This window comes from Ursus arctos, unplaced genomic scaffold (genome assembly GCF_023065955.2).
Source record: "Ursus arctos isolate Adak ecotype North America unplaced genomic scaffold, UrsArc2.0 scaffold_2, whole genome shotgun sequence".
Taxonomy (NCBI): Eukaryota; Metazoa; Chordata; class Mammalia; order Carnivora; family Ursidae; genus Ursus; species Ursus arctos.
In genome coordinates, this window is record NW_026622874.1 from 103,973,783 (window position 1) to 104,044,556 (window position 70,774).

Below are 70,774 nucleotides of genomic sequence, written 5' to 3' on the forward strand. Positions count from 1 at the left end.
TCCACCTCAAGAATGTTTAAATTTTGACCTAGTGAAAGTCTGTGTATATTAAACATTAACTCCCCACTCCCCTGTCCCTTCTGCCTGGCAACCATATCTTAGATCTTGTAGGTGAATTTGATTATTTTGGATACCTCAGACAAGTAGAATCTTATATTCTTTCTGTGGTTGGTCTGTTGCCCTTGTCATAGTGAATTCAAGGTTCATCCGTACTGTGATGTGAATCTGTACTTTAGGTCTTTGCATGGCTGAATAATATTCCATTGTGTATATATTACTCACCCACCCTTCAGTGGACACTTTGGCCAGTTCAGCCTTTTGGCTATTGTGCATAGTGGTGCTACGAATTTGGAGGAATAAATACAGAGATTCCCTGCTCTCAAATATTTTGGGTGAATGCCCTGAGGTAATTAATCCCAGTTCTAAGATTTTGAGGAACCCCTGTTCAGTTTGCCACAGCAGCTGCACAGTTTTACTTCATTCCTTGATACGGTGGAAGAACATTTCAGTTTGTGGATCTACGCCACGTTGTATATTCATTTACCCTTTGTGGCATGTTTGCACGTTTTATACCATTTTCCAATCGTGAACAGTGTTGTCATGGATACTTAGGTTGGTTTTGGTTATGAATATGGTTCTGGTTCTGGTTCATGATGTGTGGATCATGGTTATGGTTTATGCCTATGACTTAGAGTTCATGGTGTATGGTTTATAGATTATGGCTTTATTACTTTATTGTTTAATGGTATATGGTTTTAGGGTTATGGCATATGGCTTTTTGGTTTCACACCCTTATGATTTGGGTGCTTTAGCGTGAGGAGATGGGAAGAAGAGGGAATGGGTGTTACTGGGTCTGAGGGGAAAAGTCTTTGGGGGGTCAGTGGATGAGGGGGTGAGCTGGTGTGTGTAGGGGAGGGTTTAGGAAGTTCAGTGGGTGGTGTGTGGGGAGCTAGTGGGTTCAGAACTTGGAGGGTGATGGTTTAAGGGTGAGTGGGTGAGGGTTTGAGAGGGTGATTGTTTAGGTGGTGAGGGGGTGATGGTATTGGGTGTGTGTTTAGAGGCTTTGGGGGATGATTGTTTACTAGTTGAGAGATTAGAGTGATCAGGTGGTGATGGTCTAGGGAATGAGGGTTTAGGAGACGAGGACATAAGGAGTGAAGGTGAGCCCTGAGGCATTGGACATAATGGTTAATGGGATAGGTATGGTATGTGTTCAGGCTGGGGTGGTGGAAGATCCCAGCAGAATCCGGTTGTCCAGAGGGAGAGCACTAGGCTGAGTAACTGGAGCTTGTGGCTTCCAGCCTAGGGGTCAAGAGGACCTTGAGGGAACTAGGGTTTAGGATCAGGGTTCATTCTGAATACAAATCCTTTATCAGATACATGGTTTGCAAATATGTCCTCCCAGTTTGTGGCTTGTCTTTTGATTCTTTGAACAAGGTTTTTCACAGAGTAGAAGTTTTAATTTTATGAAGTCCATGTGACCAATTTTTCTCTTTTGTGGATTGGTTTTGTGTTTGCATTTTAATTTTATCCACATTTTCGAGTGAATTTTGGTGTAGGTCGTAAAGTTTGTGTCTACATTTCATTTCATATGGTTTCCAACTGATTGTTCCTTAACTATTTTTGGAGAGTTGGGGGATATCGGGCTCCACTTCCCTTTCACCTTCCAAAATGTAATGAATTCCTCTGGCCCCCGGGAGGGGGCGCTGTCTCCACTGACCTGTGCGCCCAGCCTGTCCTGCACTGCCTCCGCCGCCTGCAGGGGGCGCCCGAGCCCAGCTGCCCGACGCCGCGCGCACGCGCGTTCAGCCGGCGTCAGTGACTGACTCGAGCTTCGCTCCCCCCGACCCGTGTCTGAGTTCGGGGAGGACGTGGGTCCGGGTCCACACCGACAGGATCCGCTGTGGAGGACGTGGCTGCCCATCCACACCGGCAGGACCCTGGTCTCAGGACCCGCTGTGAAGGCTTCGGGAGGACGTGGGGCGGTGTCTACACCGACAGGAGCCCGGCCTCCTCAGGACCCGCAGCGGAGGACGTGGGTCCGCGTCCACACCGACAGGACCCGTATCTCCTCAGGACCCGCCGCGGGAGAAGGTGAGGAGAAGCCGTCTGAGCGGGGACTGCCGAGGGGTCCATGCTCACAGGACCCCGCGAGGCAGGGCGCGCTGTGTAGACGGTGGGGTTTCCGTGGTTTGTGCGCGGGCGGTGGGGTCTCCCCTCTCTGGGCTCGGATCCGCTGCGTGGTCCGCGGGTCCGTGTCTACGCGCACACGGATCCGGTTCCGGGGGCTCCGCAGGCGGTCTGCCGTCAGGGAGCCTCCGGCCGGTGCTTCCCCGGCCTCGGCCCCGCACGGTCCTCCCGCGTCCACACCGGGTCCGATCTGGGCAGGGCTGCGCCTCCATCACGAAGCTTGGTGCCCGCCCGGGTGACCTGGTGCTGACCTGGTGCTGACCTGGTTGGTGACTCTGCGGCGACGTCAGGGCCGTGAACCCCCACACGCGGTCTCCACACGCAGACTCCCCGGCTGCCGTTTCTCTCCCACGCGGACGCTTCAGCGCGTTTGACCGCGAACAGGGACGCGCCCCGCGGACCCCGCACAGCCCCGAACGGGGCAATCAGCGCGGTGTCCGCACAACAACCCAGACCGCGCCCGCGTCAGCGTCGCCGCCTGCCCCGCTGTCGGAAGTGTGCTGACCCTTCGGATCCGGTTTTCTCCTTCCGGAACCGCTCCCGGGACTTCCGGTACTCGCACAACCCCCGTGGGTTGAAGGAGCGCACAGGGCTCCAATCCGGGTGGCCTGTCACTGGGGCTGCTGTCAGAGTCCATCCACGTGGTGACATGCGTCAGTCCTTCACTTCTTCACTGTGACTAAACGTAGTAGCATTCACCACTTCAGACACTTCAGGTTCACAGCTCTCTGGCCTTAGCCGAGTTCCCACGGTTGTACGTCATTGTCCCCAACTGTCTCCTTCTCCCCAGGGAGACCGTGCGCCTGCAACACCGACTCCGCACTCTCCTTTCCCCTCGGCCCTGCTGCCACGTTCAACCCTGTGTCTCTGGACACGTCATACAGGTGGAATCACACAGTGTCTGTCCTTCTGTGAAAGCCAGCATCCTGTCCTTGTTGCTGATTTCAGAGTAGAGCTATCACTCTTCAGACTTGAGCGTGCTGTTCGCTATAGAGTCATTGAAAAAATTACCCCTTATTCCTGCTTTCAGGAGTGTTTATATCAGTGACAGACATTGGATTTGGGCTAGAACCTTTTCTGCATCAATTAATAGGACCACATGCTTTTATTTAAAAATTTATTGCGGAGTATAACATTGCTTATTTTCAGTATATTGAACAACCTTTGAGATGTTTGTGAAGAGACACTTACGATGCACAATATATTTAAGAGCTCTTGGTTTTGCAATTTTTCTGATCAGGCTTCTTACATCTATTTTAAGACAAGTGTAGGAAAGTATTTGCTGATTTTGTGATGATTTCATTGGGGTTGGTATTAGTGGTTAGCATTGGTGTTAGGGGTTGCTAGGGTTATGGTTGGGTTAGGGTTAGGGGTCTCCCTGTCCTCTTCTGCACAGAGCCCATTCTCCTCCAGTAACCAGAGTGATCTTTTTGGAACATAACCTTTGGGCCTCTCTGTGGTCTGCTCCCCTCCTGCCCATCCTCTCCAGCCTCACCTCGGCCTGCCCCTCTGTGGGCCACCCAGGGGTGTGGTTGTCCCACATGTGCCTCTGGCCTGAGTCCAAGCCTTTGCATTCACTGTGCCCTCTGCCAGGGGCACTCTTCTCTCCCCCTGCTTCATGTCTGGCTTGTTTCCCCGTTGGCTGGGCCCCGAATTGCCCCCTGATGACCTGACTCGTGCCTGCTGTGTGTGTGTGTGCTTGTCCCCTATTTAAATGTAGTGCCCACCTTTCTGATGTGAGCAATTTGCTAACCTGCCCGAGATGGGGCAGGTGTAAGGAAGTAGCCTTAGTGTCTGCACAAAATTCAGCCCCAGAGGGGCTCACCACACTTGCCTGACGATGGGGGAGCTGCTCTCCCCATGGTGGGGAGAAGGTAGTCCCCTCAAAGGGGGACCAGCCATGTGAGGCGGTTGGACAATACTCCCAGCTTCTTGTCTGGGGAGATGTAGACCTGGACCTGGAAGCTTACACCCTTGGATTCAAGGCTGGGGCCTAAGCAAGCTCCTTCTTCTTTCAGAGGTCCTCTTTCCCCTTCCCTGACCATGGCCTGGACCCGATTCCTGATCTGGGGGAGTTTGAGGGTGACCCCTCCTAGGAATACCAGTGGTTAATGAGGACCTTGTCAGCAGAATGCCCAGTAGCCTTCAAGGAGGACCCTACAGGGTGGCGACCACTCAGAACAAAGTGGGGCAGGTGGCCGGCCCTGCTGGTTCTACCCAGTCTGTAGGGCATAGAAATGAGGGCTGTGACCAAAAGTGCTTCACTCCTGGCAGGTGGGGACGGGACCTGCAGGGGGTTGGCCAGGGGAGGGCACCTGCAGGGTTTGCCCAGAAGCTCAGCACAGGGGGCGTGTTCCTGGCTCAAGCATGCTGACTGTGGGGGAGGTTTCCAGCCTGCTAAGCTTCAGGCTGCCCTCTGTAAGATGGGGTGCTGGTGGCCCCCGTCTCTGGGAGCAGAAGGTAGGGAGGCCCCATGGGCAGACTCACTCAGGACAGGACAGGCGAGTGGCTGTTGCTTAAAGCAGCCCAGGGCCTGCCCCCTCGAAGAAGGTGCACACGTCCACAGCCCCTAGTTTTGGGGTCCTGCTGCCAGCCTCTGGCAGTGACCCTCCTCTCACCCTGTCCCCTGTCCGTGTGGATACGTGGTCTTCCTGGAGCTGTTCCTGCAGATGACAGGAAGCACTTCATGGTGGACACAGGGTCACCTAGTACGTCTTCACTGACCAGCCGGCTCACATGCCTTGTGTGGCCCTCGGGGAAGGCTGGAGGGTGGTGGTCCTGAGATCCCCAGGGCCTCGTGCTGGCAGGATGTGTCCATGCAGCACACGGCAATGACCAGCTGCTTCTGCGAGCAGTGCTTCCTCCATGAGGTGGATGACCCAGTGTGCGTGGATGTGGACATGACGTTCCGTGACCACGTGGGCGTGGAGATCCTGTTGCCCTCTTTGGCACCCTGTACCCCGTTTCTACCGGTGGCCCACAAGGAGTTCAGCTATGAGTGCAGGCCGCAGTCCCAGGCCCACATCCCCAGGGACCAGGGTGATTTTTACTACATGGGGGCCTTTTTTGGGGGGGTTGGTGGCAGAGCTTCACTGATTGACCTTGGCCTGTCACCAGGCAATGGGGGTGGACCTGCCAACGGGATGGAGGCCATGTGGCCTGACGAGAGCCACCTGAACGGATACCTGCTGGACCACAAGCCCATTAAGGTGCTGCCCCAGAGGACCTGTGGGACCCGCAGCTGCTGGGCTGTCCCCAGAGGCCATGTGGGTTCCTCGGCTGCTGGGCTGTCCCCGGGGACCTGTGGGACCTGCGGCTGTTGGGCTGGCCCAGAGGGCATGTGGGACATGCGGCTTCTGGGCTGCCTGCCCACCCGCCCCCCGCCGTCATGAAGAAGCTGAGATTCGGGCCAGGCCCAAGAATCAGCAGGACTTCCAGAACGCATGAGGGGCTTGCCCCATCTCCGTCAGGGGGTGCTGCCCTGAGTGGAACCGTCAGAGCAGTTTCCTTCTTCTGTCCCCTCGACTGTGGAGTCCAGCACTGCCCACACGGGCATGTCCAGGGCCCCCAGCCACCCCTGTGCATAGGAGGCCTGCCTGGGGGCACAAGTTCCTCTCTTCGTGGTCAGTGCATTTTCATAACTTCTGGGTCATGTGCAGCTGTGATCAGCTCCAGTTTTACGTCGAATGTTTTTCTGTGTCAATGCTGAGCAACCATCTTTAAAAAGAACAATTGAGGGAAAAGGTTTTCTCCCTGGTTCTAAACAGACACTGCCTGGTGGGCTGGGAGCGGCCCTGCAGCAGCCTTGGAGCCAGAACGGGCCCTGGCTGAGCTTTCCTCCCAGTCCCTGCACCTCGCGGCAGCCATGGGCCTTCAGGGTCAGGGGTGCGCCGAGCCATCTCTCTGACCCCCAGTCCCCTGACCGCCAGAGGCTGTGACCGCTAGCACGGCCTCCAGGAGCATGGAGCCCTCTGGGTTATTTCTGGTTCCTGCCTTGGTTTTAAATGGCTATTTCTGTGCTGGTGTTTGTGAGATGTGGACACTGGCTCCATCTGGATGCGCGTCCTGTTGGGATCCCTCAGTGCCCACTGGAGGGTTTGCACTTGTGGACTCTCTCTGCACTATGTGTTAGCAAGCGTTCACTGAGTGCCTACTGTGAGCTCGGTCACCAACAAGGGGCAGAGCGTGAGAGCGAGAACCAGGATACAGGGTCCCTGCTCCAGGGCCCTCCTGGGACTCGCGATGGCCCCGTCCTCCTGACTCACTACCTTCCTATTGTGGTGTAACGGACATACGACTAATACCGTTAAGCACGTTTCAGGGTACAATTCAGTGGCAATACATACATTTACTGCTCTGCACCCGCCACCTCCATCCGTAGCCACAACTTCGTTGTCATCCCAGACTGAACCTCTACCCATGAGACCCTGACCCCCATTCCCCCTCCCCAGCCCCGGCACCCAGCAGCTCCTTCCACCTCTGTGAATTGGAGTGCTCTCCGTCCCTCACGAGTGGGGTCCTCCAGTATCAGTCCTTCAGGGACTGGCTTATTTCATGTGGCACAGTGACCTCAAGGTCTGTCCCCATGAGCCTGGACCTGACCCACTTTTCCCCCAAAGGAGTGGCTCGGCCCTCTCCTGTCTAAGTTGAGCCTCCTCTGCTCCCCTCTGCTCCCCTCACCTTCCTTCTCAGCCTGAAGATGATCCCAGCCAATCTGCGCTTTGAAGACCTGTTCAGTCCGGATGCTGGACACACACCCCCGGGGCCTCGGGCCTCACCTACCCCATCTGTCAACGTCAGGTGCCTGCAACCCCCACCAGCCGGCCACCTGCTCCTCCCACAGGTGTCCCCATCTCAGAAGAGGGAAACACCAAGTCCAGACCCTTGGAGGCCTCAGTGACTTCTTGCTTACCACCAGCTCTCCCAATAGTGAGGTGGCTACTGGAGGGCATTCGATGTCCTAAACATTTAAAGGCATTTGTGAGTCTCTGCTGCCCTGGGGTAATGGGTAACAGTTGGGGCAAACAGAAACCAAGCAGGCTCACTGGAAGAAAGGCTGAGTGATGAGGAGTGTTAGGGAATAGGGCCTGGAAGCTCTGACTGTCCCCACCTGACCTTCAGATGCTCCCCAGTTCCTCCTGTGCCTCTGGTGTCTTCCTGGAACCCTGACCTGGCTGTTTTCAGACAGCTCGTCCGTGGTACCCTCACTTGCTGGGAGGGGGGGTTTCTGGAATCCTCGGTGTGTCCTGCTGCCCCACCTGGATCGCTTTTTTATCTTTTTAAAGATTTATTTATTTGAGAGAGAGAGAGCAAGCAGTGGGAGGGACAGAAGGGGAGGGAGAGAGCGAATCCACAGGCAGACTCCCTGTTGAGTGTGGAACCCAACACAGGGCTCGATCCCAGGACCCTGAGATCATGACCTGAGCCTAAACCAAGAGTTGGCCGCTTAACCGACTGAGCCACCCAGGTGCCCCCCTGGATCACTTTTTGAAGGCACATTATCTGGGCCATCTGAGGACTCAAGACTGTGGGTGTGTGGCCTGGAGGGATTCTGAGCAGAGCTGGTGGGTTGGGAGGGCTGCAAGGCACAGAGACAGGTTTCCAGAAAGCTACAAAGCTATCTTCCTACAGTTTTTGAATAGAAGCCCTGAGATCTTTAAAATGCCAGCAGTGTCACAGCATGGGCCACAAAAACAAATGTCCCTGTGCACCCCACACCACCTAAACTATTGGCCATTTCTTGTCACTTGAACTGAGTATATATGGGGAGTGGGGGCTTGAGGGAGGGATCCTGGGTCAGACTTTGTCTTTGGGGGACAAAGGCCATCCAGACCATCTCGTGCTGGGCCTGAGGAGGGGGCCTGTGTGGAGACCCCAGCTGGAGGCACTGATGTCCGCTGATGCCCCCTCAGTGCACCTGCTGCTGGGGGAGCGCCTGCCCCTCCTCCCTGCGGAGGGCTCTCTCCTGCATCAGCGGTGCCTCCCCCGCCAGCCGCTGCCAGCCTGCAGCCCGGGAGGGTATCCCCCGAGTTCCTCCAGCCCTAGAGTCAGAGCCGGTGTGGGTGGGACGTGGTCTCGCAGCAGGCCTGAGCTCCTTGGTGCTCGCTCTCCTTCTGCAGGCTCACTGTGCCACGTCCTCCCTCAGGCTCCCTGGGCCCGGGTCCTCCTCTGCTCAGGGACCACTCTTGGCCCGGGCTCCACATGCTGGGACTGGGAGAAGGTCGTCTGGACCCTCTGGACTCATGCTTCTATGCCTGTGACATGGGCACAGGCCAGCCTCACAGACTTGTCTGAGGAAGGACAGAAAGCGCAGGAAGATGCAGGCCGCTGCAAGGGAGATGCCAAGTGACCCCAGGGGGAGCACACAGGCCTTGCACAAAGCACAGGGCTCGCAGGGCCCAGTGCCGGATGCAGGCGCCTGGCCACGGGACACAGGGAGTCCTGGCGAGGGCGGCCCTGGAAGAGTCAGGGGACTGCAGAGACCCTTGGGAAGACTCGGAGGCCCTGGCGATATTGGCTGAAATGCTGTCATTTGGTCAGAAAAGGTGTGTCACAAACCCCCATCAACACTGGATGATTTACTCTTCGTTGGTTCTAGGAATCAGTGCGTACCTGCCATGAGAACTCACATTGCGTTAAGTCTAGGATATACTTACTTTCATCATTTTTCAGGACTAGATTTTTCTAGAGGAAATACTGAGAGTGGGTCTCTCCATTCTTTTCTTTGTGCAACTGGCGTCTGTTTTCAGGAGCAGATTCCTGGTGCTCATCACCCCTGCTCACCCTGAGGACTGGCCCCTGTCACCACCCACAGTGGACGTGACCGCATGGGTTGGCGGGGTGCTCACTGATGAAGCCCCAGTGCTCAGTACACAGCAGGGACCCCAGATCCTCTGCTGAATGAGGGAGGGCCTGAGGGAGGATGGAAGTGAGGGAAAGAGGGAGGGAGGGAGGGAGGATGGAAGGGGTGGAGGGGAAGGAAAGAGGCGGGGGAATGAATGGCAGAGTGAATAAATGACGTAGGGAGGGAGGGAATGAAACCACGGAAGTAGGGTCCCTACATCAGGAGCCACTATTGGGGGTCAGATCCGAGGGCATCACAGCCCAGGCCCTGGATGGTGGCTCAGGGTACGTCCAACTGTCCTCCCAGTGCTGACCATCCTTCTCCTCAGACCTGTTGTCATCCTGGATCCTTTCTAGCTCCTCCTCAAACAATTCTGAATGTTCCCAGGAACAGGGTGGCAGGAGGGGGGGCGTCTCAGGAGGGGGCTTCCTGATTCCTGTGCCCCAGGTGACAATGTGACAGTAGCTACAGGGCATTCTATCATGAGGATTGGGACCGAGGATCCCATCCATCTCCTTGGGCATTAGCGTTGTTCCGTTCTCTGCTCTCTCCACTGTCACTGTGCTGAACTCTCCTGAAAATACATCTGTGAAAAACTGAGCCAGAGTTTCCAGGGGTGAGTCCGAGGACGTGCATGTTAGGTGATGGGTGCACCTGCGGCCTGGGGTGGGTGCCGCTCACTGTTCTCCCAGACAGGGGTGCCCGTCACCCTTCTCTCCAGGGGACCTGTGGGGGACCTCCACATCCTCACATTCTCCCCAGGGCTGCTGGTCCCCAGACCAGACACTTGCTGGTCTGGGGGTGACCAGCGCTGCCTCCATAGGGTTTCCTTTGCTGGAGTTCTTCCCCAGAAGCTCCCGCATCTCTGACACATACTCCCCACGTGTCTATCCTTCCCCTTGGACTTGCATGTGTTTGGTCTCTGTCCCTGGGGAACCCAGTGACTTGGAGCACGGTTTGGACCAGAGGCAGGGGAAACCTTTCTCTGGCCTTGGGTCGTGAGCAATGCTTTTGCCCATTGTGGTGGATCTACTAGCTTTCTGCATTTCCCTGGTTTCTGTGTGGGTCACAGGAAGAGCCAGCTGTTTCCTGTCTGAGGTCAGGCCGTGGTGTCACAGCAGGAACAGGGGTCTCGGCCCTGAGATTGTGCCCATAATTCCTAAAGCGGTCTCTGTGATTATGTCTGATCTGTAATCCATTGGGGACTTCATATCGAATAAGGGAAATTTTCTGTCAAATAAACACAGAAAGAAACGAGTCCCCTTTGAAAATAGGTGGGCAGACACGGAGGCACCTGTTGTGTGATTCCACTTACAGAAACATCCGGAACAGGTAAAGGAACAGAGAGAGAAAACAGCTTAGGGGTTCTAAGGGTCTGGGCTGGGGGAGAAAGGGGCAGGGCGGGCCCCTGGTTCGGGGTCTCCTTTGGGGAAGGAATGTTCTGCTGCCGTGTTCTGTGCCACGGTGGCACAGCGTCGGGGATGCACTCCATGCTCATGACGTGTTCAACTGAAAACAAGTAACTTTATTTAAAACAAATAATAAACAGCATACAGAGCTTGGAAAGCTAATATAAGAGTTAAAATACACCAGAGAGTAAGAACATAGGGGGAGGGGATGAAACACCCTGGCGGGACTTCGGGTTCGGGTGATACGACTAAATGTAATTGTACAAGGAGCTGTGCCCGCAGGGCTGTGGGCTCTGGATGTGGCTCTGGGAGCCCTGCAAGAGCAGGAGTAGGGGCAGGGCTGGGGATAGGGGCAGGGACAGGTGCAAGAGCAGGGACAGGCGCAGGAGCAAGGGGAGGGACAGGGTCAGCAACAGTGGCAGGTGCAGGACCCAGGGCAGGAGCTGGGTCAGGGGCAAGAACAGGAGCACAGGCAGGGGAAGGGGCAGGAGCAGTGGCGGTGGTGGGGGCAGGCTCTCCATGGGCAGGTGCCAGGTCGCTGGCTGGCACCACCCCTGCCCATGAACTTGGAGCTGGCTCTAGTTCCTCAGATGGTGGAGTAGCTGTGAGAGGAGAAAAGCTCACCCTCCTGCCTGCCTCTCCCTGTGCCTTTGCAGAGACAGAGCACAGCCCAGGGGTCCCCTGAGAAGCCGCAGCCAGGAAGGAACCCTCCCCGGGACGTGTCCCCGACTGCAGTCCACCCACTGGGTGCTCTGAGCCCAGTCCTTGCTCCTGGCCCCACACCAGCCTCTGGGGGCTCCTCCCTGTGGGGCCAGCACTGACCCATCCCCACACACCACACACACCCAGCCCCAGCCTTCTCACCCTCGGGCTCGGCCTCCGTGGGCTCTGGCTCCTGGACCGCAGTGAGATGAGGGACCACCAGGGAGAGTGGCCTGGGTGGTGTTAAAGGCCGTCCCGGGCAGTCCCCAGTCCCTGCTTCTGGAGACCACTGTGAGGGGACTCCCTCTGCCAGGGATATGGGGCGGGTGTCTGCCAGCCTCTTCCCAGTCTCATCCGTGGCCTTCGCAAAGACAGGGACCGGTAGCCGGCCCAGAGGCATCACAGCCCTGCCCGGCCGTCCTCATTGTCCTCCTGCCCAGTCCCCCTGCTGCTCCCAGATCAGACACAGACCTGTGTGTGCACAGCCCTGCACCTGGGATGCAGTGACCCACCCATGCAGGGCTTGGGACAAACCTTGGGCAGAAGGGTGCAGCCCCCACACACCCCGTCCCACCCAGCCAGGCTTGACCTGGGGTGTGAACATGCCCTGCCCACTGGACATTGACTCCTCATCAGCCTGCTCCTGCTCGGGGTCGCCCCACCCTACAAGACCCCTCTTATACACACACACACACGCAGACACACACACGCAGACACACACACACACACGCACACACACACAGAGGGAGGGGACCTGGGGCTGCACAGTCAGATCAGAGTGTGTGGGGCTGGGCTGGTTGGCTCTGGGCCTCATGGTGTCACCTTTCGGTCCTTCCTGCCAAATGGCCAGAGGCGTCGGGGAGCCCTGACACAACATCCCCAGCGAGGGGAAGTGTTTGCAGGGCGTGCTTTCCTCAGCCTGCAGCCTCCGGACTTGGGGATGCAACACGCAAACATGTTCTTCGTTCGAGGATCTCCAACGAAATGAGCTGGGCAGGGGACTGGCTCTGGAATGTGGGTGCCTGGTTACCCGGGTTCTAAACTCTGTTGGGCTCTGTTGTCAGAGACGTGAGGTCACCACCGCCTGGGGTCCCCTTGCCTGACTTCCTCCTGACACAAGAGCCCCCCGAGGGCCCCCCTCCCCCAGCTGCTCTATGCTCACCCTCCACCCCATGGCCCATCCATACAGTGACACCCACACAGTCCATCCACAGCCCCCAGGAGGCCTGGGTGCAGCTGGTGTCCCCGCTGTGAGGACACAGATCTGGGTTCAGACCAGGCCCCTGCTCGTGCCCAGGGCTGTGACCCTGGACAGACCCTGTGCCTCTCAGGGACTCCCCAGGCTCCCCATCTGCACAGTGGGGTGTTCTGGCTTCTACTTCTAGGGACGCCATCAGGGGTAGGACCTCTACATACATTCTGTACCTGCTATCACAGGAGGCTGGGGCACACACTTGGCAATGCAAGGATGAGCCAGGGGCTGAGTGGGGCATGGAACACAGCTCAGAGGGGCTGGGTCTGCTCTGGGGTCCAGGCAAAGCCACCCCCCTCCTGCCTGTGTCCCAGGCCCCATGGGAAGGTTGCAATGAACAGATTCCGACCTTGTCCTCTCACGACACAGACTTCCAGGGGCTCCCATTAGGTTGAGGCTCAGGTCCCTGGGCCTCGCCTGTGCCCATGTGCAGGGCGTCTCCACAGTGGTTCCCGGGCATTCCTGAATCCTGGTCGCACATCCCTGGGGAATCCCCTCCCCTCCAGGGTGGATGGCCTGTGTGACTGCGCTCTAAGGAAGAGAACGGGGCAAAAGGATGGGATGTCATTTCCAAGCTGATGGAGGAAAGTCTGTGACTTCTCCTGGTTCCCTCTCTCCTGTGTTCAGTCTCTGTCTCTGTGTGTCTCACAGGAGCAGGATCTGAGGGCTCGGGGGGCGATGTGAGAAACCTCAGAAGTGTCCCCGTTTCCCTCTCCTGTCCTGGTGCTCAGTTCCTTCCTCAGGCCTCCTCACCATGCCCACAGCACTGACTCTGGAACCTCTTCCAAATGGGAACCCTGAGGCTGCACCTAGGAGGGTCCTGACCTTGGTCCCCCGACCAGTGGTCCAGTGCTCTGCCACATTCTGCATACCCAGGTCCTCAGCCCCCAAAGCCCCCAGGCTGCCCTCTGCTCAGAAGGACCTTGAGGGAGTACAAAGCATTTTCCCAGGACCGGGAGCACAGTGGGTCAGGGACGGAGATCCAAGGCCAGCAGGCTCTTCTACAAACCTATGGGACCCTGGGGACACCCATCTCTACAGCCCAATTGATAGAAGAGTAAGCTGAGGCCTTTTGTGCTGTAGCCCCCTCCACACTAGCGGGGGGTTTCTGTTCCTACTTCCAGGTACCCAGGGTGGTGATGGACACCGGACCCCAAACCCTGTCCTCTCCCAGTGCCCTGGCAACCCTCCTGGGCCCCTTGGGGACCCCCTGACCATCAGCCTGACGTGTCTCCCCTCCCCATGCTATGGATCTGGGGTATTGCCAGGAGTCCTGATGCCCCTGCCCCATGGCCCAGCTGTCTCCGACCTCTTTCTTCTCTCCCTCTTGTCACCCACCTTGCTCCCAGGGTGTCCTCCCCCTCTGACCCCCAGCTGGGCAGTCAGAGTGGGGTGTGTGTGTGTGTGTGCACAGGTGCACATGCCTCTACCTGCCTGGGGATGCCCAAGGTCATGTCCCCACATGGGACGGGGTGGGGAGCTATCCCCGAGGATCTGAGGGGCTCTCACCCCCAAAGCGAACCTCATGGAAGGGTTGGGGCTGGCCTAGGACTGGAGAGCAGCCCTGCTCCTTGGACTCTTCACCCCTCATTTGTCCTGGGCCAGTCCCTGCCTCTCTGGACCCCAGATTCCCAACTGTCCCTGAGGGTTGGACATGGAAATGCTTGAATGTGGCCGCTCTTCCGGGGTAGGTGGAGGACAGGTGCACTAGGCACGCAGGTCTCCCCACTGAGAGGGTCAGGTGTGCACAGGGGACCTGCACACAGCACGTGTATCATGACCCAGCCCTGTGGCGGATACACACGAGACCCATGGCTCTGCACCTGACCGGTCCCCGATATTCCCACACCAGCGCCAAGTGCTCTGTGGCCCCAAAGTCCTCTGAGCCCCAGAACCACGCCCACCCCGGCCAGCAAGCCTCAGGGTGCAAGGCCAGGTGGGTTGGACATCTAGGGACACAGAGGTCACTGAATACCCCCCCCCCCCCGCAGCTGGCCTGGAATGCAGACTCCCTCCCAGGGTCCAGCTAAGTGCATGGCTGGGCCAGAGGACCTGGAGGCAGCAATGGAGGCCGACTCGGGGCAGGGAAAAGATCGGTCCGCCCCTTCCCCTTCTCCTCTCCTCATTCTGCCTGGTCTTCCTGGCAGGACCCGGGACGGAGCTCCAGCCTGCCCCCGGCTAGAGTCAGAGGGGCGGGAAGGAGGCCAGGGAGGAGGGGCCCAGCACCAGGGTGGCTGAGTGTGAGGGTGTTGTTACTGTAATGAGGGACCCCGTGGGCATTCAGGGATTTCAGCCATTTTCAGACATGAGCTGGGCCCCAGGACTGAGCCCCTGCCCCATCCTGGCCCCCATGAGACCCCGCATCCTCCCCAGCCCAGTCCTTGTCTGCAGCCAGTCCTCCCTCCAGCCCCAGGAAATCCAGCTGCTCGGGGGGCTGCAAAATAATTACAAGCTGGAGCCTGAGCAGCCCTGTGGGGCCTGGTTCTGGGCCCTGGAGCCCCACAGTGAGGAGAGGTGAGGATGGGCATGAGTGGGGAGAGGACAGAGTGGACTCTCCCTGGGGGCCATGGCTCCCTGGTCAGCACAGACCCTGTTGCATGCTGGCCCCTAGGGCACCCAGATTCCAGCTCCTGGGTAGGCTCTGGGAGGGAGACCAGAGTGTGGCTCCTGCTAGCTCAGACGTGTCTCTCTGTCCTGTAGCTACTGCCTGTCCCGCCAGCTGGACTCCCCCTCCTAGTCGGCCAGCAACACCTTCAGAGCCAAGAAGAACAAGCCGTCATCAAACTCAAGGACCAGTGAGTGGCTGGGCAGGCAGAGGAGGGCTCACTCTGGGCTCAGGGAGTCTCTGGGTGGGCTAGCGGGGGCTTGGGAGAGCTGGGCTTCCAGCTTCTCTGCTGAGCAGCCCTGTGGCTGGAGCCATTTGCTTCCCCTCTCTGGGCCTCGCTCTCCTCCTCTGTGCAATGGGTTGATGCTGACTGATTGCTCCCATGGCAGGAGCATGTGGGTTGCTGGTGATTGACCTACGCTGGGTACAGGGCCTGGATTGCAGACCACTGTGGGGGATGGTGAGCGGGGCACCAGTGAGCACCCCTCCCCCCAAAAACAACCTAGGCTCTTCATGCAGCCCCCAGGACCCTGGCTGGGAGCAGTGGCAGACCACACTCCTGACACGAGGTCCATGGGTGGCTCTTCCTCAGGAGTGGGGACTCAGTGGGGACCCCAGGAGCACGAGGCCAGCTCCTCCCTCTGAGGGAAGGAGAGCAAGGAAGACTTTCCCTGGGGTCCCGCAAGGCCACGTAAGGGGGGAGGAGGCTGTCCCCATGGCCAGACAGCCCTTCCCCAGCACCCACTTACCTAGTGGGGAGGGGCAGGTGTCCTTGCTGCACACAGTGAATCTGGACTTGAAGAGTACATGGAAATTCTGCTTCGGTTAGAACCTGAGCATTGTGGGGGGTGGGGTTGGTTCTTTCACTTGCTGGGCTGACGAGACACACATGCTCTCCAGGACTCTGCCTCGAATGAAGAGCTCTTGCAGGGTCCCGGGCGTCCTCAACCTGGGGAGGGGAGAGGGGCATGTCCTCCCAAAGACAGGATGGTTTCAGGTCGTGATCCTGGGCCAGGGCTGGGGACAGCCCCTCACTGCTTCCGACTCTAGGGCTGAGGGGGCCTTTCTCAGGCACAACAATGCCCACTGAACGCCGGGACTTCAGATAGGGCACACACCTGGACCAGGTCCTGCCCCGGGACAGTGGCTGCCTTCCCCAGCCCTGGAGGAAGAGGGACATCCTCAGCTTCTCTGGGTGGGGGTCTTCTGTCCCACTAGCAGGCACTGGCTGGTTTCTAGTCTGCCTCTGGAAATGCACCAGCACTGAGTGGGCCAATCACTGTGCACACACAAACACGGACAACGTGCTACGGAAGTGCCGGAGGTGATTCTGTGCAAATGGCCTGGGGGCCGGCGGGGCTGGCAGCTTCAGTGCCCTCCAGGGGCTGCGGGTTTCCTTTCCCTGGATGGAAATCCTCCTGGAGTCTCGTCTCCACCCTCGGAGCTCCCTTCCTGCTGGTTTCAGGACCAAGGGAGAGACTGTGGTGTGGCTGGGAAGGCTCCACCCCGGCCTCCTTCCTTCCACACACATCACTGCTCCCCCAGAAGCAGGGGCTGCTGCTCCCGCCTGCCCCCCACACGCCTGGTGTAAGGCACACATTCCCTCCAAGGTACAGCCGCTCTGGCTCCGTCACATACACGGTGCCCACGGCTGCCTGGCTGGGTGATGAGTCCCAGAAGAGCTCTCCTTTCCCGGGATCAGGGTTCCTAATCCTGGCCAGAGAAAGACGCCCCATCTGTCCTCTGCTGGAGAAGGTGAATTCCTGGGCCGGGTGGCCCTCAGGTGCCTGAGGACATGGCTGTCCCCACAGGTCCCCTGGAGAGAAGGGTGTCGGGCACCCCTGTCTGGGAGAACAGTGGGCAGCACCCATCCCAGGCCACAGGTGCACCCATCACCTAGCATGCATGTCCTCGGACTCACCCCTGGGAACTCTGGCCCAGTGTTTCAGTTGTTTTCAGGAGTGTTCAGCACAGCGGTGGTGGAGAGAGCAGGGAACGGAACCACACTAAGGCCCAAGGAGATGGATGGTGGCTCAGACAGTTAAGCCACTGACTCTTGATTTTGGCTCTGGATGTGATCTCATGGTTGTGGGATCGAGCCCCACATAGGGTCTGTGTTCAGTGCAGCGTGGGTTCACGATTCTCCTTCCACCTCCTGCCTCTCCCCTCACTCCCATGCCACGCACTCTCTCTAAAATAAAAAAATAAAATATTTATTAAAAAATGGAATCATACAGAATGTACTTTCAAAAAATTGTTGTAAAAAATCATGACATTAATTTTGCCATTTTAAACATTTTCAGTATAAAGTTCAGTAGTGTTAAGTATAATTACCCTGCTGTGAAACATTTCATCTTGCAAGTCTGAAATTCTGTAGCCATTATTATATTTTGTATTTTTAAATTCAATTAGCCAACATAGAGTGCATCATTAGTTTCCGAGGTAGTGTTCAATGATTCATTAGTTGTGTGCTCATCAGATCAGCATCTTTATTTTTCTAATTTAAAGTTTAGTTAACATACAGTGCAATATTGGTTTCTGGGGTGCAATTCTGTGATTCATCACTGAATACAACACCCAGTGCTTACACAGCAAGTGCCCTCCTTAATCCCCATCACCAACTAACCCCTCCCCCACCTCCTCCCTCCAGGGACCCTCAGTTTGTCCTCTATCATGAAGATTCTCTTATGGTTTGTTTCCTTCTCTGCTTTTTTTCTTTTCCTCCTTCCCACATGTTCATCTATTTTCTTCCTTAAATTCCACATATGAGTGAGATCATATGGTGTTTGTCTTTCTCTGACGGGCCTTTGAATGTCTGCACCCATTAAATCACAGCTTCCCCCTTTTCCCCCTTCCCTGAATCTCCTGGTTGCTGCCAGTCTAGTTTCTATTTCTGGAAATATGGCTACTTTGGAGAGCTCCCAGCTGTGGATTCCTACAGTATTTGTCTTTTTGTGAGGGTTTATTTCACGGGGCATTGTGTCCTCAAGGTTCATGCATGTTGTAGCAGGTGTCAGGACTTCCTTCCTTGGTAAGACTCAATGATATTTCATTGATGGATAGACCATATTTGGTTTATCCACTTATCCGTTGGTGGACATTTGAGTTCCTTCTACCATTTGGCCGTTTGTCTATTGTGAAGAGTGCTGCTGTGACATGGGTGTGCAAATATCTCTTCCAGAACTTGCTTTCTAATTCTTTTGAATATATACCCAGAGGTGGAATTGCTGGGTCATACTGTACTCACATTTTTAGTTTTTGAGATGCTTCGATACTGTCCTCCATAGTGGTACACCATTTTACAACCACACCAGGGGTGCACAAAATTTCCCCTTTCTCCACATCCTCTCCAACAGTTGTTCTTTCCTGTCTTGTTAATTTTGGCCATTCTAACTGGTGTGAGGTGATATCTCATTGTGGTTTTGATTTGTATTCCCTGATGGCAAATGATGTGGAGCATTGTTTCATGTGTCTGTTAGCCGTTTGTACGTCTTCTTTAGAGAAGTGTCTGTTCATGACTTCTGCCTCTTTCTTTCTTTCTTTCTTTTTTTTTTTTTTTTTACAGATTTGTTTATGAGAGAGAGAGAGACAGCAGGGGCAGAGGGAAGGGAGAGAATCCTCCAGCATATTCCTCACTTGACTGTGGAGCCAGTCGCAGGGTGGGGCTCAATCCCAGGACCCTGAGATCATGACTTCAGTGGAAATCAAGAGTTGGGCACCCAACCGACTGAGCCACCCAGGCACCCCACGAATAGATTTTTAAGTAATCTCTACACCCAGTGTGGGGCTGGAACTCACAACCCAGAGATCGAGAGTCGCAGGCTCTACTGACTGAGCCAGCTGAGTGCTCTTAGGAAGCATGAATTAAGAGGGATAGATCGGGCATGGAGCTCTGCTATGAGTTTGTCACCTGCATGATATAAGACACCTTTAGTATTTCATTGCTTTGTGCTCAAGGGTTTCTCTCTCAGGACTTAGGCATTCTGGGACAACTTGGGGCATGTGGAAATTAATACTGCCATCCCGCTGTCCTGCACTATGCTGTAACTGAACCCAGAACATCCCAACATGGGCCATGATATCTTCCTTCTAATTTTGCAGTGTGCCCGTAACAAAAATATATACATGACAGAGAAAAATGAAGACCTATCATAGGTTTGTGTTCATTTGAATAGAAGAGGATTCACCAAAACCCATATTTTGGTGTCTTTTTTGTTTGGGGCCACCAACTTTTTCCACTCTAAGCATTATATCTTAATAAAAGTCTGGGAAACAAACTGAGGGCATCAGAGGGGAGGAGAGTGGGGGATTGGGATAGACTGGTGATGGGTATTAAGGAGGGCATGTATTGCATGGTGCACTGGGTGTTATACACAAACGATGAGTCACGGAACGCTACCTCAAAATCTAAGGATGTACTGTATGGTGACTAACATAACACACACACACACACGCACACACACACACACACACAACCTCAGATGGCCTCTATCCAACTCCATATCTTTCTCTTCCCTTTGATGGTGACTTTGTGATAATCTGCGTTTTGATATCAGTTTTAGTTGTGACTCCAAGTTTTGTAGCTCTGGCCTTACCACCCGTACGTGAGTTCATCAATAACCTTTGTATGACCTGTGTTTGAACTTCTGTGGAGGCACCCAGTCCTTTGTAACTCACATCATTGTCTCAGCACTTTGGTGTGAGAAACATTGTTTCAAGTTGTTTAGTGGTGGTTTTGTTCATAGTGTTGTACTCTTTTCTACGAGTAGGCCACACCTTACCCATTTTACTGTTGAGGAGCATTTGGGTTTTTCTGGGTTTAGGTTAGTACCAACAGCACTGCTATGGAGCATTCTTATGTGCGCGTCTTGGGCTGCGTGACCGAGTGTTACCCTAGATAACATTGCATCTCGGAATGTGAGTGTGGTTCAGCGTTACCAGGTAATGCCACACGAGGATGAAAGCAGTTTGAGCGTGTGAAGTGGCATCAGGGCGCGTGGCCTGGGATGCAAAGCGTTAATAGCAGGTCATTCCCTCGCCTTCACGACACCCAGAGTCCAGTGTCTTTGCCAGTTCTCCCTGTAACTCTCAGGATGGCCTCTAACTGGTATGGGAATAACTGAGAAAATTCAAATGCAAGAAGGTTTGTAGCAGGAAGTACTTAATTTCTTTAGGCTAAATACGATAAATGAACCCGGAACTTAGCGATCTATGAGAAATGGCTACAACCACCCAACAGCTTCCTTCCATTTTTCTGTAGTGATGATTTTACTATCCAGGTAAAGCCAAAACCATTTGGAACTTAAATGCAGAGACCAGTTGACTTTAAGTAAACCATGTATGTTTGACTAAAAAGAGAGAACTTTTTTTTTTTGCTGTGAATGGTACAGTTTTTATTTTTTTAATTTTTTTAATGTTTTTTATTATATTATGTTAGTTACCATACAGTACATCCCTGGTTTCTGATGTAAAGTTCCATGATTCATTAGTTGCGTGTAACACCCAGTGCACCATGCAATACGTGCCCTCCTTACTACCCATCACCAGTCTATCCCATTCCCCCACCCCCTCCCCTCTGAAGCCCTCAGTTTGTTTCTCAGAGTCCGTAGTCTCTCATGCTCATTCCCCCTTCTGATTCCCCCCCTTCTTTATCCCTTTCTTCTCCTACCGATTTTCCTAGTTCTTATGTTCCATAGATGAGAGAAACCATATGATAATTGTCTTTCTCTGCTTGACTTATTTCACTTAGCATTATCTCCTCCAGTGCCGTCCATGTTGCAGCAAATGTTGAGAAATCGTTCTTTTTGATAGCTGAGTAATATTCCATTGTATATATGGACCACAACTTCTTAATCCAGTCATCTGTTGAAGGGCATCTCGGTTCCTTCCACGATTTAGCTATTGTGGACAATGCTGCTATGAACGTTGGGGTGCATATGGCCCTTCACTTCACTACATCTGTATCTTTGGGGTAAATACCCAGTAGTGCAATGGCTGGGTCATAGGGTAGCTCAATTTTTAACTTTTTAAGGGACCTCCACACTGTTTTCCAGAGTGGCTGCACCAACTTGCATTCCCACCAACAATGTAGGAGGGATCCCCTTTCTCCACATCCTCTCCAGCAATTGCTGTTTCCTGCCTTGTTAATTTTTGCCATTCTAACTGGCGTAAGGTGGTATCTTAGTGTGGTTTTGATTTGAATTTCCCTGATGGCTAATGATTTTGAACATTTTTTCATATGTCTGTTGGCCATTTGTATGTCCTCATTGGAAAAGTGTCTGTTCATATCTTCTGCCCATTTTATGATTTGTTTATTTGTTTCTTGCGTATTGAATTTGAGAAGTTCTTTGTAGATCTTGGATACCAGTCTTTTATCTGTAGCATCATTTGCAAATATCTTCTCCCATTTTGTGGGCTGCCTCTTAGTTTCTTTGACTGTTTCCTTGGCTGTGCAGAAGCTTTTTATCTTGATGAAGTCCCACATGTTCATTTTATCTTTTGTTTCTCTTGCCTTTGGAGATGTGTCATGAAAATGTTGCTTTGGCCAATGTCGTAGAGGTTGCTGCCTATGTTCTCCTCTAGGATTTTGATGGATTCCTGTCTCACATCGAGGTCTTTGATCCATTTGGAGTTTATCTTTGTGTATGGTGTGAGAGAGTGGTCGAGTTTCATTCTTTTGCATGTAGCTGTCCAATTTTCCCAGCACCATTTATTGAAGAGACTTTTTTCTACTGGATGTTTTTTCCTGCTTTATCAAAGATTAGTTGCCCAAAGAGCTGAGGGTCCATTTCTGGGTTCTCTATTCTGTTCCATTGGTGTATGTGTCTGTTTTTGTGCCAGTACCATGCTGTCTTTGTGATCACAGCTTTGTAGTACAGCTCGAAATCTGGCAACGTGATGCCCCCAGCTTTGTTTTTCCTTTTCAACAGTTCCTTGGAGATTCGGGGCCTTTTCTGGTTCCATACAAATTTAAGGACTATTTGTTCCAGTTCCTTGAAAAATGTCATTGGTATTTTGATCAGGATAGCATTGAAAGTGTAGATTACTCTGGGTAGCATGGACATTTTAACTATGTTAATTCTTCCGATCCATGAGCATGGAATATTTTTCCATCTTTTTGTGTCTTCTTCAATGTCTTTCAAGAGTGATTTGTAGTTTCTAGAATATAGGTCCTTTACGTCTCTGGTTAAGTTAATTCCAAGGTAACGTATGGTTTTTGGTGCTATTGTAAATGGGATGGATTCCCTAATTTCTCTTTCTTCACTCTCATTATTCGTGTATAGAAATGCAACTGATTTCTGAGCATTGATTTTGTATCCCTCCACATTACTGAATTGCTCTATAACTTCTAATAGTTTGGGAGTGGCTTCTTTTGGGTTTTCCATATAGAGTAGCATGTCATCTGCGAAGAGAGACATTTTGACTTCTTCTTTGCCGATTTGGATACCTTTTATCCCATTTTGTTGTCTGATTGCTGTTGCAAGGACTTCTAGTACTATGTTGAGTAATAGTGGCGAGAGTGGGCATCCTTGTCATGTTCCTGATCTTAAGGGAAAGGCTTCCAACTTTTCCCCGTTGAGAATAATGTTTGCTGTAGGCTTTTCATAGATGGCTTTTATGATCTTGAGAAATGTACCATCTATTCCTATACTCTGAAGGGTTTTAACCAGGAAAGGATGTTGTATTTTGTCAAATGCTTTTTCTGCATCAATTGAGAGGATCATATGGTTCCTGAGTCTTTTCTTGTTGATATGATGTATCACACTGATTGATTTGCAAATGTTGAACCACGCTTGCATCCCAGGGATGAATCCCACTTGGTCATGATGGATAATCCTTTTAATGTACAGTTGGATTCTATTAGCCAGGGTCTTGTTGAGGAATTTGGTGTCCATATTCATTAGGGAAATTGGTCTATAATTCTCCTTTTTGTTGGGGTCTTTGCCTGGTTTGGGGATCAAGGTAATGTTGGCCTCATAGAATGAGTTTGGTAGCTTTCCTTCTGTTTCTATTTCTTGAAATAGCTTTAGGAGAATAGGTATTATTTCTTCTTTGAATGTTTGGTAGAATTCCCCACAGAACTTTTTAAAGTTGTTTGAGCACACCATTAAAACCTATGGATATAACCTGAAGAGTGATTTGGCGGATTTGAGATTTTTGTTACCCTTCCCCACCTTAGAAGTTTGGTAGAATTTGGTTGTCCTCCTCTATATTCATGCTAAAGATTAGAATGTGCCTAATTATTAGCTCTGTGATCCCATACCACTTGGTTATGAATGAAATTAAGAATTTATTGGGTCGGGGCGCCTGGGTGGCACAGCGGTTGAGCGTCTGCCTTTGGCTCAGGGCGTGATCCCGGCGTTCTGGGATCGAGCCCCACATCAGGCTCTTCCGCTATGAGCCTGCTTCTTCCTCTCCCACTCCTCCTGCTTGTGTTCCCTCTCTCGCTGGCTGTCTCTATCTCTGTCGAATAAATAAATAAAATCTTTAAAAAAAAAAAGAATTTATTGGGTCAACTGGGTAGTGTAGTCGGTTCAGTAGCCCACTCCTGGTTTCACGTCAGGTCATGATCTCAGGGTCATGAGATGGAGCCCTGCTTAGGTCTGGGTGCTCAGTGCTGTGTCAGCTTGAGATTCTCTCTCCCTCTTCCTGCCCCTCCCTCCCTCTCTCTCTTCTCTCTAAAATAAGCAAGTAAATATGTTTTTTAAAAATAAGAATTTATTCACATATTTACATTTAAAATTAAAGAACTGATTGCACTCTTATTTATCTGTATGTAAATATTTGGACAATTGTGAGGACAAAATCTTAAGTGTTTTGTAAAACGTGTGGGTCGTTCACAAATGAGACTAAGGTAGCTGGGGACTTGTAGGCAGTTATTTGTCCACTGTCCTAAATAGGAAATGATAAAAGAGACAGATGAGGACTCTTCTGGCATTGTCCTTGATCCTCATCCTCCCCAAGGATGATGGCCATCTCTGGACAGGTCAGTGGCAGGGACTCACTCAGAGTGTGGGGCATCTGTTCCCCAGAGACATCAGCCAGGGAAACACTTTTGGTTCTCTGGACCAGCCCAGCCACAGCCAAGTGTCACAGCCCCCTCTCGTGGGCTCATAAGGGTCTCACTGTCACCAGGCAGGTCCTTGTATTTGGGAAGCCACTGTGAGAGTTTGCAATTGCCTTCATCTCCTACCTCCTAGAGGCAAAGTGCAGGTCTCTGGTATCATGCGAAGTCATGTGAAGTGGTCGTGAGAAAGTGTCCTTTGGCTTCAGAAAAATATGGGTGGGGCTGCTGGGTGGCTCAGCCAGTTAAGCGTCTTCCTTTGGCTCACATCATGATCCCAGGGTTCTGGAATCGAGCTTCGCATCGGGCTCCTTGCTCACCGTGGAAAGGAGGCAAGGAAATAGTCTAGAACCCACAGAGAAGGGGTGACTGGGTGGCTCAGTCGTTAAGTGTCTGCCTTCAGCTCAGGGTGTGATCCCGGCATTCTGGGATCGAGCCCCACATTAGGCTCCTCCGCTGGGAGCCTGCTTCTTCCTCTCCCACTCCCCCTGCTTGTGTTCCCTCTCTCGCTGGCTGTCTCTATCTCTGTGAAATAAATAAATAAAATCTTAAGAAAAAAAAAAAGAACCCACAGAGAAGGTGAATAAAGGGGAGTGAAATGGAACTCAGTCTGTGTGTCGCTTTAGGAATTAGAAGTTAGTTTCTTCTCTGTTGTGATTGTTCTTTTTTTTTTTTTTTATGTTAGTCACCATACAGTACATCCCTGGTTTTTGATGTAAAGTTCCATGATTCATTACTTGCGTATAACACCCAGTGCACCATGCAATACGTGCCCTCCTTACTACGCATCACCAGTCTATCCCATTCCCCCACCCCTCTCCCCTCTGAAGCCCTCAGTTTGTTTCCCAGAGTCCATCGTCTCTCATGGTTCATTCCCCCTTCTGTTTACCCCCCCTTTCTTCTTCCCTTTCTTCTCCTACCAATCTTCCTACTTCTTATGTTCCATAGATGAGTGAAACCATATGATAGTTGTCTTTCTCTGCTTGACTTATTTCGCTTAGCATAATCTCCTCCAGTCCCATCCATGTTGCTGCAAATGTTGAGAAATCGTTCTTTTTGATGGCTGAGTAATATTCCATTGTATATATGGACCACATCTTCTTAATCCAGTCATCTGTTGAAGGGTATCTCGGCTCCTTCCATGATTTAGCTATTGTGGACAATGCTGCTATTCTTCCGATGTGTTTATTCTTCCGATCCATGAGCATGGAATATTTTTCCATCTTTTTTGTCTTCTTCAGTGTCTTTCAAGAGTGATTTATAGTTTCTAGAATATAGGTCCTTTACGTCTCTGGTTAAGTTAATTCCAAGGTAACGTATGGTTTTTGGTGCTATTGTAAATGGGATGGATTCCCTAATTTCTCTTTCTTCACTCTCATTGTTCGTGTATAGAAATGCAACTGATTTCTGAGCATTGATTTTGTATCCTGCCACATTACTGAGTTGCTCTATAACTTCTAGTAGTTTGGGAGTGGCTTCTTTTGGGTTTTCCATATAGAGTAGCATGTCATCTGCGAAGAGAGACATTTTGACTTCTTCTTTGCCGATTTGAATACCTTTGATCCCTTTTTGTCTTCTGATTGCTGTTGCAAGGACTTCTAGTACTATGTTGAATAATAGTGGCGAGAGTGGGCATCCTTGTCGTGTTCCTGATCTTAAGGGAAAGGCTTTCAGCTTTTCCCCATTGAGAATGATATTCACTGTAGGCTTTTCATAGATGGTTTTTATGCTCACGGATTGGAAGAATATACATAGTTAAAATGTCTATGCTATCCAGAGCAATCTACACTTTCAACGCCATCCCGATCAAAATACCAATGACATTTTTCAAAGAACTGGAACAAACAGCCCTTAAATTTGTGTGGAACCAGAAAAGGCCCCGAATCTCCAAGGAACTGTTGAAAATGAAAAACAAAGCTGGGGGCATCACGTTGCCAGATTTCGAGCTGTACTACAAAGCTGTAATCACAAAGACAGCATGGTACTGGCACAAAAACAGATACATAGACCAATGCAACAGAATAGAGATGCAGAAATGGACCCTCGGCTCTTTGGGTGACTAATCTTTGACAAAACAGGAAAAAACATCCAGTGGAAAAAATGGTGCTGGGAAAATTGGACAGCTGCATGCAAAAGAATGAAACTTGACCACTCTCTCACACCATACACAAAGATAAACTCCAAATGGATGAAAGACCTCGATATGAGACAGGAATCCACCAAAATCCTAGAGGAGAACATAGGCAGCAACCTCTACGACATCGGCCACAGGAACTTTTTTTCATGACACATCTCCAAAGGCAAGAGAAACAAAAGAAAAAATGAGCTTGTGGGACTTCATCAAGATAAAAAGCTTCTGCGCAGCCAAGGAAACAGTCAAAGAAACTAAGAGGCAGCCCACGGAATGGGAGAAGATATTTGCAAATGACACTATAGATAAAAGATTGGTATCCAAGATCTACAAAGAACTTCTCAAACTCAATACACAAGAAACAAATAAACAAATCATAAAATGGGCAGAAGATATGAACAGACACTTTTCCATGAAGACATACAAATGGCTAACAGACACATGAAAAAATGTTCAAAATCATTAGCCATCAGGGAAATTCAAATCAAAACCACACTGAGATACCACCTTACGCCAGTTAGAATGGCACAAATTGACAAGGCAGGAAACAACAAATGTTGGAGAGGATGTGGAGATAGGAGATCCCTCTTACATTGTTGGGGGAAATGTAAATTGGTACAGCCACTCTGGAAAACAGTGTGGAGGTCCCTTAAAAAGTTAAAAATTGAGCTACCCTATGATCCAGCAATTGCACTACTGGGTGTTTACCCCAAAGATACAGACGTAGTGAAGAGAAGGGCCATATGCACCCCAATGTTCATAGCAGCAATGTCCACAATAGCTAAATCGTGGAAGAAGCCGAGATACCCTTCAACAGATGACTGGATTAAGAAGATGTGGTCCATATATACAATGGAATATTACTCAGCCATCAAAAAGAACGATTTCTCAACATTTGCAGCAACATGGATGGGACTGGAGGAGATTATGCTAAGCGAAATAAGTCAAGCAGAGAAAGACAATTATATGATTGCTCTCATCTATGGAACATAAGAAGTAGGAAGATTGGTAGGAGAAGAAAGGGAAGAAGAAAGGGGCGGTAATCAGAAGGGGGAATGAAGCATGAGAGACGATGGGCTCTGAGAAACAAACTGAGGGCTTCAGAGGGGAGGGGGGTGGGGGAATGGGATAGACTGGTGATGGGTAGTAAGGAGGGCACGTATTGCATGGTGCACTGGGTGTTATATGCAAGTAATGAATCATGGAACTTTACATCAAAAACCAGAGATGTACTGTATGGTGACTAACATAATATAATAAAAAATATTATTATAAAAAAACAAAATATCTCAGACTTGGTGGCTTATAAACAATAGAAATCTATTTCTCACAGTTCTGGAGGGTGCGTGTCCGAGATCAGGGTGTCTCTGGCAGCAGACTGCCTGTTTTATTGTCACTTGGAGGGAAGGCGCTGGGGTCTCTTTTACAAGGAGACCTCACCCTCATGACCCAATCACCTGTTCTAACACCATCCCATTTCTCACGAGGATTCCAACACATGAATTGGGGGGGGACACAGACATTCACACCATTGTCCTGATATCCACTGACTTGTGTACATTTACCTTCTCGTTTGCTTTTTGTCCTCTTTCCCTTTTCCTGCCAAGGGACAGGAGTGGTGGGCTGCATTTCAGTTGGAATTTCCAAATGATGACACTAGATATGCAGAGCTCTAAATTTCAGAGATTCCCCAGACCTTTCCTGAGTGGGTGAACTGGCCACAGCTAAACTGTGAGTGGGTGGCGGGGATGCCCGCGGCTTCCAGACCATTTGGGGTTGTGCGAACAAAGTAGAGAGACGGTCCTCAGGCCGCAGGAGGGAGATCCATGGCGGATTCCCCAGAGATGTGTCATCCGAGGTGAGCATAGAACCCTGGGTGTCTGGCTTTCTCACAGCTTTATTTTTTGCTTTCTCCTGTAGCATTTCAGCAGGACGTATCTTACAGAAGTGTCCCTTCGTCAGGGCTTTGGCCCTTCATAACCATGGCACGCCATAGTGCTTTTCACGGATTCTGCTTCTTGGAGAAGAGAAGCACCGAGAACATCTGGCTGTAAGTGTGCGTGGGGCTGGAGCAGGTGCGTGTGGGGCCGGTGGCCTGGCCACCCTGGGCCCGATGCGAGGTCCTCTCTGCTCCGTGTTGACAGGTGGATGCACGTGGAGAAGTAGGTGTGTTAAAACGGCAACGTGATTTATGTTTGATTAGATTATTTACACCAAACCTGAATTGTTTAAAAATTAACTTTTCTTTTTGGAATGGAAGGAAACTCATCAACCGTTTTTTTTTCTTTTGTTCAGAAAGTCACGGTTGAATTGGCAGCACATTTCACTGGGATCCTCCATTCGATGAACTCTATAAATACATTAAGCTTTGATAAGATCATCAGAACACTCAGGTATTTCCTATGAACCCATCTGTTTCTGGGAGAGTTTTCCAATGGGACATTTCTAAGCCTTACCGTGACCTTTTCATGCTCCTTCGTCTGTTTCTATCTTCCTTATATCAGGGTCCATTTAGTTTATATGCATTTTTATTTAGAAATTACCCATTTCCTCTTGGCTTCCAGTGTTCTCTTATTTGATTTTTAGAATTTTTAAAAATGTTATTTGAAGTAAAATTGGCAACACAGGGCTTAAAGTCAGGACCCTCAGATCAAGACCTTAGCTGAGATCAAGAGTCGAACGCTTAACCTGTTGAGCCACCCAGATGCCCCGCTCTTGTTCAGCTTTGAATCTCTATTCTATTTTTTCCAGAATCATCACAGTTAATGAACCGAGATTGATAACTTAGTACTATCTGAAGGTCAGATTGTGTCCGGTTTCCCTCTGTTCTGCCTTTTCTGCTCCAGGGTCCCATGTGGGGCAGCACATGGCAGGTGGTCATCACGTTTCTTCAGGCTGTTCTTGGCTCTGACAGTTTCTGAGATGTGCCTTGTTTCAGTGACCTTGACAGTGTCCAGGAAAGGTCAGATGTTCTGTGGATCTAGCTCCACCTCTGTGCTGGGATGTGCCTTGTTTCAGTGACCTTGACAGTGTCCAGGAGGAAAGGTCAGATGTTCTGTGGATCTAGCTCCACCTCTGTGGTGGGTGCTGAGTGTCTACATCAAGCAGTTGGAATTCTTGTGCATTGTTTTCTACTCATTACAAAAAAAAAGTCTATGTGATAAGTTATTTTTACCACCGTGAACCCTGGGTATGGCTTTGGTTTTATTCCAGCAGTAGGCTGTGTAGTGGATCAGTTTAGTCCCGCTGTGGCTCTTCTGTGTCATCTCCTGTTTCCCTTGACATAATTCCAACTTGGTGGATTTCCATGATTGGTACTTACTCATTTTCTGATATTTCAGGATTATCCTGGCTCCTGCAGTCACTGTTTCAGCTCCTAGAGCCAGCCATCCCTTCCAAGGGCCCTTTTTATAGAGAATGGCATAAAAAACTGATATACCATGGGAATTACATCTGCTCAGATTGAAGAGGAAAATGGACCCGAGCAGGCTCAGGCCAGGAGGCCCCGGAAGACAGAAAGTTACTAACAAGAAGCTAGAGATAACCAGAAACCCTGCTGGGAGCAAGTGATCAGCAGCCCTTTCTGCCTCTGTAAAAGGGCTTCCAGCCACAGGCTCTCTGTGCTACTGTTCCCGCCTGAAGCAGCCCCCCCCCCCCCGTTTCAACCCACCTACCAGCAGTCAGCATAGCCCTTGGAGCCTGACTGCCTGCACTTCCCTATAAGAGCCCTATAACCCCATTGCCCGGGGCCCAGAATTTGGAGCACGAGCTCATGTGGGTCCGCCGGCGCAAAATAAATCCGAGTTCTCCTACTTCTCCGAGTGTCACTTGGTCTCTTGCCGGCCTGATTCTTATTTTTCTGCAACAAAATGTTGGGGTCCAGGAGCAAACAGAATTCTTGAGATGTCTTTGGTGCAAAAGAGATGGTTTTAGGGGCGCCTGGGTGGCACAGTCATTAAGCGTCTGCCTTCGGATCAGGGCGTGATCCCGGTGTTCTGGGATGGAGCCCCACATCAGGCTCCTCTGCTGGAAGCCTGCTTCTTCGTCTCCCACCCCCCCACCCCCCGCTTGTGTTCCCTCTCTCACTGGCTGTCTCTATCTCTCTCTGTCAAATAAATAAATAAAATCTTTAAAAAAAAAGGTGGTTTTATTAAAGCACAGGAACAGAACTCTTGGGCAGAAAGAGCTGCATTGAGATTGTGAGGAGTGACTGATTCTGTGCTTTCAAGTCGGGATGGGGTTAGGGATAGTGGAAGTCTCTTAGGAATTTGGAGGCAAGGTTTGCAGGACCTTGAGGGGTCATTTACTACTGTCTAGTGAAACCTTAAGTCATGAGACCCTTCAGATGTGTATCAGTGGGCCATATGTTCAGAGGATGATTGCTAACATGTATCTTGGGGATTGGCAGAGGTAAAGGAAGTTTCTAAGGGGATTTTTATATGTAGAAGAAGACTTGCAGGATCCTGGTGGTCGGGCTCATGTCAAGCCAAGGTTGCCTTTTGCCCTTAGCAAGGTATCAATATTGAGGCAGCTGAGTTCCTGGAGGAAGATCACCCCACTTGTTTTAACTACCTGTCAGTGGGCTGTGATGAGGGAACAGAAGTCTGGCTGCACACAAGGCACAAGTTGGGAGTTCTTTCTTGGTCGTCGGCCCCGGACTCCACCCCACTGAACCTCACCTGTATTCCACAACCTCATCATATGGTGCCCGAACGTTGGGCTTTGAGTCTTTTCATCTGGACTCTGAGCTTTGGTGCAAAATTGGTGAGAACTTCCTTTCCTCTCCTTTCAGGGACTCTTCAAGAAGTACGGTCTTATTGGAACCCTTTCATGTCGATAGGTCAGGCTGCAATCCTCCAGCCCGTGGCTACTCTATGGGGAGGAAAAGGCCTGCCTTTTGGCTGTAAGGGAGTCCCCTGGCTGGGATGGTAATAAGACCCAGAAACTTGATGCCCTCTCTTTACTGCTGTTCTTATACAAAGTCGTCTGTCATGGGCACGGGACAGCCACCTAACTGACTAGCACGGCTGCCAATCTTAAGACTCCGTGTGAGGTTTCCTCCTGATGGGTCTAATGGGATCGCCTCCACATCCCTGGTCTAGCCGCTTCTGGCCACGGGACCTCCACTCGGAGCCAGCAGAAACCAGCACCCAAATGGCATGTACATCCCATGGTGGGGGGGGGGTGCGGGGTGTCAGTTCCTGCTTTGTCCTCAGCTTGCCTTCTGCTCCCTCATCATTTGGTGCAAAAAGGTGGTTTATTAAAGCAGGGGGACAGGACCCATGGGCAGACAGAGCTGCCCTGTGGTCATGAGGAGTGGCCCATTATATACCCTCAAGTTGGGAGGGGTTAGGAGAGCGTAAGACTCTAAGCAATTCTGGAAGCAAGGCTTCCAGGACCTTGAGAGGGCTAGCTGTTGTTGGGAAAAGGTCATTTATTACCATCTAATAAAACCTGAGTCATGAGACCCTTCAGATGTGTATCACTGGGCCATAAGCTTGGGGGATGATTGCCAACACGTACTTTGGGGGGGGGTCCAGCTGTCCCTTCTGGTGTCCCTGAGTTAAGGGGGTCAACATAGCCATATGGAGATGGGAAGCTCCCCACTCCTAGTGATGATGGTGCTATTGTCCCCACCAGTCTAACAACACGATTTCTGAGAGAAATACGACACAATAGCAGCTTCTTGACCTTCCTTAAGGTTTGAAAATCATCCTGTGAGTCATCTTTTAGAAAAACGGTTTCAACATGTGTTTTTTTCTCTGGCAAAGAAATAGACCCCATGGTAATTATGGCTTCCTGAGCCCCTGCTCTTGGGAGACACCATCCTGGCTCTGTGTAGCATTCTCCCTCTTAAACTTCTAAATGAGGGTGTAGATAGAATGAGTCCCATTTTCTAGATAGTTAGACAAGGGCTCAGAGACGATATGAAGGACAGAGGATTTTAGTGTAGAAACCTAAGTGGGATTTCCAAACTGACTCCAGATCCCTTGTTCTTCCTTACAGGGTACCATTTCCCTCTTACCTCTGGTCTTCTCGATCTGGAAACCTAGGAAGTATCAGGATTTTCTTGTCATGTAGCCAACTGGAACGAATTCGGCTGCTCTTTTCACCTCTGCCCTTCATGATCATGAAGATAATTATCTCAGTGGAGACCTTTGACTAAGACACTTAAGATCCCGGGGCGCCTGGGTGGCACAGCGGTTAAGCGTCTGCCTTCGGCTCAGGGCGTGGTCCCGGCGTTATGGGATCGAGCCCCACATCAAGCTCTTCTACTATGAGCCTGCTTCTTCCTCTCCCACTCCCCCTGCTTGTGTTCCCTCTCTCACTGGCTGTTTCTATCTCTGTCAAATAAATAAATAAAATCTTAAAAAAAAAAAAGACACTTAAGATCCCTAGGAATAGAGATACTGTAATATTTTTCTGATATTAAAGTGACTGAAAGAACTATCCTTTTTTAATTGATGGAGGCTCTGGTCTGTTCAGAGTGTGATGTAGGGTCGGAAATAGTATTTAAAAACACTCAGCCTCTTCTACGGAGTGAGACGATGCTTCTAAAGATGGCTAAAATATTCCCTTACCTCCGATTATTTACTTCCCAACCATCGTAGTGTTTCTGTGTTAGGATTATAATTTCCATGAGGCAAAATTTGCAGAGAAAGAACTTAGTGCATCCAGGGGCACTTTCGTGTTGTGACAGTGAGCTATTCTGTTGTGTGCTGTAGTCCAAGGGAATGGTGCCAGACATCTCTAAGATGTCTAGCAGTTCTAAAATTCTGACTGTAAATGATCTCTATGCTTCAGAGATTTGGGCAGGACAAGGGGAGGAGTCCAGAGACCGTGAACGCCTCTGTTACCTGTGTTGACCATGGAGCAGGTAACCTTCTGTAGGGGTCCTTTGGATATCTCTGTACTATGTGAAAGGTGCTTTCGTCTCAAGTTCCTCCATTTGGTAGTGATGATAAGGAAAAGAGTAATTTTTATGTCATACCATCTGTGGGCCCTGATCTTGGCCTCCCATGGAAGCTCTCCTTTAACATTTTACCCAGCTCAAAATGACTGGGCAAAACCTCAAAGCATGGGCCCTATTTCTGCCCCCAGCACATATTGTCCATCTGCTTTGAAAAGAAAAAGAGAACCAAAACATGCCTTTGCCAACATCAAGGTAAGAACGCAAAAGAACCTCTGTGGCTCCCGTAAGATTAAAGTCATACTGACTTGTACATACTGAAAACATAAGAAAAAGTCTGTCACTTTCTGGAATCTTCTTCCTCCTCGTGATGTGTAACTCTGTACGTAAAACAAAGCAGAACAAATATGTAACCCTGCCCCAAATGTTCCTTCCCCGGAGCACTCCCTTCTTTGTGAAGATTGTGTCTCCCAGGCAGCTGTCCTGACTTGGGTTTGAATAAAACTCTCTTCCTTTCTCTCTAAAATGTTTATTTAGTTCATTTAGTGTCGACAATAACAATACGCTTTCTTTTTAAGTGAAAAATAAATGTTCCTGGTTCACAACAGCAACAGCACAGAAGGGCGGCTGTTCTCCATCCTGGACGCTTCCCTGCAGAACCAAGCATGTGTATATAGATTCCAGCACAAATGGGCTCATCCTAGAAGGATGCGTTGAAGGTCTGAGAAGTACTGTCCACTCCATGGGTGAGACCAGAAGGTGAAGCTCTTCCCAATTAGAGCATTACTTTTGGGGTCTTAAAGTTGCTTTGGAAATGCATGAAATCATTGCATTTCCTAAAGCCCAAGCCTTGGAGGGTCTGAGAGCAGCTGACCTTGCCAGGAACCAGGCACACGCCAGCAGGGAGGGCTGGTGCAGAAAGGGAAGGGGCAGGGCTCTGAGGGTGGTCTGCAGCTAGAGGGTTCCCCGGAAGGGGCCAGGTGTGTGTGTGGGGCCCGGCCCACGACCCCACCCATGCCTGCGCTGGGTGTTGGGGCAGGGAGGCGCCTCCTGGACCCCCTGCACTGGCAGGGTTGCGGGTTGTGAGGGCGGTTGCTGGGCATCCAAGGGGCTGGGGCACCACCCTCCCCGACCAATCACTGTGTGGGGGTGGAGCTACGTCTCTGTGGGCGGTCCCGGAGTTGCAGCAGGTTGCAGACCTGGGGCAGAAGAAGGGGCGCTGGGAGAGAGAGAGTTGCTTTGTGAAGTTCCCCGCTGGTGAGTGAGTACCGTGCACCGGGGTGGGGGTCCGGGGGCAGGGGTCCGGGGGTAGAGTGCACCCCGGGTGGGAGGCGGGGTTCTGGAAGGGCGCGTGGAGAGAGTTCATTGTGGGGGCTCAGGTGAGTTTTCTTTTTCCCTTGAAAGTCTCTTCTGCCCGATGTCCGTCAACTGGCCTTATTCCCCAGACCCGTGAACTCCAGGGCGCCCGCTCACCTGAGCTTTTGTGGGATGGGTTGCAGAATTTCAGGGTTTCCCATGTTCCCCGGGAAGAGTGCGGGTAAGGACCTCACACAGTCCCCACCTTCAGTGGGGTGTCCCCCAGTTCTCTGACACAGTGCAGGTGATGCACCTTGAGCAGTACCCCGAGTTCAGCAGGGCGTTCCCTGTTCCCCCAGGCACAGGTGTGGCAGTAGCAAGCCCCAGAGCCGTCCCCCAACTTCAGCATTATGCCCCGTGTGTCCCCAGGTTAGTGGTAATTGACTGTTAGAATCGTGCTGGAAGGTCCTCCAGGTTCCTGTTCCCCCAGGCACAGGTGTGGTGGTAACAAGACCCAGAGCCGTCCCCCAACTTCAGCATTATGACCCGTGTGCCCCCAGGTTAGTGGTAATTGGCTGTTAGAATCGTGCTGGAAAATCCTCCAGGTGGGGGCCTGGAGGCGGGCGTAAACCAGACCCCACTCTAGTTGAATTTGGAATAGATGAATTGAGGGCTTCTTTAGAAGAGTAAGTCCGCTTTCAGAAAAGGCAAGGTCATTGTCTATTTAGAATGAAGATAATTACTGCTAAAAAACAAGTATGTGTTGCCCCTTCGCCCAGAACCCGAAGCAGGTGTGCAGACTATAGGTCAGAGGTGCCTTCTTCTCCCCAGCTGACAGCACTTCTCTGCTCTGGCTCCACGAGACCCGAGGTTTTGAACGTCAGCATCTGAGTCAGTGAGGCAGCTTGTCACAGGACGCCAGTGTTCAGAGAAAGCACAGGTACGTTTGGCGAAATGTCCTATGTCAGGACTGGAGGTAAAACCTCTCATTATCCCAAAACCTCCTGGGCTTTTCTCTTTTCTCTAGTTGAGCCTCAAAGTAAAAGTTAAGTAGCTGTCAGCATTCTGGGTTTGGTGCAAGAATTACTTAGTTTCCCTGCGGGTAGAACTTTGCAGGGGATCACAATGTCTCTGTCCATTTATTGCTTACAAATGTATTTTGACCATCTGTTTCCTAGGAACCCTCTTTTATTAGAAAGGGAAGGTGAGATTCACTCTGTGCCTGTTTGTAACATCTAATTTGTTCCTTCATCTAACAGTGTTTATTCAATTGGGCCTAAGATATGGTTGAGTGGCCAGCATCTAGAGTTAGGTGGCTTTTTTCATCTGATACAGACTTGGATGATGTCATTTGACAAAGGTGATGTTTCATCATTGATTAGTTTTTTCATCAGAAGAGTTAAAATTAGGGTGGAGGGAAAATTCAAAATTATTCAAAGCGGCCTTTTCCTGTTTAAAAGTTGAGCTTGACTTTCTAGTTTTACTAAATGTATTATCTCGATATTTTGAGGTGCCATATTCTCTCTGTAGTTTCTTTGGTGGTGGAGTCAGAAGGAGAGTCTGGGAATTCTTTTGGATAGTGGCATGCTGGTGGCTTCAAGGGGCTTGGCGTCAGGAGCCTTGGGGTGCATTCTGCAACTGCTTGCCTGACCCTGGCTGCATCTCCCAGAGGTTTTGTTTCCTCTTATGAAATTTCCGGCAGATAATGTTCTGCTTAAAGGGGAACCTGCCATCCTGTTGGTGGGAATGCAAAGTGGTGCAGCCAGTCTGGGAAACAGTGTGGGTGTTCCTCAAAAAGTTAAACATTGAACAACCACATGATCCAGCAATTGCTCTCCTAGGTATTTACCCAAAGGATACAGAAATGCAGATTCGAAGGGGTCCATGCACCATGATGTTTATGGCAGTAATGTCCACCGTAGCCAAACTATGGAGAGAACCCCAAAGTCCATGCACTGATGAATGGATAAAGCAGATGTGGGGTACATATATATAATGGAATATGCCCCAGCTTCCAAAAGAATGAAATCTTACCATTTGCAAGGATGTGCATGGATCTAGAGTGTATTAAGCTAGGCAAAATCAGTGAGGAAAGACACATATCCTATGCTCTCATGCTTTTGGAATTTCAGAAAGAAAACAGATGAATAGAGTGGAGGGGTGATGAGAGAGGCAAACAAGGAAATAGACTCAAACTTCGAGACAAACTGAGTGTTGCTGCAGGACAGGGGCATGGGGGGAAGAGTTAAATGGGTGAGGGGTATTAAGGAGGGCACTTGTGATGAGCACTGGGTATTGTATGCAGATGAGGAATCACTAAATCCTACCCCTGAAGTGAATATTCCTTGGCATGTGAACTAAATGGAATTTAAGAGAAGAAAGGAAAAAGTGTTCTGCTTCATGAAGAGTGAGGTAAAAATGTAGTGATTTTGGCTGTACTATTCTGTAGATGATAGTTGTAAAACACCCTGTTGTAGGATACGCTCGTTTCTTATCGCAGAAGGAGTCCTCGGAACGCTGCAATGAAAGATCCAGATCTCAGAGCACGTTCATGTTCCACTGATATGTACCAGTTTGCACAGGTAGGAAGGAAGGTGGAGAGAAAGGCAACAGAAGGGGAAAGTAGGTGTGAACCTTTCATTAGTTAGCTTTGTAGCTTTCTCATGAAAGCCTTGAGCCAGTGTGATTTTGGAAGAAGAGGAGGAATCCTGGAGCTTTGCAGGAGATGGGGGAGTTCCAGGTCTGGGTAAAGCTGACAGGGGTCCCGGAGGAGAGCTGAATGCATTCTGCAGCACAGTGTGGGCAGGGTGGGCTCCAGGGGTGGCTGTGGGTCTCCTGTGTGAGAGTTGTGACAGGTGAGGGCTGTGTGCAAGTTCCTGGCTGAGGACAAGTGAGGCACAGGTGGAGAGCTGGCAGAGAACCTTCTTCTGGGCCACCAGCCTCACCCAACACACACAGCCTCATCTTCTGTCCCTGTCACTCCAATTCAGACTTCTCAGAAGGTGAGTGAGAACACATCAAGAGCATTCTAGACAGAAGGGAAAGCATGTGCAAAGGCCCTGGGGCAGGAGAATTCCAGGTATGTCCAGGAGCAGCAAGAAGGCCCTGTGGCCACAGGAGACAGCTTAGGACATGACCTCAGAGGGTGACAGCCATTACAGGGCTATAACCCCATGAGACCCTGTTTCACTGGGCCATCCTGGCTACAGTGTTGAGAACAGATGACAGGGGGTTGAGGATGGCAAGGTAGGTCAATGATGAAGCTTTTCCAGGAACTCAGCTAAGAGATGGGCTCCAGTGTGGACCAGACAGGTGGCCTTGAAAGGAGTGGTTAGACCTATTCTGGGTACATTTTGAAGATGGAGCTCACAGGATTTGCCGATGGGTTAGATATTAGGAACGGGAGAAAGGAGGAATTGGGGTAACTCCCAGCTGTTGTGGGTTGTCCTGATCGAGGGGAAGGAGAGGGTTTCTGGGGTAAGGAGGTAGTCCGTGTTCCGCATGCTGAGGAAGGTGCCTTTCCCAGTGGATCTGCTGAGGTTTGTGTCCGGGAGAACCTTTCCCATGTCCTCCCTCAGCAACATTCAAGTGCAAGTATCCCCCACTTTTTAAACGTTCACGGTAAGACACTTGGCTTTCTTGAAAGATCTACATTATTACCCGGCTTCAGTAAGAGGAAGAGACCTGAAGAGGATTTCCCTCTTATGAAAAAAGGTGAACAGTGAGAATCGCGTTCAGCATCTGTTTTGGGGAGAAGCACGACAGAGGCGGCGTGCACCCCAACCAGCTCCTTCTGCTGGGAACCGCTCTCCGCGTCCAGCCTCCGGCACTTTGAATTGTGTCTGTGAGCCTCTGCTGTGCTTTATCTTCATTTATGCTGGGCCTCCGTTAGAAACTTGTGTCCTGAGGCCTAAGAAAAGCCAAAGAGAAGGAATTTTGGAGTCTGAGCACACTGTCCAATTTTTCCGTGTAAATGAATGGTCATTCCTTCTTTACACCATTTCTGCTGTGCAAGGTTTCTCAGAAGCCCTGTACTTTCAAAGAGCAGGGAAACCTATACCCCATGCTGCGGGGTTAGTTTTAGTCTCCATGCTGGACAGAACATTTCATGACTGTCGGATTTTCTCACTCAAACATTGAGACTTGGACCACCGTCACCCGTTTCTACCACCCCATCCCCGAATCTGGCACCTACCAATCTGCTCTCAGTATCTATGCGTTCAGTATTTGTTTATTCCACGTGGAATGTACATGAGAGCATCTGGTATTTGTCTTTCTGTGTCTGAGTTACTTGGCATAAGGCCCCCAAGGTCTGTGTTTCCATGTCTGGTTATTGTGAATAATGCTGCAGTGAACATGGGAGTGCATCTGTCTTTTTGAGGCAGTATTTTTGTGTTCTCCAAATCAATACTCAATAGAGCCATTACTGGGTCATGTGGTAGTTGTATTTATTTTTTCAGGAACCTCCATACCGTTTGTCACAGTGGCTGCACCCATTTCCATTCCCAGCAACAGTGCACAGGGTCCCCTCGTCTGCACACCCTTGACCCCACCTGGTGTCTGTCTCTGGGACCTTTGCTGTTCCAACAGTTGTGAGGGAAGAGCCAATTGTGGGGTTGACTGATGTCTCCCTGACGATGATTAGTGATGTCGAACAACTTTTTCTGTCTGTTGGCACCTGTGTGCCATCTTTGGAAAGTATCTATTCACATATTCCCCCCATTTTTTATACAGTTTTTTTTTGTTTTGATTTGTATGAGTGTTGTGTGCATTTTGGATATTAGCCTCTTCTCACACATATGATTCGCAGATATTTTTTCTTATTGGGTCAGTGGCCTTTTAAGTTTTTGATGGTGTCTTTTGCTGTGTGGAAGATTTCAGTTTGATGTTGTTCCACTTGTTTATTTTTGCTTTTGTTGCCTTTGCATTTGGTGTCCGATCTGAAGACTCTTTGCCAAAACCAATGTCGAGAGACTTAGTACCTGTGTCTTCTTGGAGGTTTATGGATTCAGGTCTTATGTTCAACTCATTCATCCATTAAAAATTTTGTGTGTGGTGTAAGAAAGTGGCCCAGTTATATTCTTCTTCATTTAGTGTCCAGTTTGCCTGTTACTGCTCACTGAAGAGACAGTCCTTCCCTCATGGCATATCTTCTGCTGCTGTGTCGTAAGTTAGGACCATCTACGTGTGGGTAAGTTTCTGAGCTTTCTGTTCTGTTCCACTGACCTGGTGTCTGTGTTTATGCCAGTACCATCCTGTTTTGATGACTACAGCTTTGTAATCTAGCTTGAAATCCAGGAGTGTGTTGACTGCACCTTTCTTTCTCCAGGTTGCTTTGGGTATTTGGGGTCTTTTGTGATTCCATATGAGTTTTAGGACTGTCTTCTATTTCCTCGAATAATGCCACTGGAATTCAGATAGGGATTTCATCACATCTGTCGATTGCTTTGGGTACGATGGACATGTTCACATAATTAACTCTTCCAGTTAAGGAGCATGGCGTAAGCTTCCATTTGTTTGTGTTGCCTTCCAAATCTTTGACCCATACATTCTGCCCCCCTTGACACTCATGTTTTTCATTTCTTTTCTGCCATGTGTTGAGTGTACCATGTCTTTCTCATTTTTGGTTACTTTTATTCCTAGATTTTTTTTTTTGATGCAATTGTAAATGGCATTGCTTTTTAAATTTCTCTTTGCGAAAGTGTGTCATCAGTATACAGAAATGCAAGAAGTTGGGTCATCTGGGTGGCTCCATAGGTGAAGCGTCTGCCTTCAGCTCAGGTCATGAACCCAGAGTTCTGGGATCGAGCCCCGTGTTGGGCTCCCCGCTTAGCGAGGGTCTGCTTCTCCCTCTTTCTGACACTCTCCCTGCTCGTGCTTTTTCTCTTCCTGTCAAATAAATAAATAAAATCTGAAAATAAATAAAGACAACAGGTCTCTGTATATTGACTTTATATCCTGCAGCTTTACTGAATTTGTTTATTCTAACAGGTTTTTTTTTTGTGTGGAATCTTTAGGGATTTCATGTCATTTGCAAATAGTGACAGTTTTCCTGTATGGATTTCATATCTTTCTCTTTTTTAAAAATTATGTTAGTCACCCTACAGTACTTCATTTGTTTTTGATGTAGTGTTCCATGATTCATTGTTTGCATATAACACCTAGTGCTCATTACAACACGTGCCCTCCTTAATACCCATCACCAGGATAACCCGTACCCCCACCCCCTCCCTTTCTGCAACCTTCAGTTTGTTTCCCGGCATCAATAGTCTCTCATGGTTCATCTCCCCCTCTCATTCCCCCCCTTCACTTTTCCCTTCCTTCTCCTAATGTCCTCCATGCTATTCCTTCCGTTCCACATAGGAGTGAAACCATATGATAATTGTCTTTTTCTGCTTGACTTAATTTCACTTAGCATAATCCCCTGCTGGTCCATCCACGTTGGTGCAAATGGTGGGTATTCATCCTTTCTGATGGCTGAGTGATATTCCATTGTATAGATGAACCACATCTTCTTTGTCCATTCATCTGCTGAAGGACATCTTGGCTCCTTCCACAGTTTGGCTATTGTGGACATTGCTGCTGTGAACATTGGGATACAGGTGCCCCTTCTTTTCACTACTCTGTGTCTATGGGGTAAATACCCAGTAGTGCAATTGGTGGGTCGTAGGATAGCTCTGTGTTTAACGTCTTGAGGAACCTCCATACTGTTTTCAAAAGTGGCTGTACCAGCTTGAATTCTCACGAGTAGTGTAAGAGGGTTCCCCTTTCTCCACATCCTCTCTTACTTTTTTTTATTTCCTGTCTTGTTAATTTTTTTTTAAAGATTTTATTTATTTATTCCACAGAGATAGAGACAGCCAGCGAGAGAGGGAACACAAGCAGGGGGAGTGGGAGAGGAAGAAGCAGGCTCATAGTGGAGGAGCCTGATGTGGGGCTCGATCCCATAATGCCAGGATCACGTCCTGAGCCGAAGGCAGACGCTTAACCACTGTGCCACAGGTGCCCCCTGCCTTGTTAATTTTAACCATTCTAACTGGTGTAAGGTGGTATCTCATTGTCGTTTTGATTTGTATTTGCCTGATGGCAAGTGATGTGGAGCATTTTTTCATGTGTCTGTTGGCCATTTGTATGTCTTCTCTGGAGAAGTATCTCTTTGTGTCTTCTACCCATTTTTGGGTGTCGAGTTAGAGGAGTTCTTTATAGATCTTGGATACCAGCCCTGTATCTGTAATATCATTTGCAGATATCTTCTTCGATTCCTTAGGTTGCCTTTTTGTTTTGTTGATCGTTTGCTTTGCCGTGCAGAAGCTTTTTATCTTGATGAAGTGCCAATAATTCATTTTTGCTTTTATTTCCTTTGCCTTTAGAGATGTGGCTTGCAAGAAGTTGTTGTGTCCAAGGTTGAAGAGTTCTTTTGATTTTGATATGAGACAGGAATCCATTATCTTTCTTTCCTGATTGCATTCGAGTCCTCTGTCTTTCTTGGTGAGTCTAGCTAAGTTTGTCAGTTTTGTTTATCTTTCAAAATAAGGCAGCTCTCATTTTCATTGTTTTTGTTTTTTTTGTCTTTTTAGTCTCTGTTGGATTTATTTATGCATTCCTTTTTGTTATTTCCTTATTTCTACTAATTTGGGGTTTTGTTTGTTTTATTTTCTACTTCTTTACCACATAAATCAGGTTGTTTATTGGAGAGCATTCTCATGGATTGACGAAGACCTGAATTTCTATGAACGTCCCCCTTAGAGCTACTTTTGCTGCATCCCATAAGTTTTTGTAGGTTCTCTTTTTCATCAGTGTCAAGGTACTTCTAAAATTTTTTTGATTTCTTCTTTGACTGTTGGTTGTTCAGTAGCGTGTTGTTAAATCTCCACATATTTTTTTAAGATTATTTAAGTATCTGACAGAGAGTGAGACAGCGAGAGAGGGAACGCAGGCGGGGGGGTGGGAGAGGGAGAAGCGGGCTTCCCACTGAGCAAGGAGCCTGATTTGGGGCTAGATCCCAGGATCCTGGGATCAGGACCTGAGCTGAAGGCAGATCCTTAATGACTGAGCCACCCAGGCCCCCCAATCTCCACCTATTTTTGACTGTCCCATTGTTTTCTTGAGACTGATTTCTAGTTTCATATCATTGTGGTTGGACAAGATTTGAAGCAGAAGGGGTTTGAGGGCAGACCATGATTTCCGTGGGGACAGAGGAAGGTTTTGTGAGACGGGGGGTGGGGTCAGCCCTTGTTAGAATTACTGACTACTACCATGCAGTCTGTGTGCTACCGTTCACACCGTAGTGCTGATGGACTTGTAGTTCATTAGAAATATTTTCTAGGAGGTATAGGCATAGCCTTCACTTAAAGAAAGGTGCCATGTGGGTTCGTGGCATGACCACACATCAGCAACCAGGATGTATGGTATTGTGGGGGATGAGAACCAGGCTTTCTGTGGAAAGTGACAGAAATAGGGCATGGTGAGCTTCATGACCATAGGCGAGGTCCCGAGTGACCCACTGGGTGTTGGATTCTGTGGATCTGTCTCATCAGGTGCTGTGGAATTCAACGACACCCTCCTGTCTATTGAGTTGTGCGGACAGGTAGACATCAGTCTCTGGCCAGGCACGAGGGTCGCACTGGACCGCCACCAGAGGTGCAGCGTGAAGGGGAGCCACTGCTTGGTTTCCACGAAGGCTGACCGGGCTCTGTGACCGTGATTCCTAGCAGCTGCAAGGGGAGAGGAGGCCGGGGGTGGTGCACACTTCCTAGACTTGTGGTCAGGACTAGTCTGGGGTCCACTGAAGTCAGCCACTCCTGGCACAGAAGGCCCCCAGTCAGTGTAGCTGTGGGCACTGCTCCCATGGCACTTTTGTGCTGGCTCCCATGCTGCCACCTCCTGCTTTTCATCATCATCTTCAAGGTCATGTGCCTCTGCTCTTGCCCCATGGCCTCTGGGGTATTGTCCGTCCTCCATCTGGCCCTCGTCCCTGGTGTCCTGTGCAGTCCGATGCCAGGGTAGCCTTCTCGAGACAAACATCTGGCCCTGAAGGAACACTTCCATGGATCTCGTGTGATGCGAGGATGAAGCCCTGCCCTGGAAGGGGGCTGCAGGTCCCCAATCAGGAGAGCCACGTCTCCCTTTTCAGCATGGCCTGCCCTCCCCTCGGTCTTCCTCAGGGAAGCTCTCCCCACTTCCTGAGATGACAGCTCTGAACTTAAAAATGAATGTTATTTAAATATCTCTATGCCTTAGTTCATCCATGGCATGTCTTTCAACCCCGTTAGTGGGTTTTTTTTAGCAGTTCTGAAGGGCTGTCTGCTCAAGGAGGGGATGACCTGGGTGGGGCAGCTTTCCCTCTCATCTCCCTCAGCATGTCTCTGAGCCCTGGGGCCAGCTGTCCCACTGAGGATTGAGGGACCCGAGCCAGCCCATCCTGAGCCCAGGCTGTGTCAGCTGTGTAGACTGATGCGTGTCGGAGTGGTGGACGGCTGGCATGGGCCAGGGGCAGGCAGTGTCTCCTCCTCATTCCTTCCCTCCCTTCCTCCCAGAGGTAGCTCAGAGCAGCCTCCAACCCCTGCATCTCCAGATCCCTTGACCTGTGCCTCCTGTGTTCAGCTGGTGACCTTGGAGTTTCTCATGGATTCTACCTCCTGTACCCTCTCCCGTAGCAGTTCCTGGATCAGGGGAGGGGTCGTACCCTTGTCTGTTTTTGGTCTTCTTCCTGTCCCATCCAAGCCCACCCACCTTTGCATCTTCTATGTATGTGCTTGGAAGCAAGCCCATCCACAGGGAACCTATTAGCCAAATGGATCCAGGTAATGAACATTGAAGTAGAGATCCAGGATCCATAATAAACCTGCTCTGAAACCTGTCCCACACTCTGACTCTCTCACACTAAAACAGAAACAATAACAACTTTCTGGACTGTGAATTGACATCTGTCTCTACTTCCAATCTTGAATGCATAGGTGCTGAGCCTGGACAGAAAAGGACCATGGCTCCCGTGGGCTGGGATCCACGGTAAGAACTCAGTGAAATCTGAATTCAAGGCATAGAGTGAATAATTATTGTAGAGTGAATCCTCTCAAGTAGGGCTTATGCACAGTGCACAGGAAAAGCTTTTTCAAAGAGCTTCCTGAAAGAAAATTCTTTTTTAAAAATTTATTTTAATTCCAGTAGAGCTAACATACAGTGTTAACATTCGTTTCAGGTGTACAATAGAGTGATTCAGTAATTCTATATATTACTCAGTGGTCATCAAGAAAAGTGTCCTCTTAATCCGCTTCATCTGTTTCACTCATCCCTCTATCCACCTCCTCTCTGGTAACCATCCGTTTGTTCTCTATTGTTAAGAGTTTGCATTTTGGTGTGTCTTTTTTTTCTCTTTATTTATTTTTGTTTGTTTCTTAAATTCCCCATAATAGTGACATCGTGTGGGATTTTTCTTTCTCTGACTGACTGATTTTAGTTAGGATAATACTCTCTAGCTCCATCCATGTGGCTGCAAATGGCAAGGTTTCATTCTTTTTCAAGCAGAGTAATACTCCATTGTGTGTGTGTGTGTGTGTGTGTGTGTGTGTGTGTGTGAGAATACACACATCTATCATCTCATTTGTCAATTTTTCTACAGACACTTGGGTTGCTTCCATATTGTTATATTGTAAATAATGGTGCAAGAAACATAGGGGTGCACGTATCCTTTTAAGTTACTGTTTGCCTAGTCTTTGGGGAAATACCGGTAGAGTGATTGTTGGACCGTAGGGTAGTTCTATATTTAATTTTTTGAGGAACCTTCATACTGTTTTCCACGGTGGCCACCACAGTTTGCATTCCCACCCACAGTTCGTGAGGATTCCCCTTTATCCACATCCTCCCAACACCTGCTATTTGTTGTGCTTTTGATGTTAGCCATTCTGACAGGTTTGAGGTATTACCTCATTGTCCTTTGGATTTACATTTTCCTGATGATGCGTGATGGTGAACATCTTTTCACGGGACTGTTGGCCATTTGTATTTCTTCTTTGGAGAAATGTCTGTCCATGTCTTCTGCCTATTTTTTAACTGGATTATTTGTTTTTTTGGGTTCAGGTAGTATCAGTTGTATATGTTTTGGACACCATCCCTTTATTGCATATGATCTTTGCAAATATCTTCTCCCTTTGAGTAGGTTGTCTTATTATTATTACATTTTCATTGTTCTTCTGCCGTGTGGAAACTTTTTATTTTGCTGTATTCCCAATAGTTTATTTTTGCTTTCATTTCCTTTGCCTTAGGAGACAGTCTAGAAAAACGTTGGTATGGTCCATGTCAAGAAGTTACTGTCTTCCCTCCTGTAGGATTTTTATGGATTCAGGTCTCATATTGAGGTCTTGAAACTGTTTTGTGTTTGTCTGTATTGTGTAAGAAAGCGGTCTAATTTCATTCTTTTGTGCGTAGCTGTCTAGTTTTCCCAACACCATTTGTTGTAGAGACTGTCCTTTTCCCTTTTGATATTCTTGCCTGTTTTGTGGAAGATTCATGGACCACATAATTGTGGGTTTCTGTCTGAACTTGTATCCTGTTCCTTTGGTCGCTGTGTCTATTTTTGTGCCGTACTGTCTTGTTAGGATGACTGCAGCTTTGTAGTATAACCTGAAATCTGAAATTGTGAGTCCTCCAGCTTTGTTTTTCTTTTCCACATCGCACTGGCTCTTCAGTATCTTTAGTGGTTCCATACAAATGTTTAGGATTGTTTATTCGAGGTCTTTTATTTTTTAATTTAAATTCAATTAGCCAACTTACAGTACACCATTAGTTTCAGATGTAGTCTTCAATAAATCATCAGTCGTGTGTAACACCCAGTGCTCATTGCATCCTGTGACCTCCTTAGTGCCCCTCACCCAGTTACCCCCCCCCCAAGTCTCCTCCAGCAATCATCAGTTTGTTGCGATAGTTAAGAGTCTATCATGGTTTTTCTCCCTCTCTGATGACTTCCCATTCTGTTTTCCCTCCCTTCCCCTATGGTCTTCTTCCCTGTTTCTGATATTCCACATGGGAGTGAAAGCATATGATCATTGTCTTTCTCTCATTGACTTATTTCCCTCAGCATAATACCCTCCAGCTCTACCCAGGTCGGTGTGATGGTAAGTATTCATCCTTTCTAATGGCTAATATTCCATTGTATATATGAACCGCATCTTCTTTATCCATTCATCTATCCATGCTCATCTGCACTCTTTCCACAGTTTGTCTATTATGGATATTGCTGCTATGAACACTGTGGTGCATGTGTCCCGTCTTCACTACCTCTGTCTCTTTGGGGTAAATACCCAGTAGTGCAATTGCTGGGACATAGGGTAGCTTTATTTATAACTTCTTGAGGAAACTCCGTACCATTTTCAAGAGTGGCTGTACCGGACTGCATTCGTACAGGGGTGTAAGAGGTCTCCCCTTTCTCCACATCCTCTCCAACATGTGTAGTTTCATGTCTTCTTATTTTTAGATATTCGGCCTCGTGTGATATGGCACCTATAGGGGTTTAGATTTGTATTTCCCTGAAGCCAAGTGACATGAAGCATTTATGCATGTATCTCTTGGTCACCAGTACGTCATCATCAGTGAAATGACTTCCTATTTTAATCCATCTCAAGACCTAAAGCTGGGTAAGGCACTGACTGGATGATGCCATCGGTTGGAAGTGTGGAGAATTTCAAAAGATCTCCGTGGAGAGCAAGTTTAAAGGTCAGTGTGAAGCTACTAATTGGATCTGGGAGATCTCTGAAATGGGGGTTCCCTGGGATGGGCTGAGGGGGGCCCTCTGATTTTCATGCTATGAATCCTTGCTGCAGCCCCAAATGGATGGTTTCCTGCTGTGGGGCAGGCTGAATCCTCTAGTCGTGCAGAGGTGAGCCCAATGCCTGCTGCCTTGCAGGCAGGCAAACAGGGAGGGGACCCTCAGCAGAAGACCCAGGGTTAGGTTAGGCCTCAAGAGACAGCAAGGTCCGAAGTGCCCAGTGCTCAGAGAACTCCCAGGCCGACTGAGATGAGGGCACAAGAGTGGGTGAGTGTGAGCCTTGGGGTTTCACCCGGGAGGGCCCACAAAGGTCGGGGTTCACCAGAAGGGGCTCCTAGGGGGTGCCCCAATTCTCTTGCCCTGAATGCTCTGCTGTGCCCCAAAACGGTAGGGTTTCCTGTGGGGTGCATGCTGAGTCCTATGGTGGGGCTCGGGTGTCCCCAGTCCCCCGGAGTGGGGCACCAGGAGCCTGGGGAGGGGCCCTTCTGTGGCCAACCTAGGGTAAGGGTTAGGGTCTAGGAGCCTGGCAGGGCCGATCTGCAGGCTGTGCGGCAAGCTCCACAGAGGGCTGAGATGAGGATGTGGGCGAGGGTGAGCTTGGGCCTCAGGGTTGGGGCACGGGGGACTGCTGAAGATGGGGACAGGCTCCGGGGGCCTCCCCAAGTTCTCGTGCCCTGTATGCTCCGTAGCGCCCCAAGGGGCACGGTTTCCTGTGGGGTGGCAAGCTGAGTCCTGCGGTGGGGCACAGGTATCCCAATTCCCCGGGGCTGTGGTGCCAGGCTCCTGGGGAGGCCCCCCCACCCCACCCCGCGGCTGACCTAGGGTTAGGGTTAGACCCCAGGAGCTCCGCAGGCCCGATCTGCTGGCTGTATGGCGAGCTATACGGGCTGAGGTGAGGGCGTGGGGAGGGTGAGCGTGGGCCTCAGGGTTGGGGTGCGGGAGGCCGCTGAAGTTCACCGGGGGCTCAGGGGGGCCCTCCCGGTTCTCCCGCTCTGAATGCTCTACAGCCTCCCAAGGGGCACGGTTTCCTGCGGGGTGGCAGACAGAGTCCTGCGGTGGGGCTCAAGTGTCCCAAATCCCCGCGGTTGCGGCTCCAGGCTCCTGGGGAGGGGCCCCTCCACAGATGAACTAGGGTTAGGGTTAGGGTTAGAGCCCAGGACCCCCGCAGGCCGGATCTGCCTGCTATGTGGCGAGCTCCGCGGTGGGTTGAGGTGAAGACACAGGGGAGGGTGAGCATGGGCTTCAAGGTTGGGGCTTGGGGATCGCCGAAGGTTGTGGGGGGCTCCGGGGGCCCTCCCGGTTCTCCTGTCCTGAATGCTCTGGGGTTAGGGGTTAGGGTTAGGGGCTAGGGCTTAGGGTTTAGGTTTAGGGGTTAGGGATCGCTTCTCGGCTTTTTGGCTAAGATCAAGTGTAGGTTTAGGGGTTAGGGGTTAGGGTTTAGGGTTTAGGGTCAGGGTCGGATTAGGGTCAGGGGTTAGGGTTTAGGGTTAGGGGTCAGGGGTCAGGGCCTAGGTCTGGTCCAGAGGTAGGGCTAGGGTCAGGGTCAGGTTCTGGGCCGGGGCAGGGTCTGGGTCTGGGTCTGGGTCTGGGTCTGAGTCTGAGTCTGAGTCTGGGTCTAGGTCAGGGTCTGGGTCTGAACCAGGGTCAGGGTTGGGTCTGTGTCTAGGTCAGGGTCTGAGTCTGGTCCAGTGTCAGGGTTAGGATCAGGGTCTGGGCCAAGGTCTGGGTCAGGCTCTAGTATAGGGTCTGGGTCTGGGTCTAGGTCAGGTTCTGGGTCAGGATCAAGTCAGGGTCTGGGCCAGGGTCTGGTTCTGGGTCAAGATCAGGGTCAGGGTCTGGGTTTATGCCTAATGGGCTCACTTTCCCCTCCTCCATGTCTCTGGGCCACCACATTGGACAGGAATTACCCAGAGTCACACATGAGTCATGGCCTGAGTTGGAGTCTTTTTCTTCTGTCCCTCAGTCCTGGGCTCTAACAGAAGAAGAGTGGGATATCCCTGTGGGCACTGATTGTTTGAAACACAACTGCACTCCAGTCAAGGGCTGTGCAGAGCTTATACCGGTTCCTGATCCCACTCTGCCTGGGCTGCCCCTGGTTCCAGCACAGCCCTGACCCACGAGAGCATGCAGCAGACATGTATGGATCCATACAGGACCGGGTGCAGAGGCCTACCTGCTCCCATATACAGCCTTCTTGTGGGGCTGGTGGGGCCCTCTTGCAACTGGCTGGATCCTTGGTCCTATCTGAGTGATCAGCAGTAGACAGTCAGGTCTCAGAAAGGGCAACCTTTGGCCTCCAACCATCCAGGCAGGCATCTATGGTCCTCCAGCTCAGGCTAGTCTGGATCTTGACCACCCCCAGCAGGTTACTGAGCTGACTGTGCTCCTGGCAACGTAACAGGTCCATGGGCAGTGTAGACAGCGCCATGGGATGTTTCCATTCCTAACATTTGTGTGCTTGAGACAAGCACCTCCTCCCTCACAGCCTCTGAGCCTGCTAAGAGCGGTAATAATCCTCCAAATACAGAGTGTGGCTCTGGGTACAACAGCCATAAAACAGACTGGCCTGGCTGTCCTTTGGCCTCCAGTTATAATGCAAATATTTGACATGCGTACTTGTTAGGAATCAAGGATATAGGGGGGTGCCTGGGTGGCTCAGTCGTTAAGCGTCTGCCTTTGGCTCAGGGTGCGATCCTGGCGTTCTGGGATCAAGCCCCACATCAGGCTCCTCTGCTGGAAGCCTGCTTCTTCCTCTCCCACTCCCCCTGCCCGTGTTCCCTCTCTCGCTGGCTGTCTCTCTCTCTGTCAAATAAATAAAAATCTTTAAAAAAAAATAGGAATCAAGGATATAGGAACAACTGTGTGTCCCAGCAGGCAGTATCTCACTGAGACTGCATGCATGACCCAGGGTCTGTGGCCTTTGAACAGCCTGCCAAGTGTGGATTCTGTGCTGTGGGATAATCCTTGAGCTTCCCACTGCTTCACTGAGCAATAATTTCCTCACCATCCACACATTTGGTCTCTGCTCTTTGTAAAAGAGAGAGAAGAGACTGGAAAATGAGCCAGTTTGTTCTTTGGGGATGGGTGATTAATGTGGGGGCAGGTGTCACTCCGGGGCTCCCTCCTCCCAGGGACACGAGTGAGGTCTGTGTGCCTTCCAGTCTCTGAGACGAGAGGACCCAGTGCCCAGGGCAGGAGTCTTGTTTCCCACTAACAGCAAAGTTGCTTTTTCAGCAAGTGGAAGAGCGTCTTCCCATCGTGGGAGAACAGCAAGAGCACTGGATGGGCAGCTGCAGCCCCTGACCCTAAGTGACCCCTTCCTTCCCTGGGCTTCAGGTTCCATAGCCGAGCAGTCTGCCACCAGTGATGTGGAATCTGCTGCTTTCCCAGCCTGGCATCCATTCTCACGTCCAAGTCCAGCATCTCAGCTTGCCTTTGGGAACCACATCTCACCTGCCTCCCATCCACAGTTCCAGAGGGCAGACCCCACTCTTCACCCACCTCAGAGATGGGCGTATGATCCAAGTCTACCCAACCCCATGCTCTGTTCTCTGGGTGCTCTAATGGCTTCAAGGATGGGAGTGTGACCCAAGCTGGGCCAAAGACACTTAAAGTCATGACTTTACATGGAACCCAAGGGAAAGAGAAACCCTTCCCAGTAGAACGGATGGTGAGTGGGTGTCAGCCTGGAGTTGTGGGAGGCCCCAGATGCAGTGAGAGAGACTGTGCCTGGGAATGGGGCCACCCCAGAGCACTTAGCAGAATGATTGTCAGCCTCTGGACCTGCCAGTCCAAAACCACTGCTAACTTGTCTCTTGCAAGTATTAACATATTTCTACCATTAAAATATATTAACTTCTTTTACTTCAGTAAGTGTGTCCAGTCCCTTGCCATCCAAAGTGCTAGGTGACACATCAGGATTGACAATCCCTGAGACTCCCCGTGCACGTGTCCTCACTGGGAGGAGCATGGCTGGGGGAGAGGAAGACAGTGAGGTCAGGTCTCAGCGGAGCTCCAGAATAGTTCTGTCCCTGTTCCTTCTCTGCCCCAGAGAGGAAAACCCCAGAACAGTGAGAGGAGAATCAGCACGAGGAAGAGGCCCTGGACGGCTAATTGGGTCTGCTTGTTTTTTCCTTATTTTAGGGTCTATTTTGTTAATGTGCATTTTTATTAGGAAACCACCCATTTCCTCTAGGTTTTCAGTCTGATGTAAGAGGTTTCTCTTATTTAACCTTTAAATTTGTCATAAATTGTCACAATTAATGAACAAATGTTGATACGTTATTATTTACTGAAGTCCATACTTATCCAGGTTCCCTCTGTTCTACCTTTTCTGGTTCCAGGATCCCATGAGGGCACCCCGTGACATGTGGTCGTCATGTCTCTTTAGGCTCTGCTTGGCTGTGATTTGTCTTGTTTTGATGACCTGGATGGTGTTGAGAAGGACAGGTCAGGCATTTTGTACATAGACCTGCATTGGGATTTACTTGTTTTTCTCATGGTTAGACGGGGGTTGTGGTTTTCAGGGAAGCGGATCACAGAGGTGAAGTGCTCTGTCATCACTGTACAGCAAGGAACACTTGTCACTGTCTGTGTTAACCTTGGTCACCTGAGGCTGTGTTGGTCGGGCTTCCCCACCATGAAGTTACTTTCCCAGGTGCCTATGGTGTGTCCTCGTGAGCAGGAAGACACTGTGCGGAGCCCACACACTGTAGGAGAGGGGAGTCAGCTGCACCTCCTTGATGGGTAGCTGAGGGTCTGTCTATATTTATTATTTGGAATTCTGTTAGAAGAGGTCTATTCAACCCCAATTGTAAAATCCTGTGTAATCTGTTAATAAAAAATACAACTGAGTAATTTAAAAGATCACATTGCCTTACTGAACAATTCATGAATTGGGCAGCATCCCATCTAGCAAATAGAAAGGACCTCCTTTGAGCTGCACGGAAGGAAAGGCTTTTAAAAGCAGGGAATTGAAAAAAGGAAATCGTTAGCAAACAATGCATTGTTTAAGGCAGGGTTGCCCTCCTAAGGGGAAGAGAAGGGGCCATTCAGTACATATTCCTGGTTGACTGGTTAAAGTTTACATGGAGGTGGGGGTGTGTGAAACTGCAGTTGGGTTAGGCGGTAAGACCTCGTTTGCTGACCCGGGTCTCTTAATGTTAAGTGACTGCATTTGGGGCCTGTGGTTTCTTTTTAACAAGTCATTTATTTTTTACCAGTGTTTTCCATTGTCTCCTGTTTTCTGTGGACATATTCCATCTTTGTAGGGTTTTCTCTGGTACTTCTTTACTTTCTGATACTTCAAGATTATCCTGGCTCCTATATTTACAGTCTCAGTCCTACTATTAGCAATATCTTAGAAGAGCTCTGGCTCCTTTTATTAGAGAATGGTACTAAAGTCTTGCCTGTGGGAACTGAATGTGCTCAGCAGACAATGGAAGGCAATACATGCATGTGTTCCAACCAATGTAAACACACCTAATTAAAGATGTCCATGTGGTACTGTCTGTATCCGTACTGAGCCGAAGATGAGTTCATGCTGATGTCTCCAACCTGGTTGTATTGTGATATTCTTCCTTGGCTGATCTGTAACTTTCTACTCCAACAGTGACAAACTGGCTCTCACCACCTGCCATGTTTTAATTCACTGCCCCATTCCAGATTACAGATGGGGTGTTTTCAGATCTGTTAGCTACCACCCTGATGGGGAAGAACTTTTTCCTTTAGTCTACAGATTCCACTCGTTTCCAAAGTTTACTTAGGTCAGCATCTTCTGCCATACAGCCTGCAGTGGGTGTTTTTCATACATTTCCAGTACAGTTAGAGTCTTTGTCATTTTCTGTATCCCACTGAAGGGGCAGAAGAAAGTTTGCTCATTTCAAGGTTCTTTCAGTTGGATTGGGAATTATACATTGACATGAAACAGATTAACAGGAGGGAAAAACCCCACAAAGTTTAATCATGTACACATGATTAAATGACCAAGGCCGGCAGGTTTTATACTTTGTGGACAAAGAGAAAATAAATCTGTGAGAAATTCACAGAAGAAGGAAAACAACCTTGGGAGCTCAATTATTAAGGAATTCTAAACAGAATTCAGGCTGGGGTAGTAAGTTAGTTAAAAGTAACAAGGGTTGTTTATGCAGCCTTCTGGGCTCTAAATTTCCCTTCTCTGGTGATTAGGAAGTCTTTTCACCTCCTGGTACAGGGAGATCTTCATGTGCGGATAGATTTCCTGCTTCCAGGGGGACAGAGGAGGGTTTGAGTGACCCTCTTACATAGGCTGTCTCTTAAGTAACTTTTATTTAAAATATCTATTTGTCAAAGTGGCAGATTTGGGGCAGCCTGCCCTTGGCCCCTACACCACCCTGCGACACTCCCACATCCTAAGTAACTTTATTTCAGCAGCTTATGATTTACTTTTGGGGATGTAAACATGTTTGTTTGTGTTTTTTAAAGATTTTATTTTTAAGATTTTTATTTGTTTATTTATTTAACAGAGATAGAGACAGCCAGCGAGAGAGGGAACACAAGCAGGGGGAGTGGGAGAGGAAGAAGCAGGCTCATAGCAGAGGAGCCTGATGTGGGGCTCGATCCCACAACGCCGGGATCACGCCCTAAGCCGAAGGCAGATGCTTAACCGCTGTGCCACCCAGGTGCCGCAAAGATTTTATTTTTAAGTAACCTCCACACCTATCATGGGGCTTGAACTCACAACCCCGAGATCAATAGTTGCATGCTCCACCGACTGAGCCAGCCAGGTGCCCCAAAATGTTTGGGTTTTGACAAATGAGTAATGGCAGGTATAAATCATTAAAATATGATGGAATTCACCCCCTGATCATTTTATCACCTCTAGTTTTGCCTTTTCCAGAATCTCCTACAAATGGGGTCACTCAGTGTGTAACTTTTTCAGACTGGATTCTTTGACTTAGAGAAATACGTGTAAAGTTCATCCATGTCATTGTGTGAGGGTGATGGTTCATTTCTTTTTATTGCTGAATAGATTAACAGGAGAAAAACAAGTCAAAGTTTAGTATCATTCAAATGTCCTGTATTCATGGGAGATACCCAGGAAAACGGAGTAACCGCTTGAAGTGACCCAGCCCTCACTCTAAATGCCATCTTCAACTAAAGACCAAAAGATTTTAGGTGGTGGGAAGGCCAGTTAAGGGATGTTATCAGGTGAGCACAGTAAGTGAGGGAATGGTTGTTACACAGATTTAAGTCTGTGCTTTTTCTTTCAGTAAGAGTTTCTTGAGATTTAGTCATTCTGTTCCTGATACAGAGGGAGACAGGCCTACCAATGGAGCTTTCCTTTATCCGCATACCTTTCACTCACCAAACAGCAACTTTTACCCAGTTGTCAGAGATTCTCCCATGTCTGCTGTTTCTTAAAATTAATCCACCCAAATAACCCTTGTGCCAAAGAGGCACATTTTGCCTGGCATATTCTGCTTCCTTCACACGGATACACTCAGTGTGCTTATGGATTCATTACCGGAAGGACATCCTGGCTTCGTTAAGTTTGTAACCACTATGAATAGAGCTGCTGTGCATAACTGCATGTTTTTGTTTGGAAATAGCTTTTCAAAGAAGTGGTCTAAATACCAGAAGTACAATTGTTGGACCTTAATGTGAGACTTATTTAGGTTTGGAGAAAATGGCCATATTGTCTTCTGAAGGGACGTTTGCTGCCATTCCTCACCTTCCAGCAGTTGGTATTCTTGTTTCTGGAGTTCAGCATTTGGAATAGGTGTGCAGTGCTGTCTCACTGTCGTTTACACTTGTTCTTTCCTAATGATGACGTTGAGCATATTTTTTAAGCTTATTCTGTGTCTGCATATCTTCTTTGTCCAGGCATTTTCAGACCCTTACCCATTATCAGTTCGGATGTTTGTTTCCTTATTGTTCAGTTCTGATAGTTTTTTGTATATTTTGAATACAGATCTTTTACCAGATATATGTTTTGCAAATATTTCCTCCCAGTTTGTGGCTTGTCTTTTTGTTTCTGAGCAAGGTCTTTCACAGAGCAGAAGTTCTAATTTTAGGAAGTTCATGTTATCAGTTTTTTTTTTCTTTTGTGGATTGGCGTTTGGTGTTGTGTTAAAACTCATCACCAAACCCAAGGTCATGTAGATATTCTTTTATGTTTTCTTTTTGACAGTTTTACATTTTAAATTTATCTACAATGTTGAATGAATTTTGGTACAAGTTGTAAAGCTTGTGCCTGCATTTCACTTAATTCCGTATGGTTTCTAATTAATTGTTTCTATTTCTGGAGATGTCGGGGGTAATTGGACTCCATTTCAGTTTGAATTTTTAAAATGTAATGGATTCAGCTGGACCCCAGAACGGACAGGTGCCTCCACTGAACTGAGCGCACCGCACCCTGCACCGCCCCCACCGCCCGCAGGGGGCGCCCGAGTCCCTCTCCGCGACCCATGCGGGGCATGCGCTTTCCGGCGCGCTGACGGGCGTTCCAAGTCCTCAGGACCCTCTGTGCTGACGCCCAGGCTTCAAGAGGACGTGGGGCCTCATCCACGGTCAGGAGCCCGGCCTCCCCAAGACCTGCTGTGGAGGATGTGGGTCTGTGTCCACAGTGACAGGAGCCCGGCCTCCTCAGGACCCGCTGTGGAGACTAAGGGAGGACGTGGGGCTGCATCCACGCGGACAGGACCCGCAGTGGAGGACGTGTTTCCGCGTCCACACCGAAAGGATCCGCAGTGGAGGACGTGGGTGCGCGTCCACACCGACAGGAGCTTGGCCTCCTCAGGACCCGCTGTGGAGACTTCGGGAGGACATGGGGCCGCGTCCACGCGGACAGGACCCGCAGTGGAGGACGTGTTTCCACGTCCAGACCCACAGGACCCGCAGTGGAGGACATGGAGCGGCGTCCACACCCACAGAACCCGGGTCTCCTCAGCACCCGCCGCGGGAGGAGAAGGTGAGGAGAAGCCGCCTGAGCCGGGACTGCCGAGGGCTCCGTGCTCACAGGACCCCGCGGAGGAAGGGCGCGCTGTGTAGACGGTGGGGTTTCCGTGGTTTGTGTGCGGTGCCGTGGGGTCCCTGGCGGGGCTGCGCGCGGGGCTGTGGGGTCTCCCCTCTCTGGGCCCGGATCCGCTGGGCTGGTCCGCGGGTCCGTGTTTATGCGCACACGTATCCGCAGGCGGTCTGCAGTCAGGGAGCCTCCGGCCGCCCACCTGGTGCTCCTGCTCCTCCGGCCTCCGCCCCGCAGGGTCCTCCCCGCGTCCACACCCGGTCCGGGCTGTCGGTTCGGCGTCTGGAGGTTCGGTAGCGACGGCGCGCGCTCTGCAGACAGACGGCTGTGGGGAGAGCAGGTGTTCTCACGGCGTCGGTTCTTCCTGAGCACAGAGTGTCTTCCTGTCTCCGAGTGTCTCCCTCGACGTCTGTCGTCGGTATCTCACGGGTGTCCGTCTGTCGTCGGTGTCTCCGGGTGTCCGTCTGTCGTCGGTGTCTCCCGGGTGTCCGAGGGCAGGGCTGTCCATCTCCCTCGACGTCTGTCATCGGTGTCTCCCGGGTGTCCGAGGGCAGGGCTGTCTGTCTCCCTCGACGTCTGTCGTCGGTGTCTCAGGGGTGTCCGAGGGCAGGGCTGTCTGTCTCCCTCGACGTCTGTCGTCGGTGTCTCCCGGGTGTCCGAGGGCAGGGCTGTCCATCTCCCTCGACGTCTGTCATCGGTGTCTCCCGGGTGTCCGAGGGCAGGGCTGTCTGTCTCCCTCGACGTCTGTCATCGGTGTCTCCCGGGTGTCCGAGGGCAGGGCTGTCTGTCTCCCTCGACGTCTGTCGTCGGTGTCTCCCGGGTGTCCGAGGGCAGGGCTGTCCGTCTCCCTCGACGTCTGTCGTCGGTGTCTCATGGGTGTCCGAGGACAGGGCTGTCCGTCTCCCTCGACGTCTGTCGTCGGTGTCTCCGGGTGTCCGAGGGCAGGGCTGTCCGTCTCCCTCGACGTCTGTCGTCGGTGTCTCAGGGGTGTCCGAGGACAGGGCTGTCCGTCTCCCTCGACGTCTGTCGTTGGTATCTCATGGGTGTTGGAGAGCAGGGCTGTCCGTCTGCCTGGATGTCTGTCATCGGTGTCTCCCGGGTGTCCGTGAGCAGGGCTGTCCCCTGATCAGTATTTCATGGAGGAGGAGGAGGAAGTTGGGAGGGTTGTTTGGAGAAAAGTGGGGTTCGGGGTGATGGAGGGTTCTCACCCACTGAGCTGCAGGGGTGGTGACTTCTTGGAGGAGGTAAAACCCGCGTCTTCCCCTTTGGGGCCTGTGACTCATGAGTCTCTGCTGTGGGGCTTCTAATGTGGGGTCTGTAATTGACAGTTGTTCCTGTGACTGACACTGAGCGGTTGGCTTCCCCGCCCAGCGCCCCTTCTGGCGACCCTAGTCCACTTGACTGAGCCTTCCCTTCATGCATTTTCACAGTTCTAGCCAGTTTTTGGTGGAGTGTGTGGAAAATTCGAATTCCAGATCCCGCTGCTTCTCTTGCACCCGAGACACAGGGGCCCCCGATGTCATCCTCCCACGAGTCTCTTGCTAACCTGTGGCCTCCTACACTGGTGAGTGGCCTCTCCGCGGTGGGTGAACTGGGTCTGGGAGGACTTGGCCTCCATCAGGAAGCGTGATGTGGTCTCTGCTCCTGTGACCTGGTGCTGACCTGGTTGTTTGTAAGAGTACTTGACTCTGCGGTGATTTCAAGGTGCAGTGAACCTGTCACAGCAGCACAAATACGCTGTATCTCCACACTCGGACTCCCCAGCTGTCGTTTCTTTACCACATTTGCCACTTCACACGGGATACTTCAGTGCGTTTTACCCTGAACAGGGACACTCTCCCGCGGAACCACCACATAGCCCTGAACGAGGAAATCATCGCGGTTTCCATATTATAATCCAGACCACAGGCCCACTTGAACTGTCGCCACCTGCCCCACTGTCTGAAATGTCCTGCTCCATTCGGATCCAGTTTTCTTCTTCCGGAACTGCTCCCGAGACTTTCCCGTATTTACACAACCCTGATGGATTTAAGGAGCACAGATGGCTCCAATCTGGGTGGCCTGTCTGGATGGCTTATGTCGCTTGGGATGTTTTCAGTGTCCGTCCATGTGGTGACATGCATCAGTCCTTCATTTTTTCACTGTGACTAAACATAGTAACATTTACCACTTAAAACATTTCAGGGTCACAGTTCTCTGGCCTTAGCTGAGTTCCCACGGTTGTACATCATTCTCTAGAACTTTTTCTTTCTCCCCGAGGGAGACTGCATGCATGAAACACCAACTCCCCATTCCCCTTTCCTCTCAGCCCTGCAGCCACGTTCAACTTTCTGTCTCTAGACACCTCATACAGGTGGAATCACACAGTATCTACCCTTCTGTGAAAGCCAGCATCCTGTCCTTGTTGCCGATTTCGGAGTAGAGCTGTCAATCTTCAGACTTGAGCATGGTGTTTGCTATAGATTTATTGAAAAAGATTACCCCTTATTCCTGCTTTCAGGAGTGTTTATATCAGCAACATACATTGGATTTTGGTTAGAACCTTTTCTGCATCAATTAATATGACCACATGTTTTTATTTAAAAATTTATTGCGGAGTATAACATTGCTTGGTTTCACTATATTGAACAACCTTTGAGATGTTTGTGAAGAGACACTTATGATGTACAATATATTTAAGAGCTGTTGGTTTTGCAATTTCTCTGATCAGGCTTCTTACATCTATTTTAAGACAGGTGTAGGAATGTATTTGCTGATTTTGTGATGATTTCATTGGGGTTGGTATTAGTGGTTAGCATTGGTGTTAGGGGTTGCTAGGGTTATGGTTGGGTTAGGGTTAGGGTTAGGGGTCTCCCTGTCCCCTTCTGCACAGAGCCCATTCTCCTCCAGTAACCAGAGTGATCTTTTTGGAACATAACCTTTGGGCCTCTCTGTGGTCTGCTCCCCTCCTGCCCATCCTCTCCAGCCTCACCTCGGCCTGCCCCTCTGTGGGCCACCCAGGGATGTGGTTGTCCCACATGTGCCTCAGGCCTGAGTCCAAGACTTTGCATTCACTGTGCCCTCTGCCAGGAGCACTCTTCTCTCCCCCTGCTTCATGTCTGGCTTGTTTCCCCGTTGGCTGGGCCCCGAATTGCCCCCTGATAACCTGACTCATGTCTGCTGGTTGAACGTGCCTGTCTGCTATTTAAATGTAGTGCCTGCCTTCCCGATGTGAGCAATTTGCTAACCTGCCCGTGATGGGGCAGGTGTAAGGACGTAGCCTTAGTGTCTGCATAAAAAATCAGTCTCAGAGGGGCTCACCACACTTGCCTGATGATGGGGGAGCTGCTGTCCCCGTGGTGGGGAGCAGGTAGTCCCCTCAAAGGGGGACCAGTCATGTGAGGCAGTTGGACAAGACTCCCAACTTCTTGTCTGGGGAGATGTAGACCTGGACCTGGGAGCTTACACCCTTGGATTCAAGGCTGGGGCCTAAGCAAGCTCCTTCTTCTTCCAGAGGTCCTCTTTCCCCTTCCCTGACCATGGGCTGGACCTGATTCCTGACCTGGGGGAGTTCGAGGGTGACCCCTCCTAGGAATACCAGTGGTTTACTGAGGACCTTGTCAGCAGGATGCCCAGTAGCCTTGAAGGGAGGACCGTACAGGAGGTGGAGACAGCTCTGTGGGGGTCGGTGACATCCCACGCAAAACAAAATGGGGCCGGTGGCCGGCCCTGCTGGTTCTACCCAGATTGTAGGGCATAGAAACAAGGGCTGTGCCCCAAGGTGCTCCTCTCCTGACAGGTGGGGACAGAACTGGGGGTTTGCCCGGGAGCTCAGCACAGGGGAAGTGTTCTTGGCTCCAGCATGCTAGAGCCCATGTGGGGCTGCATGGGCTTCCAACCTCTTAAGCCTTAGGCACCCCTTTGTAAGATGGGGTGCTGACGGCCCCCATCTCTGGGAGCAGAAGGTAGGGAGTCCGCATGGGCAGACTCACTCAGGAGAGGCCAGGAGAGTGGCTGTTGCTTAAAGCAGCCCAGGGCCTGCCCCCTTGAAGAAGGTACACAGATCTATGGCCCTCAGCTTCGGGGTCCTGCTGCCAGCCTCTGGCAGTGACCCTCCTCTCACCCTGTCCCCTGTCCCCGTAGCTATGTGGTCTTCCTGGAGCTGGTCCTGCAGACGGCGAAGAAGCACTTCATGGTGGGACACAGGGTCACCTACTACGTCTTCACTGACCAGCTGGCTGCTGTGCCCCGTGTGCCCCTCTGTGAGGGCCGGAGGGCGGTGGTCCTTATGGTGGACACAGTGTCACCTAGTACGTCTTCAGCGATCAGCCAGCTGCTGTACCTGTGTGCCCCTCCGTGAGGGCCAGTGGGTGGTGGTCCTCAAGGTCCGCGGTGCCTTATGGCGGACACAGGGTCACCTAGTACGTCTTCACCAACCACCAGCTGCCGGGCCTGTGTGCCTCTCTGGGAAGGCCGGAGGGTGGTGGTCCTCGGGGTCTGCGGCGCCCCGCGCTGGCAGGATGTGTCCTTGCAGCACATGGCGATGATCAGCCGCTTCTGTGAGCAGCGCTTCCTCTGTGAGGTGGACGACCTGGTGTGCGCGGATGTGGACATGAAGTTCTGTGACCATGTGGGTGTAGAGATCCTGTCCCCCCCTTTGTCACTTTGTACCCCAGTTTCTACTGGGTGGCCAATGAGAACTTCAGCTACGCGCGCCGGCCGCAGTCCCAGGCCCACATCCCCAGGCACCAGGGAAACTTTTACTGTATGGGGGCCTTTTTGGGGGGTCAGTGGTGGAGGTTCACTGACTGACATTGGCCTGTCACCAGGCAATGGGGGTCGACCTGGCCAATGGCATGGAGGCCATGTGGCCTGACAAGAGCCACCTGAACCGCAAGCCCACCAAGCCCCGGAGGCCATGTGGGACCTGAGGCTGCTGGGCTTCCCTCCCCCCACCCGGGTCATGAAGATGCTGAGATTTGGGCAGTGCCCAAGAATCACCAGGACATCCAGAACGCATGAGGGGCTCGCCCCGTCTCCGTCAGAGTGGCCTCTCTGAGCGGAGCCATAAGAGCAGATTCCTTCTTCTGTCCCCTCAACTGTGGAGTCCAGCACTGCCTGCTCGGGCATGTCCAGGGCCCCTAGCTGCCCCCATGCACAGGAGGCCTGCCAGGGGCACAAGTTCCTTTCTTTGTGGTCAGTGCATTTCAGTCATTTCTGGGTCATTTGCAGCTGTGAACGACTCCAGTTTTATGTCGAATGTTTTTCTGTGTCAATGTTGAGCAACCATCTTTAAAAAGAACAATTGAGGGAAAAGGTTTTCTCCCTGTTTCTAAACAGACACTGCCTGGTGGGCTGGGAATGGCCCTGCAGCAGCCCTGGAGCCAGAACGGGCCCGGGCTGGGTCTTCCTCCCACTCCCTGCACCTTGCGGCAGCCATGGGCCTTCAGGGTCAGGGGTGCGCCGAGCCACCTCTCTGACCGCCAGAGGCTGTGACCGCTAGCATGGCCTCCAGGAGCATGGAGCCCTCTGGGTTATTTCTGGTTCCTGCCTTGGTTTTAAATGGCTATTTCTGTGCTGGTGTTTGTGAGATGTGGGCACTGGCTCTGTCTGGATGCGCGTCCTGTTGGGATCCCTCAGTGCCCACTGGAGGGTTTGCACTTGTGGATTCTCTCTGCACTATGTGTTAGCAAGCATTCACTGAGTGCCTACTGTGCGCTCAGTCACCAGTAAGGGGCAGAGCATGGCGCCTGGGTGGCACAGCGGTTAAGCGTCTGCCTTCGGCTCAGGGTATGATCCCGGCGTTACGGGATCGAGCCCCACATCAGGATCCTCCACTATGAACCTGCTCCTTCCTCTCCCGCTCCCCCTGCTTGTGTTCCCTCTCTCGCTGGCTGTCTCTATCTCTGTCGAATAAATAAATAAAATCTTAAAAAAAAAAAAAAACAAAAAACAAGGGGCAGAGTGTGAGAGTGAGAACCAAGATACAGGGTCCCTGCTCCAGGGCCCTCCTGGGACTCGCGATGGCCCCGTCCTCCTGACTCACTACTTTCCTATTGTGGTGTAATAGACATATGACTAGGGGCGCCTGGGTGGCACAGCGGTTAAGCACCTGCCTTCGGCTCAGGGCGTGATCCCGGCGTTACGGGATCGAGCCCCACATCAGGTTCCTCTGCTGTGAGCCTGCTTCTTCCTCTCCCATTCCCCCTGCTTGTTTTCCCTCTCTAGCTGGCTGTCTCTATCTCTGTCAAATAAATAAAATCTTTAAAAAAAAAATAGACATATGACTGATACCATTAAGCACATTTCAGGGTACAATTCAGTGGCAATACGTACATTCACTGCTCTGCACCTGCCACCTCCATCCATTGCCACAACTTCGTTGTCATCCCAAACTGAACCTCTACCCACGAGACCCTAACCCCCATTCCCCCTCCCCAGCCCCGGCACCCAGCAGCTCCTTCCACCTCTGTGAATTGGAGTGCTCTCCATTCCTCACGAGTGGGGTCCTCCAGTATCTGTCCTTTAGGGACTGGCTTATTTCACATAACACAGTGGCCTAAGGTCTGTCCCCATGAGCCTGGACCTGACCCACTTTTCCCCCAAAGCAGTGGCTCAGCCCTCTCCTCTCTAAGCTGAGCCTCCTCTGCTCCCCTCTGCTCCCCTCATCTTCCTTCTCAGCCTGAAGATGATCCCAGCCAATCTGCAGCTTTGAAGACCTGTTCAGTGCAGATGCCGGACACACACCCCCGGGGCCTCGGGCCTCACCTACCCCATCTGTCCATGTCAGGTGCCTGCCCCCCACCCCCAGCCGGCCACCTGCACCTTCCACAAGTGTCCCCATCTCAGAAGAGGGAAACACCAAGTCCAGACCCTTGGAGACCTCAGTGACTTCTTGCTTACCACCAACTGTAGTGAGGTGGCTACTGGAGGGCATTCGATGTCCTAAACGTTTAAAGGCATATGTGAGTCTCTGCTGCCCAGGGCAACGGGTAACAGTTGGGGCAAACAGAAACCAAGCAGATTCACTGGAAGAAAGGCTGAGTGATGAGGAGCGTTAGGGAATAGGGCCTGGAAGCTCTGACTGTCCCCACCTGACCTTCAGATGCTCCCCAGTTCCTCCTGTGCCTCTGGTGTCTTCCTGGAACCCTGACCTGGCTGTTTTCAGACAGCTCGCCCAGTGGTACCCTCACTTTCTGGGGGGGGGGTTGCTGAAATCCGCAGTGTGTCCTGCTGCCCCACCTGGATCACATCGTCTGGGCCATCTGAGGACCCAAGACTGTGGGTCTGTGGCCTGGAAGGATTCTGAGCAGAGCTGGTGGGATGGGAGGGCTGCAAGGCACAGAGGCAGGTTTCCAGAAAGCTACGAAGCTATCTTCCTACAGTTTTTGAATCCAAGCCTTGAGATCTTTAAAATGCCAGCAGTGTTACAGCATGGGCCAGAAAAACAAATGTCCCTGTGCACCCAACACCACCTAAACTATTGGCCATTTCTTGTCCCTTGAGCTGAGTACAAAGGATTGGGAGTGGGGGCTTGAGGGAGGGGTCCTGGGCCAGACTTTGTGTTTCGGGGACAAAGGCCATCCAATCTCGTGCTGGGCCTGAGGCAGGGGCCTGTGTGGAGACCCCAGCTGCAGTCACTGCTGTCTGCTGATACTCCCTCAGCCCTCCCCAGTGCACCTGCTGCTGGGGGAGCGCCTGCCCCTCCTCCCTGCGGAGGGTTCTCTCCTGCACCAGCAGTGCCTCCTCCCTTGCCAGTCACTGCCAGCCTGCAGCCTGGGAGTGTGGACACCCTGAGTTCCTCTAGCTGCTGGGGGAGCGCCTGCCCCCTCCTCCCTGTGGAGGGCTCTCTCCTGCACCAGCGGTGCCTCCCCCCTGCAAGTCACTGCCAGCCTGCAGCCTGGGAGTGTGGATACCCTGATGGCGTCCAGTCCTGGGGACAGAGCCAGAGCAGGTGGGACCTGGTCTCCCAGCAGGCCTGAGCACCAGGCCGCCACGGTACTCGCTCTCCTTCAGGCTCACTATGCCATGCCCTCCCTCAGGCCCCCTGGGCCCAAGTCCTCCTCTGCTTGGGAACCACCCTCGGCCCGTTCTCTACACGCTGGGACTGGGAGTGGGTCATCTGGACCTTCTAGACTCGTGCTTCAGTGCCCGTGACATGGGCACAGTCCAGCCTCTCAGACTGCTCAGAGGAGACCCAGTGCAGGAAGATGCAGCCCGCTGCAAGGGGAGATGCCAAGTGACCCAGAGTGAGCACACAGGCCTTGCACAAAGCACGGGGCTCGTGGGGCCCAGCACAGGATGCGGGCACCTAGCCACAGGTCACGGGAAATCCCGGTGAGGGTGGCCCTGGTGGGGAGGCCACAGAGGGTTCCAGAAGAGGCAGGCGACAAGGAAGACAACAGGACAGAGCTTCCCAAGGAGGTCGATGGAAGAGTCAGAGGATCACAGAGGCCTTGGGAAGACTTGGAGGCCCTGGAGATGTTGGTTAAGTGCTGTCATTTGGTCAGAAAAGGTGTGTCACAAACCCCCATCAAGACTGGATGATTTACTCTTCGTTGGTTCTAGGAATCAGTGCGTACCTGCCATGAGAACTCACATTGCGTTAAGTCTAGGACATACTTTCTTTTCAGGACTAGATTTTTCTAGAGGAAATACTGAGAGTGGGTCTCTCCATTCTTTTCTTTGTGCAACTGGTCTCTGTTTTCAGGAGCAGATTCCTGGTGCTCATCACTCCTGCTCACCCTGAGGACTGGCCCCTGTCACCACCCACAGTGGACGTGACCGCATGGGTTGGGGGGGTGCTCACTGATGAAGCCCCAGTGCTCAGTACACAGCAGGGACCCCAGATCCTCTGCTGAATGAAGGAAGATATGAGGGAGGATGGGACTGAGGGAAAGAGGGAGGGAGGGAGGATGGAAGGGGTGGAGAAGCAGGAAAGAGGCGGGGGTAATGAATGACGGAGTGAATAATGATGTAGGAAGGGAGGGAGTGAAACCACGGAAGTAGGGTCCCTACATCAGAGCCATTATTTGGGGTGAGGTCCGAGGGCATCATAGCCCGGGCCCTGGATGGTGGCTCAGGGCACGTCCAACTGTCCTCCCAGTGCTGACCATCCTTCTCCTCGGACCTGCTGTCATCCTGGATCCTCCCCACCTCCTCCTCAGACCATTCTGAATGTTCCCAGGAGCAGGGTGGCAGGAGGGGAGTCTCAGGAGGGGCTTCCCAGATCTTGTGCCCAGAGGAAGCTGTGACAGTAGGTACAGGGCATCCTTTCATGAGGATTGGGACCGAGGATCCCATCCATCTTCTTGGGCATTAGTGTTGTTCCATTCCCTGCTCTCTCCACCACCGCTGTGATGAACACTCCTGAAAATACAACTGAAACACTGGGCCAGAGTTCCCGGGGGTGAGTCCGAGGACGAGCATGCTAGGTGGTGGGTACACCTGCGGCCTGGGATGGGTGCTGCCCACTGTTCTCCCAGACAGGAGTGCCTGTCACCCTTCTCTCCAGGGGACCTGCGGGGGACTTCTGTGTCCTCACATTCTCCCCAGGGCTGCTGGTCCCCAGACCAGACACCTGCCAGTCTGAGGGTGACCAGTGCTGCCTCCATAGGGTTTCCTTTGCCAGAGTCCTTCCCCGGAGCTCCTGCATCTCTGACACATACTCCCCGCGTGCCTATCCTCCCCCTTGGACTTGCATGTGTTTGGTCTCTGTCCCTGTGGAACCCAGTGATTTGGAGCACGGTTTGGACCAGAGGCAGGGGAAACCTTTCTCTGGCCTTGGGTTGTGAGCAATGCTTTTGCCCATTGTGGTGGGTCTACTAGCTTTCTGCATTTCCCTGGTTTCTGTGTGGGTCACAGGAAGAGCCAGCTGTTTCCTGTCTGAGGTCAGGCCGTGGTGTCCCAGCAGGAGCAGGGGTCTCGGCCCTGAGATTGTGCCCATTATTCCTAAAGTGGTCTCTATGATTATGTCTGATCTGTAATCCATCAGGGATTTCAGTATCGAATAAGGGAAATGCTATGTCAGATAAACACAGAAAAAAAGAGTCCCCTTTGAAAATAGGTGGGCAGACACGGAGGTACCTATTGTGATTCCACTTACAGAAACATCTGAACAGGTAAAGAAACAGAACAGCTTAGGGGTTTTGAGGGTGTGGGCTGGGGGAGAAATGGGCAGGGAGGGCTTCTGGTTCAGGGACTCCTTTGGGGAAGGAGATATTCTGCAGCAATGTTCTCTGGTGGGGTGGCACAACTGGTGAATATACTCAATGTGCATGACGTGTTCAATTGAAAACAAGTAATTTTACTTAAAACAAATAATAAACAGTATACAGAACATGAAAAGATAAAGTAACAGTCAATATGTACCAGAGAGAAAGAACATAGGGGGAGGGGATGAAACATTCTGGCGGGATGTCGGGTTCAGGTGAAGGAACTAAGGGTAATTGCACAAGGAGCTCTCCCTGCAGGGCTGTGGGCTCTGGATGTGGCTCTGGGAGCCCTGCGAGAGCAGGAGTAGGGGCAGGGGTTGGGATAGGGGCAGGGACAGGAGCAGGGACAGGTGCAAGAGCAGGGACAGGGGCAGGAGCAAGGGGAGGGACGGGGTCAGCAGCAGTGGCAGGTGCAGGATCCAAGGCAGGAGCTGGGTGAGGGGCAAGAACAGGACCACAGACAGGGGCAGGGGGAAGGGGCAGCAGTTCTGGTAGAGGAGGGGGCAGGATCTGGGGCAGGAGCTGGGTCCGGGGCAGGAACCAGAGCACAGGCAGGGGCAGGGGCAGGAGCTGGGCCAGGAGCTGGGTCTGGGGCAGGAGCTGGGTCCAGGGCAGGAACCAGAGCACAGGCAGGGGCAGCAGTTCTGGCAGGGGAAAGGGCAGGAGCTGGGTCCAGGGCAGGAACCAGAGCACAGGCAGGGGCAGGGGAAGGGGCAGGAGCTGGGCCAGGAGCTGGGTCTGGGGCAGGAGCTGGGTCCAGGGCAGGAACCAGAGCACAGGCAGGGGCAGCAGTTCTGGCAGGGGAAGGGGCAGGAGCTGGGGCAGGAGCTGGGTCTGGGGCAGGAGCTGGGTCCAGGGCAGGAACCAGAACACAGGCAGGGGCAGCAGTTCTGGCAGGGGAAAGGGCAGGAGCTGGGTCCAGGGCAGGAGCCAGAGCACAGGCAGGGGCAGGGGAAGGGGCAGGAGCTGGGCCAGGAGCTGGGTCTGGGGCAGGAGCTGGGTCCAGGGCAGGAACCAGAGCACAGGCAGGGGCAGGGAAAGGGGCAGCAGTTCTGGCAGGGGAAGGGGCAGGAGTAGGGGCAGGAGCTGGTTCTGGGGCAGGAACAGGAGCACAGGCAGGGACAGGGGAAGTGTCAGCGGCTCTGGCAGGGGCAGAGGAAGGGGTAGCAGTTCTGGCAGGGGAAGGAGCAGGAGTTGGGGCAGGAGCTGGGTCCAGGGCAGGAACCAGAGCACAGGGAGGGGCAGGGAAAGGGGCAGGAGCTGGGCCAGGAGCCTGGTCTGGGGCAGGAGCTGGGTACAGGGCAGGAACCAGAGCACAGGCAGGGGCAGGGAAAGGGTCAGCGGCTCTGGCAGGGGCAGGGGAAGGGGCAGCAGTTCTGGCAGGGGAAGGGGCAGGAGTTGGGGCAGGAGCAGGGTCTGGGGCAGGAACCGGAGCACAGTCAGGGACAGGGGAAGGGGCAGGAGTTGGGTCCACGGCAGGAACTGGAGCACAGACAGGGGCAGGGGAAGGGGTAGGAGTTGAGGAAGGAGCAGGGTCTGGGGCAGGAACAGGAGCACAGGCAGGGGCAGGGGAAGGGTCACAGGCTCTGGCAGGGGAAGGGGAAGGGGCGGCAGTTCTGGCAAGGGAAGGAGCAGGAGCTGAGTCTGGGGCAGGAACCGGAGCACAGGCAGGGACAGGGAAAGGGGCAGCAGTTCTGTCAGGGGAAGGGGCAGGAGCTGGGGCAGGAGCTGGGTCCTGGGCAGGAACTGGAGCACAGGCAGGGGCAGGGAAAGGGGCAGCAGTTCTGTCAGGGGAGGGGGAAGGAGTTGGGGAAGGAGTAGGGTCTGGGGCAGGAACAGGTGCACAGGCAGGGACAGGGAAAGGGGCAGCAGTTCTGGCAGGGGAAGGGGCAGGAGTTGGGGCAGGAGCAGGGTCTGGGGCAGGAGCTGGAGCACAGGCAGGGGCAGGGAAAGGGGCAGCAGTTCTGGCAGGGGAAGGGGCAGGAGCTGGGGCAGGAGCTGGGTCCTGGGCAGGAATTGGAGCACAGGCAGCGGCAGGGAAAGGGGCAGCAGTTCTGGCAGGGGAAGGGGCAGGAGCTGGGGCAGGAGCAGGGTCTGGGGCAGGAGCTGGGTCTGGGGCAGGAACCTGAGCACAGGCAGGGGCAGGGGAAGGGTCAGCGGCTCTGGCAGGGGCAGAGGTAGGGGCAGCAGTTCTGGCAAGGGAAGGGGCAGGAGCTGGGTCTGGGGCAGGAACTGGAGCACAGGCAGGGACAGGGGAAGGGTCAGCGGTTCTGGCAGGGGAAGGCACAGGAGTTGGGGCAGGAGCTGGGTCTGGGGCAGGAACCTGAGCACAGGCAGGGGCAGGGGAAGGGTCAGCGGCTCTGGCAGGGGCAGGGGAAGGGGCAGGAGGTGGGGCAGGATCTGGGTCCAGGGCAGGAACAGCAGCACAGGCATGGGCATGGGAAGGGTCAGGGTCTCTGGCAGGGGCAGGGGAAGGGGCAGCAGTTCTGGCAGGGGAGGGGGCAAGAGTTGGGGCATGAGCTTGTTCTGGGGCAGTAATGGCAGCACAGGCAGGGGAAGGGGCAGCTGCTCTGGCAGGTGTAGAGGAAGGGGCAGGAGCAGGGGCAAGATCTGGAGGGTAGGAACAGGAGCACAGGCAGGGGCAAGGGCAGTGGCTCTGGCAGGCGCAGGGACAGTAGCTGGGTCTGGGGCAGCAACAGCAGCACAGGCAGAGCAAAGGGTAGGGGCAGGAGTTTCATCCTTTGCAGGATCAGGAGCACAGACAGGGGCAGGGGCAGGAGCAGGGGCAGGATTTGGGGCAGGGGCAAGAGCAGGAATACACAGAGGGGCAGGTGTGGGGGCAGGAGCAGTGCCGGGCTCAGGGGCAGGCTCTCTGTCGGCAGGGTCTCCAGCAGGCTCTTCCTGCACGGCTTCAGGCTCTCCGTGGGCAGGTGCCAGGTCACGCGCTGGCTCCTGGTCTCCTGCTGAAGTCGCTGCAGGCACCACCCCTCCCTCTGGAGCTGCCCATGAACTTGGAGCTGGCTGTAGTTCCTCAGATGGTGGAGCAGCTGTGAGAGGAGAAAAGCTCACCCATGTGCCTGCCTCTCGTGGCCTTTGCAGAGACAGAACCCAGCCCAGGGTCTCCCAGAGAAGCTGCAGCCAGGAAGGAACCCTGACCAGGACGTGTCCCCGACTGCAGTCCACCCACTGGGTGCTCTGAGCCCGGTCCTTGCTCCTGGACCCACACCAGCCTCTGGGGGCTCCTCCCTGTGGGGCCAGCACTGACCCATCCCCACACACCACAAACACCCAGCCCCAAACTTCTCACCCTCGGGCTCGGCCTCCGTGGGCTCTGGCTCCTGGATCACACTCACTGAGTGAATGACTACTGGGCACAGTGGCCTGGGCGGAGTCAGAATCCTTCCCAGGTGATCCCCTGTCCCTGCTCCTGGAGAGGAGGGCGTGTCCACCAGCTTCCTCTCTGTGTCACCCACGGCCTTCTGCAAAGACAGGGACCGGTAGCCGGCCCAGAGGCATCACAGCCCTGCCCCGCCATTCCCACTGTCCTCCTACCCAGGCCCCCTGCTGCTCCCAGATCAGACACAGACCTGTGTGTGCACAGCCCTGCACCTGGGATGCAGTGACCCATCCCTGCAGGGCTCGGGATAAACCTTGGGCAGAAGGGTGCAGCCTCTGCATACCCCATCCCACCCAGCCAGGCTTGACCTGGGGTGTGAACATGACCTGCCTATTGGACATTGACCCCTCATCAGCCTGCTCCTGCTCCGGGTGACCCCACCCTACAAGACCCCTCTTACACACACACACACACACACACACACACACACACACACACAGAGGGAGGGGACCTGGGGCTGCACAGTCAGATCAGAGCACGTGGGGCTGGGCTGGCCGGCTCTGGGCCTCATGGTGTCACCTTTCGGTCCTTCCTGCCAAATGGCCAGAGGCGTCGGGGAGCCCTGACACGACATCCCCAGCGAGGGCACGTGTTTCCAGGGCACGCTTTCCTCAGCCTGCAGCCTCCGGACTTGGGGATGCAACACGCAAACATGTTCTTCGTTCGAGGATCTCCAACGAAATGAGCTGGGCAGGGGACTGGCTCTGGAATGTGGGTGCCTGGTTACCCGGGTTCCAAATTCTGTTGGGCTCTGTTGTCAGGGAAGTGAGGTCACCACTGCCTGGGGCTCCCTTGCCCAACTTCCTTCTCCCACAAGAGCCCCCAAGGGCTCCCCTCCCCCAGCTGCTCTATGCTCACCCTCCACCCCATGCCCCATCCATACAGTGACCCCCACACCGCCCACCCACAGCCCCCAGGAGGCCTGGATGCAGCTGTTGTCCCCACTGTGAGGACGCAGAGCTGGGTTCATACCGGGCTCCTGCTCGTGCCCAGGGCTATGACCCTGGGCAGACCCTG

At 51.6% G+C, this 70,774-nt stretch overlaps 1 long non-coding RNA gene and 1 pseudogene across 1 annotated transcript; both read left to right on the top strand.

Moving 5' to 3' along the window:
- Positions 1 to 1,538: 1,538 nt before the first annotated feature.
- On the top strand, positions 1,539 to 52,027 carry LOC113248527 (uncharacterized). Its single transcript, XR_008960486.1, has 10 exons — positions 1,539 to 2,094; positions 15,098 to 15,192; positions 28,118 to 28,247; positions 28,493 to 28,590; positions 32,204 to 33,074; positions 33,716 to 33,866; positions 34,512 to 34,644; positions 35,235 to 35,343; positions 46,873 to 47,111; positions 50,500 to 52,027. It is a non-coding gene; the product is annotated as an uncharacterized LOC113248527 (long non-coding RNA).
- A 7,455-nt stretch (positions 52,028 to 59,482) lies between these two features.
- Positions 59,483 to 61,077, top strand: LOC113250098 (histo-blood group ABO system transferase-like; annotated as a pseudogene).
- The last annotated feature ends 9,697 nt before the right edge of the window (positions 61,078 to 70,774 follow it).